General features: G+C 39.4%; 1 protein-coding gene and 1 non-coding gene across 2 annotated transcripts; both read right to left on the bottom strand.

Annotated features, from left to right (window-relative positions):
- Nucleotides 1-20,179: 20,179 nt before the first annotated feature.
- On the bottom strand, nt 20,180-59,279 carry LOC128093872 (vomeronasal type-2 receptor 116-like). The gene is made up of 6 exons (XM_052711730.1): nt 59,074-59,279; nt 44,177-44,456; nt 42,989-43,795; nt 42,049-42,276; nt 26,085-26,208; nt 20,180-21,099 (listed from the first exon to the last, which is right to left on the bottom strand). Exons 1-6 carry the CDS (start codon nt 59,277-59,279, stop codon nt 20,180-20,182), a joined length of 2,565 nt encoding a protein of 854 aa, XP_052567690.1.
- LOC128095744 (U6 spliceosomal RNA) lies at nt 30,255-30,358 on the bottom strand. The gene has a single exon (XR_008213356.1). It is a non-coding gene; the product is annotated as a U6 spliceosomal RNA (small nuclear RNA).
- Nucleotides 59,280-70,881: the final 11,602 nt, after the last annotated feature.

The raw sequence follows: 70,881 nt of genomic DNA, 5'->3' as shown, positions 1-70,881 counted from the left end.
TACCCCAGAACAATGAGTCTTATTCTACAAAGGTTTTAATACATGAATGATAAACTCAGAGTCACCAATAATGTGAATATGTAGCACTAAAGAGAGGAAATTAAAAACACTTTCCTTTGCTATATGTTACCCTCAAATCAACCTATATTAATCTTCTCTTCTTCTTTGCCTGGGTCTTCTGTCATTTCTGTCTGTCTGTTATGTGAATCTGAATCTGTGCTTGATTGAATGCTGTTTGTAAATCTGTCTGTCTGTCTATCTCTCAGTGCCTGTGTTTCTATAACTCTAACAATAGGCTTTGCTTTGTCTTTTTTTGAACAGCTCAGAAAGCGTCACATTGGGGAAGGAATGCAAGATTCTTTACAGAAATTGTACAGTTTTTACAAGAAATTAAATCATTGACTTTAACTGATCCCAGTTGATCTCAGCAACAAACAAACCAATGATATGATTCAATACCCATATGTGTCTTCAACCCTTGTAGATATTAATTTTATAAGGTTACTTTTGACCTATTTTCTGGTTCCTGAATTTCTAACCATAAAATGAATTACTTTTGGGTTAGGTGCCTAGAAGAGTACATAGCTTAAAATTAAGGTTATTTATAAACTTAGAATGCAAAAGCTGATTACATGGGAATTCCAAGGCATGTAAGTGTGCTGTTCCATTGTTTTTAAAAGGCAGGTTAAAGAAACAAGCTGAATTTACAGGATATCAGCCTTTTTTTCTCTCCTTTTTTCTTTTTTACGTACATATTTATTTATTTATTCTATATGTCTTTAACATCATAATACCTTGATTCCATTCATTTCCCATTCCTTTATATCTGTCTTTCCCCCTTGTACAACCCACAAATAAAACAAAGTTTAAGAGAAAAAAAGGAAAAACAATGAAATCTAAAATCTCATCATGAAAGCTGCAGTATGACACAGTGAGTCTGTGAATCCCTTTGTTCAAATATTTTTACTAGCAAGTATTCATTGCAAAGAGTCATTGGTTTGGTTCAAGGCCCCTTGTTTCTACTACCCTATCAATGCTGTGCCCTCATTAGGACTTCTTCCAGATATCCTGTTGTGATCGGTGATATCTTTCTGTATGGTATGAATATGTGTTGCTCTGATTGCTTGATACATAAAGCCATTTGGCCCATGGCAAAGCAGCTTTGACGTAGGCTGGAAATCCAAACAGAGACCCGAAGAAGACAGGGAGAGATGCCAGTAGCTACTGAAGGAACAACATACAAGCAGACCAGTAAGCCAAGGCCACATGGCAACTTACAGATTAATAGAAATGGGTTTATTTAAGATATAAGAGCTAGCTAGCAAGAAGTTTTAGTCATAGGCCATCCAGTTCATAATTGTTATAAGCTTCTGCATGATTATTTTATAAGGGGGCTGCAGGACTGTGTGTGAGAGTTTTGTCCCAACTGTGGAGGCCTGGTGGGACCAGAGAAACTTCTGGCTACACTATTGCTGCCCTGTGTTGTGGAGATCCTGCATCTTTGGGTCTGCAGGTCAGTTCCCTTCATGTGTTCCAGCAGATCATAGATGGGGTGGATAATAGGGCAGGCTAAGTCATAGCCTTGGGTTTGGGTCTGGGCCACTGTAGGGTTGTTCTAACAGATATGAAATGGGGACAGGCCTCCCATGTTTACAATTTCTGGGCTGTCTCTCCCACATTTGCACTAACAGGCTTGACTCTCACTTATGACCACAGAGCTGACTATCCCACCTTCTTCAGATACTAATGGGTGGAGGGGGAGGAGGAGGGTAACTATCCTCCACCCAAGCCACCACAAGACAGATGGGTAGTGGGGGAAGATCTCTCATGCTCACAATTTTGAGGATGGCTCACCCATATCTGCATCAGAAGGGTTGGCTCTATTGTGCTTCCCTGGCAAGGTGTAGGGCCTGCTTTCCTGAGTGTTGCATCTTGTGTGTAAAAAGGGGTAGTTCTCTCTCTCTCTTTTGAGCACAGGGTCAGCTCTCCCATCTGTCTCAGGCATTGATGGGTAGTCATGAACATCATTTCTCTGCCAATGCCACTACAAGACAGATGAGAAGTGGGGAGATCTCTCCCATACTCATAATTTCAGGGATGGCTACCCACACCTACACTAACAGAGTTGGCTCTATATTGCTGCCCTGGCAAGGTACAGGTCTGCTCTCCTAAGTGTTTCAGCTGGTAGGGGGCAAGGAGAGCTCTCCTACTCTTATGACCACAGGGTCAGCTCTCTCACGTACCACAGGCATTGAGAGGGGGAAAATGTCTCATTCCCCCACCCCTGTCATGACAAGGTAATTGAGAAATGGGGAGAGATCTCCCATGCTCACAACTTTGGGGCTGGCTCACCCCCACACCTGCACTAACAAGGTTGGCTCTCCCACTCTTATGACTACAGGGCCAGCTTTCTTACCTACCCCATACATTAATGGGCATGGGGGGAGGAGAGGACAACTCTCCCCCACCCATGCCACCACAAGATAGATGGGTGTAGCATGAATTCTAATTTGTCTTAATAATAAAAACCTGGAGTTAGATACTGGGGTAAATGCTGAATGAACAGAGCAGTAAAAGAGCAGCCAAATTGACCTCTTAGCTCCGTCTCTCCTCAGACAGAAAAGGGGCTGAGCTCCTGTCTTTGCTACCCTTATATTCCTCTCTCTGACCAGCCAGATCTCTTCCAGTCTCCTATCTATACTGACCTCCAAACCTCTATGGTTAACCAATGGCTAACTGCACCCTCTGATCTTCATGTAAGCATTATTTGTTAGAGTCCAAATAAAATATCACCAAATTTCATCATTTTGTTTAAAATAAAAAAGGTTATAACTAATAAATGAAAAACTATATACAGTAAGTATAACTTTATACTATGTATATATAGGCAATAATTACATCAACAATGTCTAGTCTGCTAACAATTGACACACTCAGAAAAAATACTCCATTATCTATCCTAACTTGGTGAATCCAAAAGGTTGTACATAATTTACTTTCTATTCTAACTTGCATTACCAAAACTATCTTTTAATGTCTCTCAACTCTATACATTTTATGTCTCTTTAGTGATATTCTTTTCTGAATCTGGTAACAAGAAAAAGTATAAGTATAATGTCACCAACTCCTTCAGAGTTGAGAAGGAAATAATATTACCTGAATAAGCAGGAAGTGCAAGCAAGCAACTTCCAAAAGATGTGAGAAATGACAAAACAGTTGGCTTCCTGGACAGTCAAGTCACCCAAGGTCCCTCTGTAATGTTGGGGCATCCATCTTCAACCTACAAGCCTAGCATATCTCACACTTTTCTGTGAAGGAGGACAGTCTTAAGGGCTCTCCTACCTTGTCTTGGCAAAGTTTGGCATTTACTTTCATGTGTGTTCTGCTTGTTCAAATTGGATAGCATATTGTCAGCAGTTGACACAAGGGCACTTTCTCACCCAGTGGCTAACTTTTGCCACAAAGAAAGTACACTCCATGTGGAGTTTCTTCAATGCCCATCATCTTCCCTGAATTCGATTAGTGCTGCCAGGAGCAGACATGTCTCATAGTCATATAAAACACAAAACCTATATTATTAAAACGTCTTAAATTTCAGGATTGGGTGCTGTGGATATTGTTCTGTATAAATAAAACACTGATTGGCCAGTGGCCAGACAGGAAGTATAGGCGGGACAAGGAGAAGAGGAGAATTCTGGGAAGTGGAAGGCTGAGTCAGGGAGACACTGCCAGCCGCTGCCATGACAAGGAACATGTGAAGATGCCGGTAAGCCACGATCCACATGGCAAGGTATAGATTTATAGAAATGGATTAATTAAAGATGTAAGAACTAGATAGCTAGAAGCCTGAGCCATTAGGTCAAACAGTTTAAATAATATAAGCGTCTGTGTGTTCATTTTATAAGTGGGCTGTCAGACTGCCAGGGTTTGGTGGGACCTGGAGAGAAAACTATCCAGCTACAAATGGTGTCCAATGGCTTGAGTTTCCACCTTAAACCTGAGAATATTTAATAAGCAATTCTAAACAGAGTCAAAACCAGGTTCCTGCTTCATGTCTCATAGGGGCAGCTAGAGGCAAAAAATGGGGGTTTGAGCTACTGGTGGGTTCCTGGCGTTTGTGCTTGACCTGCAGTATGGTGCGAATGAGGCATCTACAAGTGGCACATTACGCTGCTGCTGTGTGGTGGATTTAGCCTTTGCTAGTATTAAAAAAAAAAAAGGTTTCTGGGCTACACGCTGTTTGGATAAAAGCATAGACCCACAAGGGCTCCCAGAACTGGTGGTAAACATACCACCGCCATGTTGGGAAGCTGAGGTGGGCGAAGCCAGCAGCCACAGCAGCCATTTCAGTCTTACAAATGCTACAGTTTAAAGTAATAGATTCACAATAAGACAGATTCAGATTAAATAGTTTACAATGTGTGTAAAATATATGTAGGCTTCAAAGAGACCAAAAAGGTGATATATACAGTTATATAAACAAATATATAGTTATAAAAATTAAAGTCTTTAAAGAGATAGTAAGACTAATATAAAAAATAAGCCACGTAAAAATGGATATCACACAGAAAATCTGGATTATGTTCTCTTTGATATTTTTTTAAATTTTTTTATTTTTATTATGCAATACAATTCAGTTCTACATATCAGCCACAGATTCCCTTGTTCTCCCCCCTCCCGCCCACCTCACCTTCCCCCCAGCCCACCTCCCATTCCCACCTCCTCCAGGGCAAAGCCTCCCCCACGGACTGAGATCAACCTGGTAGACTCAGTCCAGGTAGGTCCAGTCCCCTCCTCCCAGGCCGAGCCAAGTGACCCTGCATAGGCCCCAGGTTTCAAACAGCCAACTCATGCCATGAGCACAGGACCCAGTCCCACTTCCTGGATGCTTCCCAAACAGATCAAGCCAATCAACTGTCTCACCCATTCAGAGGGCCTGATCCAGTTGGGGACCCCTCAGCCATTGGTTCATAGTTCATGTGTTTCCATTCGTTTGGCTATTTGCCCCTGTGTTTTATCCAACCTTGGTCTCAACAATTCTCGCTCATATAAACCCTCCTCATTCTCGTTAATTGGACTCCCAGAGATCCACCCGGGGCCTAGCCATGGATCTCTGCATCCAGTTCCCTCAGTCATTGGATGGGGTTTCTAGCACGTCAATTAGGGTGTTTGGCCATCCCATCACCAGAGTAGGTCATTTTGGGCTGTTTCTTGACCATTGCCAGCAGTGTGTTGTGGGGGTATCTTTGTGGATTTCTGTGGGCCTCTCTAGTACTTTTGCTTCTTCCTATTCTCATGTGGTCTTCATTTACCATGGTCTCCTATTCCTTGTTCTCCCTCTCTGTTGTTGATCCAGCTGGGATCTCCCACTCCCCCAAGCTCTCTTTCCCTCGAACCTCGCCCTTCACTACCCCCACTCATCAACCACACCACAAGAGCACTTGCTCAGCTATGTTCATATCAGCATTGTTTGTAATAGCCAGAAATTGGAAACAACCTAGATACCCTTCAGCTGAAGAATGAATAAACAAAACGTGGTACATATACACAATGCAATACTACTCAGCAGAGAAAAACAATGACATCATGAGGTTTGCAGGCAAATGGATGGATCTAGAAAAAATCATCCTGAGTGAGGTAACCCAGACTCAGAAAGACAAACATGGTATATACTTACTCATAGGAGGATACTAGATGTGGAACAAGGATGACTGGACTGCTACTCACAACACCAGGGAGGCTACCTGGAAAACAGGACCCCAAGAAAGACACAGGGATCGCCCAATGATAGAGAAATGGAAGAGATCTACATGAACAGTCTCTTTGATATTTTTAACTACAGAAAAAACATTTGATGGTAAAAGCTGTTGAGTTAAACAAAAATGTATATTTTAAAGGTACCTTGACTTCAAAATTTGGATGTAAGGATGTGTTGCTTTGGAAAGGAGGCTCTGCCCTTGTTTCCACAGAAAGCCAGAGGCTATGGATTTGTTCCAGATTCAGATACATCAAGTTTGACCAGCCAAGACCCCCTGAAAGGTCTCCAAAGACACCATGGCCCAGATGATCCAACATCTGGAACAATTTCAGGCAACTGGCTCAGATGATATACCCTCATGGACCACTCCATAATCCTAAAATTTTCTTTGTGTCCCCATAAGATACAGTGCCTCCTTCCAGCAGGAAGTAGTAAGACAAGCTACGCCCAAATTCCCAAATATACCAAGCTGGCTTTGGAGATGGAATCGGCTCACTCCCTCTCTAAACCCAGACATATTGCTAAAAAAAAAGGTTAAGAGATTCTTATGTCCCAAATCAGAAGAGCCCTCTGGTGTGGGACAGAAAAAATCAATATTTTTTAAAACAGTTTGATTATAAATACAATCTCTTTCTAAAGAAGAAAAGGGGATATGATATAGGATACGATAGGATAAAAGGGTAAATTGCTGAACCTATTTTAAAGAACAACAACTTGTGTAAAATATTTTACATTGATATAGATTTAAATATTTTATATTTAAAATTTACATTGGTATAGATTTTAGTTTATTGATGCAAGTTTAAACTTAATTTTGTTATACTGTATATATATTTTTAGTCTCGATTGAGGTATTATGTTTATGTAACTCATTTAGATTAGAATAGATAGTTAAATAGATTAATAATTAGTCATCTATGATAATCATACTTATAGCCAGGTTAGTTAAGTCTTCTAGGTATATATAGATATATTTCAGATAGATAAGTAATCTTCAAATACTTCAAAGACCTACAGAATATGACATTTAAAATATTTTTAAAAATTTAGACTTTCTGGACAGTGAGACATGTCTTCTCCTGACAGCACCAGATTTACTTCAGAGAGGAGAATGGGAATCAAAGACACTGTATGGAGTTTATCTCACCTTGACAAAAATAGCCATTTGGGCAAGAAACTGTTCTTGCCTGGACTGTTTGATCAACTGGACATACAAGACCCATAAAAAGGTGACCACTGAACTTTGCTTGACAAATTGGTCCTTCAGGTTCCTGCATCACAGAGGAAACTGCCAGAAATTCTACAGGACACCAAAAAAAGTGACTGAGAGACTCCAGGCCTGTGGGCTAAAGACAGATGCCCCAACTTTACAAGAAAATTTTGGATGACTGTCCAGGCTGCCAGCTGTCTCTGTCTACCCTGCAAGACTCCTGAAAGTTGCTTACATCCTTATCCCATTTCTCAGGTAATAGTATATCCTTCTGAGGTCTTTGATGTAGTTAAAGTTAGATAGTTACAATTTTCCTTAGTTATGATAAAAGATAAGTTAGATAAAAAACCTTAGACTCACAAATATTAGATAGGATATCTTCTTTAATTTTGCCAAATAAACTAGTTATTATAAATAGACTAGATTTATAACTGTAATTTTTGCTTGGTAATTGTTTTGTTATCTGTAATTTTACTATGTGAAAGCTAGAACCTTCCTTTTCGAAAAAAAAAGAAAAGGGGAAGTGCTGTGGATATCATTCTGTATAAGTAAAACACTGATTGGCCAGTGGCCAGACAGGAAGTATAGGCGGGACAAGGAGAAGAGGAGAATTCTGGGAAGTGGAAGGCTGAGTCAGGGAGACACTGCCAGCCGTGCCATGACAAGCAACATGTGAAGATGCCGGTAAGCCACGAGCCACATGGCAAGGTATAGATTTATAGAAATGGATTAATTAAAGATGTAAGAACTAGATAGCTAGAAGCCTGAGCCATTAGGCCAAACAGTGTAAATAATATAAGCGTCTGTGTGTTCATTTTATAAGTGGGCTGTCGGACTGCCAGGGTTTGGTGGGACCTGGAGAGAAAACTCTCCAGCTACAGTTGGGGATTTAGCTCAGTGGTAGAGTGCTTGCTTAGCAAGTGCAAGGCCCTGTGTTTGATCCTCAGCTCTGAAAAAAAGTCTTAAATTCCATATTCTGTAGATCTCTGAAATGTTTGAAGACTAGTTGTCTACCTAAAATATATCTGTTTGACCTTGAAAACTTTATCTAACATGACTACAAGTGTAATTGTAATGGATACCTCACTACTTATCTGCATTTCCTTATTATTTTAAATAGTTTATAATAATAACTTTCAAGGACTAGCAATTTGTATTACATTGTTCAATGAGCTGCATAGGTGCAATACCTTGAGTAAAATTAGAAATTTATGTATAATGTGTTCTAACAAAAATAATCTCAACATTGTATCAATATACAAAGATCTACATCAATGCAAAATATTTAAACTTAGTAGTTGCTTTCTAAAAGTAGTTTCAATAATCTACCTTTTTATTCTAACATTTCTATATCCCCTTTTTTTCTTTTCAGAGTACATTTAATAATCTACCCTTTTTTCCTATGATTTCTATATCTCCTTCCTTCCTTCCTTCCTTTCTTTCTTCCTTCCTTCCTTCCTTCCTTTCTTTCTTTCTTTCTTTCTTTCTTTCTTTCTTTCTTTCTTTCTTTCTTTCTTTCTTTCTTTTCCTTCCTTCCTTCCTTGCTTCTTTCCTTCCTTCCTTCCTTTCTTTTTTTTCAAAATAAGAACCCTGAATCTAATCTCCTTTGTTATGCTTTTTTTAAACCATCACAAATAAGAACTTGTAACCAACCACCCTAAACAATGAAAAATATCCATAACACATTGAAACACCAAAAACCACCACACCTACTGGGAAAGTGAGCATCATGTTCTTAAAATTACTACCTGCTGTCTGTGGGCAAGGGCATCTTTACGGGATCCTGAAAAGAAAAATTGGGTTAATTGTCAAGTCCTGAGAGAGGTAGCTGTATCATTTGTTTTCCAGTTTCTGCATAATGGGAAAATTCAGGGCTTACCTCAAGTCCTGGCTAGAGTAGTCTGTGAGGCTGAACCAGCTCAGCTACCCACCTTGAAATTTTCCTGAGCAGTTTGTAGTCCAAAGCCAATCATTGGGTGATGTATGTCAGGTTAGTGGTATTATCATAGTCCTGGTGGAATCATTGTTGTGAGGCCCCATTCTCCTTTTGGAGGCTACAAATGTTGCTGTTAGGCATGGTCATGGTTCAATGCAGAAAACTTAAACATTTTAACTGTCATATGCAGCAGATCTCAAAGAGGTTAAATATCTTTTATACATATCCATAGCACACAACTTAATTTCTAGTTACCTGATTGAGTCTCAAACCCCAAATCATGTATGGGAAGCTAGATGAAGCCTTTTCAAAGAATTAGTTAGTACTCTATATAATCATTAGTTATAACACCTTTAATCCCAGGCAAAGGCAGGCAGATCTCTGTGGGTTTGAGGCCAGCTTGGTCTATAAAGTGAGTTCCAGGACAACTAGGACTGTTACACAGAGAAACTCTGTCTCAAAATCCAAAAGAAATCATGTCAATAAGTTTTATATATATATATATATATATATATATATATATATATAAATCTTATAAATACTAAGATAATATTCATATCTTCAGAAAAGTTTTAAAGAGTCAAAATAAAACCAAAATATTATGAGATTAGTACCAATAGAATAGCCCCTAATCTTGGTTTTTCTTCTGTTCCATATCAGGTGGCTCTTCTGACATGAGATAGAGATTTTGGATCTTATTTTAGCAAGCATGCTTGGGTTTAGAAAAGGAGAGAGCCATGCTCCAATTCTGTAGGTGGCTTTAATTTTTTGTTGAATCAGGACAACAAAAAGACCATTTGCATTATTTGTCTGAAGAAAAAAGCAAAAACAAACATATGGGAAGATTTATGAAATTATATCTTGTTAGAGATGTGATATGTTAATAGGCCAATTTATCTTTTTCTTTTTTTACTGTATTTGTAATAATTCTTTATTTTTATTTTTTAAAATTTTATAATTAATTTAATTTTACATATCAGTCACGGATTCCCCTGTCCTCCCTCCTCTTCCCCTCCCCCCAATCCACTCCCTATTCCCATCTCCTCCAGGGTAAGGACTTCCCTGAGGATTCAGCTCAGCCTGGTAGATTCAGTCTAGGCAGTTCCAGTCCAGTCCTCCCTTCATCCAGGCTGAGCAAAGTGTCCCAGCATAGGCCCCAGGCTCCAAAAAGCCAGCTCATGCACTAAGGACAGGTCCATGCTCCACTGCCTGGGGGCCTCCCAAACAGTTCAAGCTAATCGACTGTCTCACTTATCCAGAGGGCCTGATCCAGTTCCATGGGGGCTCCTGGGCTATTGGTTCATAGTTCATGTGTTTCCACTAGTGTGGCTATTTTTCCTTGTGCTTTTTTTCAGTCATGGTCTCAACATCTCTCTCTCTCTCTAATACAGTCCCTCCTCTCTCTTGCCAATTGGACTCCTGGAGCTCCACCTAGGCCTGGCCATGCATCTCTGCATCTGCTCCCATCAGTCATTGGATGAGTGTTCTATTATGACAGTTAGGGTGTTCGGCCATTTTATCACCAGAGCAGGTCAGTTCAGGCTTTCTCTCGACCATTGCCAGTAGTCTATTGTGGAGGTATTTTTGTGAATTTGTAGAGACCTCTCTAGCACTTTGCTTCTTCCTATTCTTATGGGGTCTTCATTTATCATGGTCTCTCTCCTTGTTCTCCCTCTCTGGGGTTGGGGATTTAGCTCATTGGTAAAGCACTTGCCTAGCAAGGCCCTGGGTTTGTTCCTCAGCTCTGAAAAAAAAAAAAAGAAGAGCAGTCAATGTTCATATCTGTTGAGCAATTTATTCTTTTTCATGGGACATTTTTCCAATGGTCTTTAAATTCCTTAACTGGATGCCTTCATTCTCTTGAAAGACAAAAACAAAACCCTACCCAAACCCTAACTTGGGGAGTTTCTTTTTTGGGCAAGTTGTATCTAATCAAATGACACGCGTTTTTTAAGTCTGATTAGTTAGTTTAGATTGAATGGTCATGCTGTTGATGAACTATCATCTCTTCTGATTAGAGGTCTCTCTTGTTCAAATCAAACCTTTATCAATTTTGATGTATCTATTGCTTTTCTTTTCCTGAAAAACAAAAGCAAAACCTCTTTCCTAATGTAACACATATCCTGGTTTAATTTCTGAGATTAGCACATCTTTAAAGTATACATGCTAATTTAATTCCATAACTTTTTCTATTACCCAATGTCTCTCCACTGCTGTCATTTCTTTCTCATTAGCACTTAGGAAATTCAAAGTTAATAAAGCATTATTCAATCTATTTCTGGTTGTCTTTATTAACCCTTTCTGTTTATTTAGCATATACTTTAGAGTTTCATTTGATCTTTCTATAACTGCTTGCTCTGTAGGATTATGTGGTATACCTTTAATATGTTTTATATTGTAATAAGCAAAAAAAACCTGTTTTATTTTATGAGACACATATGCTGTAGCATTGTAAGTCTTAATTTGTACAGGTATACACATAATTGCCATAATTTCTAACATATATGTAATTATAGAATCAGCCTTTTCAGAACTCAAAAAATTTGCCCATTTAAATTCTAAATATTTATTTATGCTATGTTATACATATTTTAATTTTCCAAACTCTGAAAAACAAAACACATCCATCTGCCAGATTTTATTTCCTTGAGTATTCCACAGGTAGTGGAATCTAGATGTATAAAGAACAAGTAGGACATTTCCTTATAATTTCCTTAGCTTGTTGCGAAGAGATAGAATAAGCTTTTTTCAAACCTTGGCTACTGATGTAGTATTTTTGTGAAATTCTGAGGTCTCAAGCATATTCCCTATCAATAGTTGATTGGTTTCATCATTGCATTGTGCTAGAGGGCCTGGCTGACCCGTATGGAGTCTGATGTGTGTTATATATAAGGGACGGTCTATTTCTGATTATTTCTTGTAATTGCATAAATAATGAAGTTAATTCTGACTCATCAGAAAAAAATTCAGAAGTTTCAATGTGTAAAACAACTCTTTCTGCATACTGAGAGTCAGTAACTATCTTAAGAGGTTCTGTAAAATCTATTAATATCATGAGAATAACATATAATTCTGACTTTTGGACAGAATCATAAGGGCTTTGAGCTACTTAAATTTCCTGATTTATAACCTGCCTTTCCTGATTTGTTAAGCATCAGTATAAAATGTAGGGACTTCAGAAGTTGGTGTTCCCCATATAATATGAGGAAGAATTCAGCCTCAACGACCAAGGCCCAGGGACATAGCCAGTTCCTAGGATACCCCACCCATTTCTGTCCCAGTTGCCAGCCAGCAAGGAAAACTCCTGTGGGCAAGATCCCTCACCAACCCCCGCATCATACCTGGAAATCTATAAGACCCATGCCCTACCTCAATAGCCATCAGCCTTTACCCCCAGTAACTTACTGAGACACAGAATCCACCACCTCTGACTGGACCAAGAGCCTCCTGATAAGATCAAGAGCAGCTCTCTGAGCCATAGAAACAACCAGCTTGGATTGGACCAAGGGCAGCTCCCTAATGTATAGAATCTGCCAGTTCCAACTAGACCAAGAGCTAAGTTTGACCCTAGAGTGGGCCCCTGAGACACAGACACAGCAAGCACAGACTGGACCAATAGCAGCTAACTCAGACAGAGGCACCTCTTACACCTATTTGAGGAAGAGATGGGTAGATGCCAGTGAAGATCTCATATACAATAACATAAAGAGCAATATGGCATCATCAGAACCTAGCCCATCTATAACAGCAAGACCTGAACATCACAATGTAGAAGTAGCAGAAAAAAGTGACCTTAGAGCCACTTCCTGAGACTTAGAGACTGGCCCCCAGCTCCCATTCTGCCCCAGATTTTCCTTCTGGACCAGAGTTTCCCTTCTAGCCCCACCGGGAAGGATCCTCTTCTCCAAGACCCCTGGCAGACCCTGCAATCACAACGCCCTGCCCCCACGCCCATTCGCCCGAGACCCCAGCCACTTCCTGAGACTTAGAGATTGGCCACCAGCTCCCATCCTGCACCCGACTTCCCTTCTGGACCAGAGGTGAGTGCCCTTCCTTGCCCCGGACCCCATCCCTGGGCACCAGCCACTCCAGGGAAGACCTGCCCAACTTGGCCCCAGGTTCTGGCCACTGGGCAGGTTCCCTTCTATCCCCACCAGGAAGGAGCCCCTTCTCCAAGACCCCCGACAGACCCTGCAATCTCCATGCCCTGCCCCCACTCCCATCTGCCCGAGACCCTAGCCACATCCGGAGACTTAGAGACCAGCCCCCAGCTCCCATCTTGCCCCGGACTTCCCTTCTGGATCAGAGGTCAGTGTCCTGGCTCAGCGCAGACCCCATCCCTGGGCACCAGCCACTCCAGGGAAGACCTGCCCAACTTGCCTCCAGGTTCAGGCCACTGGAGGATCTCCTTCTCCAAGACCCCCAGCAGACCCTGCAAACTCCACGCCCTGCAACCACGCCCCTCCGCCCTAGATTCCAGCCACTTTTTGAGACTTAGAGACTGGCCACCAGCTCCCATCTTGCCCCAGACTTCCCTTCTGGACCAGAGGTGAGTGTCCTGGCTCAGCCCAGACCCGATCCCTGGGCACCAAACACTCCAGGGAAGACCTGCCCTACTTGGACACAGGTTCTGGCCACCAGGCAGGTTCCCTTCTAGCCCCACCAGGAAGGATCCCCTTCTCCAACACCCCCAACAAAACCTGCAATCTCCACGCCTTGCCCCCACGCCCATCCGACCCAGACCCCAGCCACATCAGGAGACTTAGAGACAGGCCCCCAGCTCCCATTCTGCCCTGGACTTCCCTTCTGGACCAGAGGTTCTGGCCACTGGGCAGGTTCCCTTCTAGCCCCACTGGGAAGGATCTTCTTCTCCAAGACCCCTGACAGACCCTGCAATCTCAACGCCCGGCCCCACGCACATCCGCCCAAGACCCCAGCCACTTCCTGAGACTTAGATGCTGGCCCCCAGCTCCCATCCTGCCCCGGACTTCCCTTCTGGACCAGAGGTGAGTGCCCTGGCTTGGCCCGGAACCCTTCCCTGGGCACCAGCCACTCCAGGAAGGACCTGCCCAACTTGGCCCCAGGTTCTGGCCACTGGGCAGGTTCCCTTCTAGCCCCACTGGGAAGGATCCCCTTCTCCAAGACCCCCAGCAGACCCTGCAATCTCCACGCCCTGCCTCCACGCCCATCTGCCCAAGTCCCCAGCCACTTCCTGAGACTTAGAAACTGGCCCCCACTCCCATCCTGCCCCAGACTTCCCTTCTGCAGGAGAGAGAGAGAGAGAGAGAGGGAGAGAGAGAGAGAGAGAGAGAGAGAGAGAGAGAGAGAGAGAGAGAGAGAGAGAGAAAGAAGAGCTCCCATCCTGCCTCAGACTTCCTGTCTGGACAAGAGCTCCCATCCTGCCCCAGATTTCCCATTTGGACAAGAGAGCTCCCATCTGGACAAGAAAGAGAGACTTCCTGAATCTGTCAGCTTTGACTGAACCAAGTGCGCTGATAAGACCAAGAACGAACCACAAGGAGATGGGCAGACATCAAGGCAGAAATACATACAACAAAATGAAGAGCAATACAGCATCACCAGAACCTAGCCCTCCTCCAACATCTAGACCTGAACATCAAAAATTGGAAGAAACAGAAGAAAACAGCCTTATGAATGACATCATGAAGAAGGTAGAGGCTTGTGTAGAGGAAAAGACAAAGAAATGGGAAGAACGCTATAAACAACTAGAGGAAAGGGCAGACAAATTAGAAGAATACAATAAAATCCTGGAAGAAAACAATTAAGTACTGAAAGAAAATCAAGAAAAAGCAATGAAACAGATGAAGGAAACAGTCCAAGACCTGAAAAGGGAAATAGAAAAAATGAAGAAGACACAAACAAAGGGAATGCTGGAAATAGAAAATCTGAATAAACGATTGGGGACTTCAGATGCAAGTATAACCAACAGAATGCAAGAGATGGAAGAGAGGATCTCTGGTGTTGAAGATACAAGCGAAGAAATAGATTCATCAGTCGAAGAAAACACTAAAGCCAACAAAGTCATGACCCAACATGTCCAAGAAATTTGGGACACCATGAAAAGACCAAACCTATGAATAATAAGGGTAGAAGAAGGAGAAGAATACCAACTCAAGGGCACAGAAAATATATTCAACAAGATCATAGAAGAAAACTTTCCCAACTTAAAGAAGGAAATGCCTACGAAGATACAAGAAGCCTATAGAACACCAAACAGACTAGACCCCTCAAAAAGTACCCTCGCCACATAGTAATTAAACAACTAAACGTACAGAATAAAGAAAGAATATTAAGACCAGCAAAGGAAAAAGGCCAAGTGACTTATAAAGGCAAACCCATCAGAATAACACCCAATTTCTCAATGGAGACTTTGAAAGCCAGAAGGACCCGGACAGATATAATGCAGACACTAAGAGACCAAGGATGCCATCCTAGACTAATATACCCAGCAAAATTTTCAGTCATCATAGACGGAGTGAACAAGACATTCCAAGACAAAGCCAGATTTAAACAATACTTATCCACAAACCCAGCCCTACAGAAAGCACTAGAAGCAAAATTCCAACCTAAGGTGGTCAGATACACCCTCGAAAACAAAGGAAATAGAAAATACCACAGCAGTAAACCCCAAAGAAGAGAAGTACACCCACATTACTACCAAAATAATAACAGGAATGAATAATCACTGGTCATTAATATCCCTCAATATCAATGGACTTAATTGACCTATAAAAATACATAGGCTTGGCCGGGCGGTGGTGGCGCACGCCTTTAATCCCAGCACTCGGGAGGCAGAGGCAGGCGGATCTCTGTGAGTTCGAGGCCAGCCTGGTCTACAGAGCGAGATCCAGGAAAGGCGCAAAGCTACACAGAGAAATCCTGTCTCGAAAAACCAAAAAAAAAAAAAAAAAAAAAAAGACATAGGCTTACAGAATGGATACGAAAGCAGGACCCATCTTTCTCCTGCATACAAGAAACATATCTCAAATTCAAAGATAGACACTACCTAAAAATAAAAGGCTGGGAAAAGACTTTCCAATCAAATGGTCTTAAGAAACAAGGTGGTGTAGCCATCCTGATATCCAGCAAAATAGACTTCAAACTAAAATCAATCAAAAGAGATCAAGAAGGGCATTACATATTCATCACAGGAAAGATCCACCAAGATGAAGTTTCAATTGTGAACATTTATGCTCCAAACACAAGGGCACCCACATATGTAAAAGAAAGATTACTAAAGCTTAAACCACATATAAAACCCCACACCTTAATAATGGTAGACCTCAACACCCCACTTTCACCACTGGACAGATATCCCAAATCGAAACTTAACAGAGAAATAAAGGACTTAACTGGTGTCATGACTCAAATGGACTTAATCGATATCTACAGAACATTCCATTCTAACAAAAAAGAATATACCTTCTTTTCAGCAAGCCATGGAACCTTCTCTAAAATCGACCACATACTTGGCCACAAAACAAATCTCAACAGATACAAAACAATTGGAATAACCTCCTGTGTTCAATCAGACCACCATGGTCTAAAGTTAGATTTCAAGAACAACAAAAACTACAGAAAACCTACAATCTCATGGAAACTGAATAATACTCAACTGAATCACCAATGGGTTAAGGAAGAAATAAAGAAAGAAATTAAAGACTTCCTAGAGATCAACAAAAATGAAGACACCACATACTCAAACTTATGGGACGCTATGAAAGCAGTGCTAAGAGGGAAATTCATAGCACTAAATGCCCACATAAAGAAGTTGGAGAAATCTCACACTAGTGACTTAACAGCACACCTGAAAGCTCTAGAACAACAAGAAGCAAAATCTCCCAGGAAGAATAGATGCCAGGAAATTATCAAATTGAGAGCTGAAATCAATAAAATAGAAACAAAGAGAACAATACAAAAAATTAATGACACAAAGAGTTGGTTCTTTGAGAAAATCAACAAGATAGATAAGCCCTTATCCAAACTAACCAAAAGACAGATAGAGAGCATCCAAATCAACAAAATCAGAAATGAAAAGGGGGACATAACAACAGACATTGAGGAAATCCAGAGAATCATAAGGTCATACTTCAAAAACCTCTACTCCACAAAACTGGAAAACCTAAAAGAAATGAATAACTTTCTGGATAGATACCACATACCTAAGTTAAATCAAGACCAGATAAACTATTTAAATAGTCCAATAACCACTAAGGAAATAGAAACAGTCATTAAAAGTCTCCCAAACAAAAAAAGCCCAGGACCAGATGGTTTCAGCGCAGAATTCTACCAGATCTTCAAAGAAGAGTTAATACCAATACTCTCTAAATTGTTCCACACAATAGAAACAGAAGGAACATTACCAAACTCCTTCTATGAGGCTACAATTACCCTGATTCCTAAACCAAATAAGGATACAACAAAGAAAGAGAACTACAGACTGATCTCCTTCATGAACATTGATGCAAAAATACTCAATAAAATCCTGGCAAACAGACTCCAAGAACACATCAAAACAATTATCCATCATGATTAAGTAGGCTCAATCCCAGGGATGCAAGGGTGGTTCAACATACGAAAATCCGTCAAAGTAATATACCATATAAACAAACTCAAAGAAAAAAAACACATGATCATATCACTAGATGCAGAAAAGGCATTTGACAAAATCCAACACCCCTTCATGATAAAGGTCTTGGAGCGATCAGGAATACAGGGATCATACCTAAACATAATAAAGGTAATTTACAGCAAGCCAACAGCCAACATCAAATTAAATAGAGAGAAACTCAAAGCAATTCCACTAAAATCAGGAACGAGGCAAGGCTGTCTGTTCTCCCCATACTTATTCAATATAGTACTTGAAGTTCTAGCCAGAGCAATAAGACAACATAAGGAGATTAAGGGGATACAAATTGGAAAGGAAGAAGTCAAGCTTTCCCTATTTGCAGATGACATGATAGTATACTTGAGTGACCCCAAAGATTCCACCAAGGAACTGATACAGCTTATAAACACCTTCAGCAACATAGCAGGATATAAGATCAACTAAAAAAAAATCAGTAACCCTCCTATATACAATGGATAAAGAAGCTGAGAAGGAAATCAGAGATACATCATCCTTTACAATAGCCACAAATGACATAAAATACCTTGGGATAACACTAACCAAGCAAATGAAGGACCTATATGACAAGAACTTTAAGTCCCTGAAAAAAGAAATTGAAGAAGATGTCAGAAAATGGAAAGATCTCCCATGCTCATGGATAGGAAGGACTAACATAGTAAAAATGGCAATCTTACCAAAAGCAATCTACAGATTCAATGCAATCCCCATCAAAATACCAACACAATTCTTCATAGACCTGGAAAGAATAATACTCAACTTCATATGGAAAAACCAAAAAAATCCAGGATAGCCAAAAGTATCCTGTACAATAGCATAACCTCTGGAGGCATCACGATCCCTGACTTCAAGCTCTACTATAGAGCTACAGTATAAAAACAGCCTGGTACTGGCATAAAAATTGACATGTGGACCAATGGAATCGAATTGAAGACCCTGACATTAATCCACACACCTATGAACATATAATTTTTGACAAAGAAGCCAAAACTGTACAATGGAAAAAAGAAAGCATCTTCAAAATATGGTGCTGGCATAACTGGATATCAACGTGTAGAAGGCTGCAAATATATCCATATCTGTCACCATGCACAAAACTTAGGTGCAAGTGGATCAAAGACCTCAACATAAATCCAGCTACTCTGAACCTGATAGAATAGAAAGTAGGAAGTAGTCTTGAACGCATTGGCTTAGGAGATCACTTCCTAAATATAACACCAGTCGCACAGACACTGAGAGAAACAATCAATCAATGGGACCTCTTGAAACTGAGAAGCTTTTGTAGAGCAAAGGATACAGTCAACAAGGCAAAGCAACAGCCTCCAGAATGGGAAAAGTTCTTCACCAACCCCACATCTGACAGAGGGCTGATATCCAAAATACATAAAAAACCTCAAAAAACTAGACAACAAAATACCAAATAATCCTATTAAAAAACGGGTACATATTTAAACAGAGAATTCTCCACAGAAGAATCTTAAATGGCTGAGATATAGTTAAAGAAGTATTCAACATCCTTAGCTATCAGGGAAATGTAAATCAAAATGACTCTGAGATACCATCTTTCACCTGTCAGAATGACCAAGATCAAAAACACTAGTGACAGGCTGTGTTGGAGAGGATGTATAGTAGGCAAAAATGTTCAGAATTGAAACAGTGTCTGATGGAAGCAGATGCAGAGATCCACAGCTGAACCCCAGGTGGAGCTCCGGGAGCCTAATTGGCGAGAGAGAGGAGGGAATGTATGAGTAAAAGATATTGAGACCATGATTGGAAAAAGCACAGGGACAAATAGCCAAACTGGTGGGAAGGCCTGAACTGTGAACAATGGCTGTGGAGCCTCCAATGAACTGGACCAGGCCCTCTGGATAAGTGAGACAGTCGATTAGCTTGAACTGTTTGGGAGGCCCACAGGCAGTGGAGCTGGGACCTGTCCTTAGTGCATGAGCTGGCTTTTTGGAGCCTGGGGCCTAAGCTGGGACACTTTGCTCAGCCTTGGTGTAGGGAGGAGGGGACTGGACCTGCCATGGCTGAGTCTACCAAGCTGGGCTGATTCCTCAGGGGAGACCTTGCCTTGGAGTAGGTAGGAATGGGGGGTTGGATTGGGGGGAGGACTGAGGGATGGGAGGAGGAAGGACAGGGGAATCTGTGGCTGATATGTGAAATTAAGTTAATTATAAAATAAAAATTATGTATATATATGAAAATTTAAAAAAAAGGAAATGAATAGAAACACTTAATTTTGTAATTTAATCAGTACTACTTTTGCTTCTTCTCTTTCTCTAATCTTAGCTCCTATTAATATTGAAGTAGAATGATCTCCCTATTTAGATCACTTAATAGATCATCTAGCCTATCTAACCTTAAGATTTCATATAATGTCCCAACATTTTAGCACAGAATTTGATGAAAGGCCCACAGTCCTTCAAATATGAAACCAGAATGTGCTTAATCACAAGGTTTAATCCATAGAACTGAGGTCCTGGTCATTTGATAAAACTTTATTATTTATCTTATTTTCTACATTTTACATGGAGAAACTTTGTATTTTGACACAATATTTAATGAGTAGAAAGCAGCTTTGTAATCTTTTAGATTTGCTTACAGCTGCAAATAAGCTAGATAAACTTAATGAATATATTCAGATTTAGCAGTTGTGACTCTGAACTTGTGAAAAGAATTTATCTTTGGTCTTAACAAAATAATGTAGCATTTTGGGGCAAAGATGCAAAGAAATAGCCCTCCACTGGAGGCTAAGATAGAGAAGACCTCCACAGCCACCAGAGCCTTGCCTTTGGTGCTTTGGTAGACAGCTAGAAAGGTGACCCAAACACTGCAGAACACCAGCATGCTGAATGTCAGGAACTTAGTTTCATTGAATGTGTCAGGCAGATTCCTGGCCAGGAAAGCTATAGTGAAACTTGCCAGGGCAAGGGAGCCCAAGTATCCCAGGACACAGTAGAAGGAAATCACTGAACCTTTGTTGCAAACAATGATGATGTGGCCATGTTCCATGTGTACATCAGCATCAACAAATGGAGGAGAAGTTCCTATCCAGATTCCACAGAGAAGCATTTGAATCATGGTGCACACAGGGATGATGAAGTTAGGTGCCCCTGAAACCAGCAGTGACCTCATTCTTTTATCTGGAACAGTGACCTTGAATGCCAGTACTACAGTAATAGTCTTTGCCAAGACAGTAGAGGTGGCCACAGTGAATACAATTGCAAATGTAGTCTGCTGCATTATACAGGTGATTGTATGTGGATGGCCAATGTAGAGCAAGGGACAGAGAAAGCAAAAGATGAGGGAGATGAGTAGGACATAGCTGAGAACTCTGTTATTGGCCTTGACAATGGGAGTGTCTTGGTGCTTCAAGAAGACACAGAATACAACAGCTGTGAGAGCAGAGAAGCACAGAGCCAAGCAGACCAGAGATATTCCCAAAGGATCTTCATAAGCCAGAAAGGTTACAACTTTTTTGAGGCAGTGAGTTTGATATGCGTTGGCATACTGATCAGGTGGACACTTCACACATTCATCCATATCTAGTATAGGAAAGGCATTATTATCAGTTTTAATTTTTTTCTATTTTTATGTATAAAATATACAAAATATTAATGCTTTGGAAATTCATAGATAAATTAGCCTTACATCTTGTGGTTTATGGAAATCTAAATATGGTTGATTTGTAGGTTTTTATCCCAATTTCCGAAACTTATCATTTTTATGAAAGCCCTTGCTCATATTTATCATACATACTCATGAATTTCCTAGTAGTTTTCAAAAACAATAATGTACTGTCACATAATATTTATATTTATGCAACAACATAACTTGGATTGGATTATTCATGGAAGCATACTTTTGTTATTCATGATTTTGTTTAGTATGCAAAATAAGAACTTAGAATGAGCTGCTTCCATGCATCTTATGGTCCATCAGCCACAAATTTGATCCCACATTAATGGCCTCCTCTGACTCCTTGGACATAATATCTCAACTTCCCTCATGTTTTTGAAAAGAACCTACAACAAGAACTTTACTTAAGCAGTATATTCCCTAAGTCATCTTAAATATTTGTCCTTTTACACATAAGTATAGTCCTTACTCCTCATCATGGAAACTTACCTTGGAACAGACAGAGACCATTAGAGAAAAACACAACAAATGAAAATCTAGAGTTATGGTCTAGTCCATTGGATTCATCTACAACACTATTCTATCACTAAGGCTCATGGAAAATATCATGAAAGATGGTTGGAAAACTTATAAGAGCCACTTCACAGAGTTTGATGTGAGTCTGTGTTTCCTAGGAACATCACAAGCAACATCCACAATGTCTCACTAATGTGCCTGCTTAAACATGAGCTGAACAAGGACAAAAACAATAGACATAACAGAGATAGTTGGAGAAAGACCATCAGACAGCAACTATATGTAGAGAACTGCAGACAGTTATATAACTGCAGAAATATTGAAAGAGAAGTGCACACCAACTGATTATCTTTGAATAACAAAATTGTCAGTCCTGAAAATGTAAGAGTTATATTATACATATTGGACAGGTTGTATAAAGAAATACATGTATACTTAAAATATTTTATGTGGCATCAATTAATAAGAAGATAGACCTTTAAAGAAAGGGAAGAGGCATGTGTGGCAGTTTTTGGAGGAAGGATAGGGAAAGGAATATTATGTAATTACATTATAATTTTAAAAATAAAAGAAGCAAACAAAAGCATTGTTAATATCAAAGAAGGCAGAGACATCATGAACAAATTACCACGTAAATTATCTGCATGTCAAAATCATCACCTTTGGCTTATGTTTCAATGTATGAATTTTGGTAGGGTATATTATTTGCCAGTTTTACTAATTTCTGTAAGATTTGACTGCCCAAGTCTCATGACAGTTTCGTATTCATTGAGAAATATCACGGTCAAGATGGTATTCTATATATAAAGGAAATAATTTTGAAAGACAGTACTGAATGGGGCTGAGGACATCCTTCCACTCATATGTTTATAATTTACAATGCAGAACATTTAGTTTTCTTTCAGTTGCACTGAGCCAACAGGTCATATTGAGAAGTGATGGTGTCTTCCCAGTACTGAGTCTCTTCATTGAAAGATGTACATTCTTATTCAGTTTTTATATTCTCTCTGATTGCTCTGCACAATGCTATCTAAACTAGTAAATCTAAATATTCAAATACTTCAACTTTTTATATCCATTTCAAATTATTATGTGTTATAAAATGTTGTATTTTAAAGCTTTAAAAATTACACACAGGAACAAGGGGAATTTAATCTAACTCTGTTTATTATCCTTGTATTTGACCAACACAAGCATCAATAAACAAACTTTTAATTGAATTAGATATATATTTTATAGAATCATTTGAATAGATATAATTTTATTAATTTCTTTTCATTGCCTTATTCTATTCAATTGGTTTATCTTTTTGTACTTTTCATTGGGTTCTAAAATCAAATATGTTAACATTCAGTATAATTTTTAAAATATGTACTTCCTCTTCACCATCCTTCTGTTCACATCATATGAAACCATATACATTTTGGTCTTATTCTTAAATAAAATTTTAAGTTTATTATTTAGCTTTTCTCATCACTCCAACCACAATTAATTCCATCCTTCAGTTACTCCAGACACTAACAATAACATCATTTCCAGTATTACTATGAAACTCACATTGAGTTTTCACCACATATTGAATTGAAAAACTCTCCATTCATATTTGTTATGATCATTAGAATAAAATATTTAATTCTGAGTTTAATATGTTGGCCTCCAAACTCATCTGTGACCTAGAATACTACTGAAAAATGAAACCTGCCAATGATTGTATTGATTTACCACAGCACACAATATAAAACATGTGTTTCTAAAATATGATGCATTACTGAGTATCCACTTCTTGATAGAGACATTGGGTGACACTTGGAAAATATGGATGCTGTGGTAGTCTGAATGTGATTAGTCTCTGTAATCTCATAGAGAGTGGCACTTTGGGGAAGTGTGACTTTGTTTTCTGGAGCAGGCATGGCCTTGTTGGAGGAAGTGTATCACTAGGGGGTGGGCTTTGAAGTCTCCTTTGATCAGGCTCAGTGTGACATCCAGTTCACTTCCTGTTGCCTTTAGATCAAGGTGTATAATTCTCAGCTCCTTCTCTAGCACCATGTCCTTATCCAGCACCATATCTACCTGCATGCCACCATGTCCAACCATGATGATAATGGACTAAACCTCTGACCTGTAAGCCGCTCCAATTAAATGATTTCCTTTATAGGATTTTCCTTGGTCATAGTGTCTCTTCCTAGGAATAGAAACCCTAAGTAAGATAGAAGTTCATCTCAGGGACTGAGGTAATGATGTGATAGGCCTGACCATACTTATCTTTGAAGGAATATAGATCTTGGGACCGTAGATTAGAAAAGCAGTAGAATGCTTTAAGTGCTGCTTAATGGACAGCATGGAAGACAGTGGTGATGAATGTCATTTGATGAACGGTGGCAGCCTGGCTCAAAGGGTTTCAGAGAAGAAGAATATTAATACAGGGCCTGGACATCATTCTTGTAATATTTTGGTGAAGAATGCAGCTGCTTTTCGCCCTTGTCTGAAGAGTCTGCCTGAGACTAAAGTGAAGAGTTTTGGATTTATTCTATTGGCAGAGGAAATTTCAAAACATTCCAATAATGAGAAAAGAGCACAAAAAGCACCACAAAACTGCCATGTGTGGTTATCAGTGTTAATTCTACAGAAGATTTGTAATGAAAAGGAGCAGGTGAGCAAGATAAAATCCAGAATGTACAATTTGAGGAGAAAAGGAACACCAGGAAGTGGAATGGAGCTAAGTCCTGTGTTAAGGAGTTCAACTGATTAAGAACTGGAATAAAGGGAGTGGTGACCTCATGATAAGATCCCACCCAGACAAGTTTCCATTTTGTGAAAAGGAATTAAAGAAAAGCCTAGAGCCTGGTGTGGTGGTGTATACCTTTAATCCCAGCACTCAATAGGAAAATGTTGGCACATCTCTGAGTTTGAGGCCAGCCTGGTCTGCAGATTCAGTTTCAGGATAGCTAAGCTCAAGCAGTGAAGGATATCATTGAAAACAGAAAGTTGATAAAGATGTAATTGAACAAGAAGACCATGCTCCAGCCCAAGCAAGTTGCAGAACTGGGAAACTTTGGTCACGTGATTCTGGTTTTAAGGATAGAAGAAAGGAATTATGGAAACTTCCTCAATGATTAAGGACTGTTTCTGAGGCCAGGCATGTGTCAGGGGTGTCCCTGAATGGAGGCCCAGAGAGCCCATTGTATGAACCTGTGAAGGTGAAGCCTGGATTGCTTTGGAAACCCCAAGATGTCAGAGATGCCAGAACCTTTTGAGGAAACCTACTAACAGGTTCTGGAACCAGCACAAAAGAGAGAAGTGTGTTGCTCTCAACAAAGCTGAAAGGTGTTTGGGTTCTGAAGAGTGTTTTGACATCAGACATGGAAATACATGGTTTGGAACTTCCCCAGCTGGTTTTTGGTTTTGTGTTGGTGAAGTATCTCACTATGCTTCCTTTCCTATGTTTTAGAATAGTAATGTATATCCTGTGCTATTGTATGTTGGAAGTATGTGATTTACTTTTCTTTTGATTTTATAGGGAATTATAGTTAAGAGATAGCATGAATCTCAGAAGAGATTTTGTATTTTGTGCTTTTAAACATAGTTGAGACTGTGATAGATTGTGGAGACTTTTAAAGTTGGACTAAATGCATTTTGTATTACAATATTGTTACAAGCTTACAGGGGTCAAGTGGAATGTGGTAGTTTGAATGTAATTGGCCCCCATAATCTCATAGGGAGTAGCATTATTAGGAAGTGTGGCTTTGTTGGACTAGATGTGTCCTTGTTGGAGGAAGTGTGTCAATGTGGGAGTAACCTTTGAGGTCTCTTTTATCAGGCCCAGTATGATACCTTGTTCATTTTCTGTTGCCTTTGGATCAAGTTGTAATTTTCCAACTCTTTCTCTAGTATCATGTCTGCCTACGTGCCACTATGTCCCACCATGGTGATACTGGATTAAATTTCTGAACTATAAGCCACTCAAATTAAATGTTTTTCCTTTGTAAGAGTTGCTATGGTCATAGTGTCTCTTTACTGCTTTAGAAACTGTAACTTAGACAGGTGCATAGCATTTATAACTTTAATAAAATTAAAAGTAGATACAATTTATTACAATATTCTGAATTCTGAAATATAGATTAGATGTCGAGGAAATATTTAATACCCTAAAGAAATGTCTATGAGAAAATACTAATTTACTTGTTCTGAAATGATTAGACCATAATGTATATAACATGAGCAAGGAGTATATTATTTCAAATAGCAGTGTTCTTAACTCCTTTAAGTTTATAATGACATTTATCTTTTCCTTTTCCCCAAAGAGATCTCTGAGAACTATATATACATGGTAGAAAGTAAACAATCAGTTGATTATTTTGGTAAATTATATTCTTACTTGTCATGTTTGAAATTTCATTTTCTGGACAGGGGTTACAATCAAAACAACAGACAGCATTTCCCTGCTGAGGAGATTTTCTGAATCCTGGACTGCAAGGTCTACTGCATATCGAGGGCGGAGTCTGTGGAAAATCAGATACATTTTTAAAATAAAAAGCTTAACATATATGACAAAAACAGCAGTGATTCACAGTATGGATCCACTGGAAAAATCTCCCTTTACACACATGTATCATATTATAAAACATAATTTCAGTACCTTCTTATGCTTCTCTTTTCCTCCAGACCCAGTTCCAGTTTTCTTCCTGGTGCTGCACCAGAACACCAGTTGCAGTTTTCCCTCCTCCTACCCACATCTCCCATAGATGTCATAGACCATTGCTTCTTAACCTCCCTTTCCTCGCTCATCCCCATATCACAGCACCCAACTCTAGAAGGCATGCCCTGCTTAAACATGGAAGGCACACCTTGCAGAAAGCTAGGTAGGCTATGGCAGGCCTTCTTCTGTCTCTCTGTTCCCCTAGATACAATCCTGCATTCTCCTCACTAGTGCTGCAACAGAATGCCCTCTGCAGCCTTCCCTCACCTCTGTCCACACCTCCTGTGTGTCCAACAAGGTATCCCTTCCTAAACTGCCCCCCCATTCATTACTGAATCCCAGCCTTCAACTCTAGTAGGAATCTTCTGCTAATTCAAGTGCCACCCCCTCCTAAGTCAACAAGTAGGTTGAAAACAGACTCACTACCTCTTCCTAATACTCTTGAGATACAATTCTTTTAGTTTCAGTCCCAGATCTGTTGCTGGAAACCTGCTGTGTTCTAACTTTCCTGTCTGATACTGTCCTCAGTGGATCACAAAGTCCTTCTCCTCCAAACTTCCTTTCCTCAACTCATCCCAATTACCTAGCCTCAAACACCAAGTGGCTGAACAGGCCAGGCAACACACAGATAACACACAGACATCCCACTCTGAACATCCAGAGATGAAACAGAAACCAAGGAAAAAAAAACACCAGCCAACAAAGACAAATCCAAACATCAGCACCAAGAATTTTAAGCACCTAAAACCCAGATGCTAAGATGCCAGCATGAAAATCAATCAACAACAGCCAGGACAATATGTCTTCATTGGAGCCCAGCTATCTTACCTCAGCAGGCCCTGAATATCTAAACATATCTGAAAGTACAAGAAAAATACCTTAAAATAGCCTTTTTGGATTTGAAGGAGGTCCCTAAAGAGGAAATTAATGAATTCCTTAAAGAAACATGGAAAAGCATAAGCTGTCAGTGTAAGGAAATATATAAAATTGTTTAAGACCTGAAAATGGAAATAGAATCAATAAAAATAACCCAAACTGAGAAAATTGTGGAAATGAAAAATTTAGAAACTAGACATGAAGTATAGAGGAAAGCTTCACTAGCAGAATACAAGAGGTGGGTGATAAAATATAAGGCATTGAAGATATGATAATAGAAATGGATACATATGTGAAAGAAATTGTTAAATCTGAAAAAAATCCTGACATTAAACACCCAGGATATTGGGAACATTATGATGATCAAGTCTAAAAATAATAGAGAAATAGGAAGGAAAAGAAACCCAGCTCAGGAGCCTAGACAATACTTTCTACACAATCATAGAAAAAATTTTCTTAATGTAAAGAAAGAGATGACTATAAAGGTATGAGAAGTGTAGAGAACACCAAATAAATTAAACTAGAGAAGATAGTGCCTTTCCATATAACAACAGAAACATGAAGCATACAGAACAAAGAAAGAATATCAAAATTGGCAAGGAAAAGACCAATTAACATATAATGACAGGCCTATTAAAATTATACCCAAATTCTCAATGGAGTTTCTGAGAGACAAAACATCCCAGACAGATACCACATATGCCAGTCCAGACTACTATACCATCCAAAAAACTTTCACCCATCATCAATGGAGAAAATAATATATTGCATGAAGGAGTCAAATTTCACCAATATCTATCTACTAATCCAGTTGTACAGAAGATGCTAGAAGGAAAAATCATAACTAAAGAGGTTAAGAACACAAATCAAATCATAGAAAATAGTTTCACAGCAGAAAAATTAAAAGAATGGATTCTTTCTCTCTTCTCTGTCTCTCTGTCTCTCTCTCTTTGTTGCTCTCTCACCGATCTCCTTTCCCCCAGCAAATCACACGAATCAACAATCATTGGTAATTGAAATTTCAAAGTCAGTGCTCTCAATTCCCCAATAAAAATACACAGACAAACACAATGGCTGTCTAAACAGGATCCATGCTTCTGTTGCATCCAAGAAATACTCCCTAACATTGAAGAAAGACATAACCTCAGGGTGAAGAGTTGGGAAAAGATAATCCAAGAAGATGTACCTCTAACACTCAAGCAGATATAGTCATTTTAATATCTAATGAAATAAGCTTCAAACAAAAAATAATAAAAGGAGATAGAGAGATACTACAGACTCAAAAAAAAGGAAAAAACCCCAATAAGTTGACATTTCAATTCTTAACATTTATGCCAAAAATACCAGGGCACCCAGGTTTGTAAAAGAAACACCACTACAGCTTAAAATATACATTGGTCCTCTCAGATGAATAGTGGGAGACTTCAACACTCCACTCTCACCAATGAATGGTTTCCAGACAAAAATTAAACAGTGAAATACTGGAGCTAAGAGACATTATAAACAAAATGGACCTAATTGTTAATTCAAGACCAGTTCACACAAACACAAAAGAATTCTTCGATACTCTACACCTCATGGAACTTTCTCCAAAAATTTCCACATATTCAGATGTAGTGGGTAGCCATTCCATCTTTGATCTGGAAGTTCCAACCCTCATTGAGGCTTGGGTAACTGTCATGCCTACAAGGCGGGGCCGAGAGAGGACCCTGAAGACTGGAGATACGGATGTCTTCCCTCTTGGTTCCTGGACTCTGGATGCTGGAGGTAGACGGAGCAGAGTTCCCCAGAGAACACTGCCGGACTGTGCTACACCTTTCCCAGACCCTGTCCTATCCCTTCATTTGTGAGTTACCCCACAAAATAAACCTCCCTTTTAACTCCGTGGAGTTGCCTTAATAATTTCACCAATATTCAGACACAAAGCAAGTCTGAACAGAGAGAAGAAAACTGAAATAAGTTCATGTAGTCTATTAGACAACCAGGTATTAAATCTGAAAATCAACAACAGAAAAAAACCAAACAAACCAGAAAGCCTACAAACTCATGAAAACTGAACAACTCTCTACTGAATGAGAAATGAGTCAAGATAGGAATCAGAAAAGAAATTAGAATTTTCCTAGAATTCAGTGAAACTGAATACACAGCAAACCCTATGCGGCACTATGAAAGTGCAGCAAAAAGGAAAGTTCCTAGCAGTAAATGCCTTCATAAAGAAATCGGAGCGATTTCATACTATCCACTTAACAGCACACCTGAAAGCTCTATAACACAGTGATATAATCATACCTGAGTTGTAGATGGCAAGAGATAATCAAACTGAAGGCTGAAATCTATAAAATAGGAACAAAGAGAACAATGCAAAGATTCAATGAAACAAAGAGCTGGTCTTTGAGAAAGTCAACAAGATAGACAGAGAGAGAATAAGTAAATTAACAAATAAAAAAAGAAATAAGGCCATATCCACAGAGAGTGAGGAAAATCAGAAAATCATAAGTAAATAACTGGAAAACCTGTACTCCAGAAGACATTCTTTAATAACCTGTACTCCACCAAAATGCAAAACCTAAAAGAAATGGCTGGTTCTCTCAACAGATACAGCTTACTAAAGTTAAATCAAGATCAGTTTATCAATTTAAACAAACCTCTAACATCTAGTAAAATCAAAGCTGTCATTAAAGTTCTTCTAGCCAAGAAAGAGAAAAAACTCAAGCCAAATCAACCAATCAATCAACAAACAAACCAAAACTAAAAGAACAAAAAACCCAACCAACCAAATGAAAAAAACTTCGGCAATCAAACAAAACAAAACAAACAAAAAACTCATGGCTGCATGGTTTCAGCATAGAATTTTACAAGACTGTCAAAGACTTAACTCTAATCTTTTCCAAATTATTTTACAAAATTGGAACAGAAGGAACATTGCCCAATTCATGAATCCAGTTACCCTGATATCAAAACCAAATAAAGAGTCAATAAAGAAAGAATTACACGAATTTGCATCTCATCCTTGCACAGGGGCCATGCTAACCTTCTCTGTATCGTTCCAATTTTAGTATATGTGCTGCCATGAGAATAGGAAGAAGCAAAGTGCTTGAGAGGCCCACAGAAATGCACAAAGATACCCCCACAATAGACTACTGGCAATGGTGGAGAGACAGCCCGAACTGACCTACTCTGGTGATAGGATGGCCAAACACCCTAATTGTCATGCTAGAAACCCCATCCAATGATTGAGGGAACTGGATGCAGAGATCCATGGCTAGGCCCCAGGTGGAGCTCCAGGAGTCCAATTGGCGAGAAAGAGGAGGGTTTGTATGAGCAAGAATTGTTGAGACCAAGGTTGGAAAAAGCACAGGGACAAATAGCCAAACAAATGGAAACATATGAACTATGAACCAATAGTTGAGGAGCCCCCAACTGGATCAGGCCCTCTGGATAAGTGATACAGTTGATTAGCTTGATCTGCTTGGGAGGCATCCAGGTAGTCGGGCTGGGTCCTGGGCTCATTGCAAGAGTTGGCTGTTTGAAACCTGGGGCTTATACAGGGACACTTGGCTCACCCTGGGAGGAGGGGACTGGACCTGCCTGGACTGAGTATACCAGGTTGATCTCAGTCCTCGGGGGAGGCTTTGCCCTGGATGAGGTGGGAAAAAGGGGCAGGCTGGGGGGAAGAGGAGGAGGGTGGGAGGGGGAACAAAGGAATCCATGGCTGATATGTAGAACTGAATTGTATTATAAGTTAAAATAAAATAAAATAAAAACAAAAAAGAGAAAGAATTACAGGCCAATTTTCCTTATAAAAATAGATTTAAAAATACTCAATAAAATACATGCAAGCCAAATCCAAGAACATATAAAAAAGATTATTAACCATTACCAAGTAGCTTTCATCCAGGAGATGCAGAGATGTTTCAACATAGGGAAATCAGTAACTGTAACCCACTATATGAATAAACTGAAAGAAATAAAACCATAGGTTTATCTCATTAGATGCACAAAAGGCCTCTGACAATATCCAATATTCCTTCATAATAAAAGACCTGAAGGTATTAGGCATATAAGGGCCACACCTAAACATAATAAGGTAATTTACAGTAAGCCTATAGCCAATATTTAAATTAATGGAAAGAAATTGAAAAATTTTCCACTAAAATCAGTAACAAGACAAGGTTGCCCACTCTCCTTATATCTATTAAAAACACTGGCCCTGGACCTCCCATCTGGACAAGAGCCCCCAGATCCCATCCTGCCCCAGACCTCCCATCTGGACAAGAGATGAGTGCCTGGGCTCAGACCCAGAGAGGCCTGCCCTTATCCCATCCCTGGGTACCAGCCATTCCTGGGAAGACCTGCCCAACTTGGTCCTAGGTTCTGGCCATTGGGCAGGATCTCCTCCACCCCTACTGGGAAGGTTTCCCTTCTCCAAGACCACCAGCAGACCCTGCAATCTCCATGCCCTGCCCCTATGCCCATCCGCCCCATCCTGAGACTTAGAGACCAGCCCCCAGCTCCCACCCTGCCCCAGACCTCTCATCTGGACAAGAGCCACCAATTCCCATCATGCCCCCGACCTCCCATCTGGACAAGAGGTGAGTGCCTGGGCTCAGACCCAGAAAGGTCTGCCCCTAGATCCCATACCTGGGAACCAGCCATTCTGGGGAAGACCTGCCCAACTTGGCCCCAGGTTCTGGCCATTGGGCAGGATCCCCTCCACCCCCACAGGGAAGGTTCCCCTTCTCCAAGGCCCCAGGCAGACCCTGCAATCTCCATGCCCTGCCCACATACCCATCCTCCCGAGACCCCAGCCACTTCCTGAGACTTAGAGACCAGCGCCCAGCTCCCATCCTTCCCTGGAGCTCCCATCTGTACAAGAGAGAGAGGCTTCCTGAATCTTTCAGCTCTGTCTGGACCAAGAGCACTGATAAGACCAAGTACGAATCCACAAGGAGATGGGCAGACATCAAGACAGAAGTACATACAACAAAATGAAGAGCAATACAGCATCATCAGAAACTAGCCCTCGTCCAACAGCTAGACCTGAACATCAAAAAATGGAAGAAGCAGAAGAAAGCAACCTTATGAATAACACCATGAAGAGGCTAGAGCCTTATATAGAAGAAATCAAAAATGAAGTAGAGGAAAAGACAAACAAAAATGGGAAGAATGCTATAAAAAACTAGAGGAAAGAACAAATAAAGCAGAAGAAAACAATAAATCCCTGAGAGAAAACCATGAAAAAGCAATGAAACAGATGAAGGAAACAGTCCAAGACCTGAAAAGGGAAATAGAAAAAATGAAGAAGACACAAACAGAGGGAATGCTGGAAATAGAAAATCTGAGTAAACGATTGGGGACTTCAGATGCAAGTATAACCAACAGAATGCAAGAGATGGAAGAGAGGATCTCTGGTGTTGAAGATAAAGTAGAAGAAATAGATTCATCAGTCAAAGAAAACACTAAAGCCAACAAAGTCATGACCCAAAATGTCCAAGAAATTTGGGACACCATGAAAAGACCAAACCTATGAATAATAGGGATAGAAGATGGAGAAGAATACCAATTCAAAGGCACAGAAAATATATTCAACAAGATCATAGAGGAAAACTTTTCCAACTTAAAGAAGGAAATACCTATGAAGATACAAGACGCCTATAGAACAACAAACAGACTAGAATCCCCAAAAAAGTCATCTTGCCACATAATAATTAAACAACTAAACATACAGAATAAAGAAAGAATATTAAGACCAGCAAAGGAAAAAGGCCAAGTGACTTATAAAGGCAAACCCATCAGAATAACACCTGATTTCTCAATGGAGACTTTGAAAGCCAGAAGGACCCGGACAGATATAATGCAAACACTAAGAGACCATGGATGCCATCCTAGACTAATATACCCAGCAAAATTTTCAGTCATCATAGACGGAGTGAACAAGACATTCCAAGACAAAGCCAGATTTAAACAATACTTATCCACAAACCCAGCCCTACAGAAAGCACTAGAAGGAAAATTCCAACCTAAGGAAGTCAGATACACCCACAGAAACACAGGCAATAGATAAAGCCACAGCAGTAAACCCCAAAGAAGAGACGTACACACACACTACCACCAAAAAATAACAGGAATGAACAATCACTGGTCATTAATATCCCTTAATATCAATGGACTTAATTCACCTATAAAAAGACACAGGCTTACAGAATGGATAAGAAAGCTGGATCCATCTTTCTGCTGCATACAAGAAACACACCTCAAATTCAAAGATAGACACTACCTAAGAATAAAAGCCTGGGAAAAGACTTTCCAATCAAATGGTCTTAAAAAGCAAGCTGGTGTAGCCATCCTAATATCCAGCAAAATAGACTTCAAACTAAAATCAATCAAAAGAGATCAAGAAGGGCATTACATACTCATCACAGGAAAGATCCACCAAAATGAAGTTTCAATTGTGAACATTTATGCTCCACACAAGGGCACCCACATATGTAAAAGACACATTACTAAAGTTTAAACCACATATAAAACCCCACACATTAATAGTGGGAGATTTCAACACCCCACTTTCACCACTGGACAGATCTCCCAAAATGAAACTTAACAGAGAAATAAAGGACTTAACTGATGTCATGACTCAAATGGACTTAATCGATATCTATGGAATGTTCCATCCTAACAAAAAGAATATACCTTCTTCTCAGCACCCCATGGAACCTTCTCTAAAGTCGACCACATACTTGGCCACAAAACAAATCTCAACAGATACAAAACAATTGGAATAACCTCCTGTATTCTCTCATCCCACCATGGTTTAAAGTTAGATTTCAACAACAACAAAAACTACAAAAAACTACAATCTCATGGAAACTGAATAATGCTCAACTGAATCATCAATGGGTTAAGGAAGAAATAAAGAAAGAAATTAAAGACTTCCTAGAGATCAACGAAAATGAAGACACCACATACTCAAACTTATGGGACACTATGAAAGCAGTACTAAGAGGAAAATTCATAGCACTAAATCCCCACATAAAGAAGTTGGAGAAATCTCACACTAGTGACTTAACAGCACACCTGAAAGCTCTAGAACAACAAGAAGCAAAGTCTCCCGGGAAGAATAGATGCCAGGAAATTATCAAATTGAGAGCTGAAATCAATAAAATAGAAACAAAGAGAACAATACAAAAAACTAATGACACAAAAAGTTGGTTCTTTGAGAAAACCAACAAGATAGACAAGCCCTTATCCAAACTAACGAAAGACAGGAGAAAGAGTGCATCCAAATTAACAAAATCAGAAATGAAAAGGGGGACATAACAACAATGAGGAAATCCAGAGAATCACCAGGTCATACTTCAGAAACCTCTCCTCCACAAAACTGGAAAATCTAAAAGAAATGGATAATTTTCTGGATAGGTACCACATACCTAAGTTAAATCAAGACCAGATAAACTATTTAAATATGCCAATAACCCCCAAAGAAATAGAATCAGTCATTAAGTCTCCCAAACAAAAAAAGCCCAGGACCAGAAGGTGTCAGCACAGAATTCTACCATATCTTCAAAGAAGAGTTAATACCAATACTCTTTAAATTGTTCCACACAATAGAAACAGAAGGAACATTACCAAACTCCTTCTATGAGGCTACAATTACCCTGATTTTTAAACCAAACAAGGATACAACAAAGAAAGAGAACTACAGACCGATCACCCTCATGAACATTGATGCAAACATACTCAATAAAATCCTGGCAAACAGACTCCAAGAACACATCAAAACAATTATCCACTATGATTAAGTAGACTTCATCCCAGCGATGCAAGTGTGGTTCAACATATGAAAGTCCATCAGTGCGATACACCATATAAAAAAACTCAAAGAAAAAAAGCCACATGATCATATCACTAGATGCAGAAAAGGCATTTGACAAAATCCAACACCCCTTCATGATAAAGGTATTGGAGCGATCAGGAATACAGGGAACATACCTAAACATAATAAAGGCAATTTACAGCAAGCCAACAGCCAACATCAAATTAAATAGAGAGAAACTCAAAGCAATTCCACTAAAAACAGGAATGAGACAAGGCTGTCTGTTCTCCCCATACTTATTCAATATAGTACTTGAAGTTCTAGCCAGAGCAATAAGACAACATAAGGAGATTAAGGGGATACAAATTGGAAAGAAAGAAGTCAATTTTTCCCTGTTTGTAGATGACATGGTAGTATATTTGAGTGACTCCAAAGATTCCACCAAGGAACTGATACAGCTTATAAACACCTTCAGCAACATAGCAGGATACAAGATCAACTCAAAAAAATCAGTAGCCCCCCTATATACAATTGACAAACAGGCTGAGAAGGAAATCAGAGATATATCACCCTTTACAATAGCCACAAATGATATAAAATACCTTGGGGTAACACTAACCAAGCAAGAGAAGGACCTATATGACAAGAACTTTAAGTCCCTGAAAAAAGAAATTGAAGAAGACGTCAGAAAATGGAAAGATCTCCCATGCTCATGGATAGGCAGGACTAACATAGTAAAAATGGCAATCTTACCAAAAGCAATCTACAGATTCAATGCAATCCCCATCAAAATACCAACACAATTCTTCACAGACCTGGAAAGAATAATACTCAACTTCATATGGAAAAACAAAAAACCCAGGATAGCCAAAAGTATCCTGTACAATAAAACAACCTCTGGAGGCATCACAATCCCTGACCTCAAGCTCTAGTATAAAGCTATAGTCATAAAAACAGCTTGGTACTGGCATAAAAACTGAATTGTGGACCAATGGAATCGAATTGAAGACCCTGACATTAATCCGCACACCTATGAACATATAATTTTTGACAAAGAAGCCAAAACTGTACAATGGAAAAAAGAAAGCATCCTCAAAAAATGATGCTAGCATAACTGGATATCAACGTGTAGAAGGCTGCAAATACATCCATATCTGTCACCATGCACAAAACTTAGGTGCAAGTGGATCAAAGACCTCAACATAAATCCAGTTACTCTGAACCTGATAGAATAGAAAGTAGGAAGTAGTCTTGAAAGCATTGGCATAGGAGATGCCTAAATATAATACCAGTAGCACAAACACTGAGAGAAACAATCAATCAATGGGACCTCTTGAAACTGAGAAGCTTTTGTAGAGCAAAGGATAAGGTCAACAAGGCAAAGCGACAGCCTACAGAATGGGAAAAGTTCTTCACCAACCCCACATCTGACAGAGGACTGATATCCAGAATATATAAAGAACTCGAGAAATGAGACATCAAAATGCCCAACATTCCAATTAAGAAATGGCCTATAGAACTAAACCGAGAATTCTCAACAGAGGAAACTCAAATGGCTGAAAGACATTTAAGGAACTGCTCAACACCCCTAATTATCAGGGAAATGCAAATCGAAACGACTCTGAGATACCACCTTACACCTGTCAGAATGGCTAAAATCAAAAACACTGAAGACACCTTATGGTGGAGAGGATGTGGAGCAAGGGGAACTCTCCTCCACTGCTCGTTGGAATGCAAGCTTGTATAACCACTTTGGAAATCAATATGGTGCTTTCTTAGAAAATTGGGAATCAATCTCCCCAAAGATCCAGCTATACAACTCTTGGGTATATACCCAAGGAATGCTCAATCATACCACAAGGGCACTTCCTCATCTATGTTCATGTCAGCATTGTTTGTAATAGCCAGAACCTGGAAACAACCTAGATGCCCTTCAACTGAAGATTGGATAAATAAAATGTGGTAGATATACACAATGGAGTACTATGTAGCAGAGAAAAACCATGACATCATGAGGTTTGCAGGCAAATGGATGGATCTAGATAAAATCATCCTGAGTGAGGTAACCCAGACTCAGAAAGACAAACATGGTATGTACTCACTCATAGGAGGATACTAGTTGTGGAACAAGGATGACTAGACTGATACTCACATCATCATGGAGGCTACCTGGAAAACAGGAGCCCAAGAAAGACACAGGGATTGCACAATGACAAAGAAATGGATGAGATCTACATGAACAACCTGGATGTGAGTGGGGGTAATGAAGGGCAAGGGTCGAGGGGAAGACAGCTTAGGGGAGTGGGAGATCCCACCTGGATCAAGAACAGAGAGGGAGAACAAGGAATAAGAGACCATGATAAATGAAGACCACATGAGAATAGGAAGAAGCAAAGTGCTAGAGAGGTCCACAGAAATCCACAAAGATGCCCCCACAATAGACTACTGGCAATGGTGGAGAGACAGCCCGAACTGACCTACTCTGGTGATAGGATGGCCAAACACCCTAATTGTCGTGCTAGAAACCCCATCCAATGACTGAGGGAACTGGATGCAGAGATCCATGGCTAGGCCCCAGGTGGAGCTCCAGGAGTCCAATTGGCGAGAAAGAGGAGGGTTTATATGAGCAAGAATTGTTGAGACCAAGGTTGGAAAAAGCACAGGGACAAATAGCCAAACAAATGGAAACATATGAACTATGAACCAATAGTTGAGGAGCCCCCAACTGGATCAGGCCCTCTGGATAAGTGATACAGTTGATTAGCTTGATCTGCTTGGCAGACCTCCAGGTAGTTGGCCCGGGTCCTGTACTCAGTGTATGAGTTGGCTGTTTGAAATCTGGGGCTTATACAGGGACACTTGGCTCACCCTGGGAGGAGGGGACTGGACCTGCCTGGACTGAATCTACCAGGTTGAACTCAATCCTCAGGGGAGTCTTTGCCTTGGACGAGATGGGAATGGGGGGTGTATGGTGATATTTTATTTGTACTGAAATGTGATTTTATTTGTATGTTAATAAATAAAGTTGCCTGGGTGTCAGAGGTAATAGCAAGCCATCGCAGAAGCTGGGTGGTGGTGGTACACACCTTTCATCCCAGCACTTGGTAGGCAAATCTAGGTAGATCTCTGTGTGGTCAAGGATATAGCCAGCATTGGAGACACACGCCTTTAATCTCAATACCAACCATAGAAGACCTGGAGGTCTGTACAGACAGGCAGTGACCAGGTGGTCATGTGGTGGGTTTACAACCAATGAGAAGGCAGAACAGAAAGTCTATATAAAGACAAACACACAGGAAGTAGGTCTCTTGGCTGAAGAGGATAGCTACAGCAGTGAAGGGTAAAGCTCTTAGCTCTGACCTCTTGGGCTTTCATCTTTGCATTGGCTCTGTGTTTCTTATTTAGTAAGATGGCTACTTCTACAGAGGTGGGCTGGGGGAAAGGAGGGAGGAGGGCAGGAGGGGGGAGAACAATGGAATCCATGGCTGATATGTAAAATTAAATTAAATTATAAAATTAAAAAAAGTTTCAGTCTTTGGGGAAATAAATTGAAAAAGAAATAAGAAAATGGAAAGATCTCCCATGTTCATGGACTGGTGGGTTTAACATAGTAAAAATGGTCATCCTCCACAAGTGATCTACAGATTCAATGCAGTCCCCATAAAAATTCCAACACAATTATTTACAGACCTTGAAAGGACAATTCACAACTTCATATGGGCAAATAATAACCTCAAGAGAGCAAAAACAATCCTGAACAGTAAAAGAGTTCAGCATCACTGGTTTCAAGTTGTACTACAGAGCTATAATCATTAAAACCACATGGTATTTGCATAAGAACAGATACTGATCATTGGAATTTAATTGAAGACCAGATATAAGTTCAGATACATATGGACATCTGATTTTTTTTTGGTTTTTCGAGACAGGGTTTCTCTGTGTAGCTTTGCGTCTTTCCTGGAACTTGCTTTGGAGACTAGGCTGGCCTCGAACTTATAGAGAACCACCTGCCCCTGCTTCCTGAGTGCTGGGATTAAAGGCGTGTGCCACCACTGCCTGGCTGGACATCTGATTTTTGACACAGAAGCCAGAAACACACACTGGAAAAAAGACAGCATTTTCAACAAATGGTGCTGGTCAAACTAGATGTCTGTATGTAGCAGAATACAAATACACCCACATTTATCACTCTGTAAAAATGTCAATTCCAAGTGGATTGAAGACATCATCCTCATCAACAATATGAACAACAACAACCACAGCAACAACAAAAACAGATAAAATGAACCTGATAGAAGGGAAAGTGGGGAATTGCCTTGAATGCATTGGCACAGGAGCTGACTTTCTGAACAGAACACTGATAATGCAGGCACTGAGACTGCCAATTAAATGGGACCTCATGAAACTGAAAAGCTTATGTAAGGCAAAGGACATCATCAACTGGTTAGAGAGGCAGTCTACAGAATGAAAAAAAAAAAGATCTTTACCAACTCAACAGTTGACAGAGGACTAATATCTAAAATATAGAAGGATTCAAGAGACTCAAGTGATCAATTAATAAAAACCAAATAATCCAATTAAAAATGGGAACAGACCTACACAGGGAATTCTCAGTGAAGAATCTCAAATAGCTGAGAAACAGTTGAAGAAATGTTCAACATCCTTAGCTATCAGAGAAATACCAAATAAAACTACTTTGAGATTTCATCTTACACCTGTCAGATTGGCTAAGTTTAATAACACAAATGATATCTCTTGCTGGTGAGGATGTGAAAATAGGGTAATCACCATTTCATTGCTGGGGGGAGTGCTAATTGTATATCCAGCATGGAAATCAAGATGTCAGTTTCTCAGAAATATGACAATAAATATCTCTAGACCCAGCTATAGCTGTGCATGGATACAAAGGACACTCCGTACTACCACAAGGACACTTGATCAACTTCATTCATTGAAGACTTGTTCATGAAAATCAGAAACTAGAAACAATCTCTATGTCCCTCAGCAGAATAATGCATAAAGAAATGTTGTATACTTACACAATGGAATATTACTTAGGTTTTAAAAGAAATGATGTTATGAAATTTGCAGGCAAATGGATGGAACTACAAAAAAACCATTCTGAGTGAGGTAACAAGGATCCAGAAAGATAATTATGGCATGTACTCACTTATCAACAAATATTAACCTTAAATATATGATAACCAGGCTCTATAGACCCAGAGAAGTTAAAGAGGTGGCATGGGAGGGCAAAGGGATCTACATGGGAGAGAGAAGTAGAATAGATTTTATTTGTAGACTGTGCCTGGTGGACAAGAGTGGGGGAATCATGTAGGAGGAGATAGGGTAGAGGGAGAGAGTTAATGAATAGATATTTGGAATTAGGAGGGCTTTTGAGTAGTGGTGTGGAGACCTAGAGCAATGGAAACTTCCTAGAACCTATGAAGGTAATCATAGTGAGGACTACTAGTAATGAAGAACAAAGAGTCCCAAATGACTACCTTGTGTAGTGAAGCTAGACTTCCAATTGTAGAACTAGGACACATTCAATGAATTGTTGGCTAAGGGGATCCCATGGAAATCTCCAAACAATAAAGGCTGTTGCTAAGACAAAACATTGCTCTCTGCAAACTGACAGTGGGGCTTCCTTGTGGAGGAGATCATGCATTGCAATGCACTACAATACATTGAAAATGGAGAACTCAAGTTGTTCATCCCTGCATTCTACTCTGTTTGGTGCAGAAGGCAGTTTTCAGGCTACCAAAAAATAAATGTGGACACCAACCCAGCCACAGAACTTCACCTAAAATACATCCTGCCAACAAAATATGCTAGGTTTATGGTGACACAGAACTCATGGGAGTGTACAACTAATGTCTGAGTTGACCTATCATCCACTCCAAGAGAAGAAAGTTATACCTTTCACAACTTGAGTAAACATGAAGCAGAGACTCGATAGCTCTGAGACCAATACCAGTTGGTCTAAAAACAAAAGTCAATAACATGGTTCTTTTTTATATATTTTTATTTTATAATTAGCTTAATTTCACATAACAGCCACGAATGTTCTGCTATATTCAGAGATCAGTGCCTTAACCAGTCATCATCAGAGAAGCTTCCTCCAGCAGGAGATGGGAACAGATTCAGAAACCCACAGACACATATTATGTGGAGAGTCTAAGTTTGAGGTCTCCATCAAATACCTCCCATTTGAGTGCAAGGAATCCTGTAGAAGAGGAGGTGGAAAAATTGTGAGAGCCAGAGGAGACAGAGGACATCAGGAGAACAAGGTCTTTTGAATCAATTAAGCAAGGCACATACGAGCTCACAGGGACTGAAGCAGCAAGCACAGAGCCTACATGGGTCTGCAACCGGTCTATATTAAAGTATTAGGTTAGAATTTTGTGAGACTCCTGACTTTGAGAATAAGTGGGTCTCTGACTCTTGTGCCAACTCATGGGATTCTTTTCTGTTTGTTGACTTGCCATGTCCAAATTCAATATGATAGTTTTTCCTTCATTTTATTATACTTTATTTTGTTATGATTGGTTGTTATCTCTATGAAGCCTGTTATTTTCTACTGAAAAACAGAAAGAGAGTGCATCTGGAGGGGAGGAAGAGGAGGGAGAAACTGGAAGGAGTAGAGGAAGGGTAAAGTATAGTCAGGATATATTGTATGAGAAAAGAATCTATCTTCAATAGAAGAAAAAATAGAACAAAATTTCATTGTTTTTAAAGAAAATATTATGAATGTATGGATATTATATATTGTCAATTGAGAGAGAAAAAGAAAGAGAAAGAGAGAGAGAGAGAGAGAGAGAGAGAGAGAGAGAGAGAGAGAGAGAGAGATGGTAGTAAGTGTCAAAGTGCTTTATCCCATGTAGAAGCATAAGCAGATCATTTAATTATAGGTATTATGTCACATATAAAGCATTAGTATTAAGACAAAATTACCTGTCTAAGACCTGTAGCCCATTCTATCATTTCATCAGACATATACAATTGTTGGTAATTTGGAAAACGTCCAGAAAACTTTCCTATTTTCACCTTAAGTCCAAAATTTGGTGGAAAATCCATGATATAGAAAACGTCATACTCTGCATCCAGTTTTACTTCCTGGTTCATGTTTACAAGGTCTCCAGCAGGATTTACAAATTGTATGTTCTTCAGCAAAGAGAATACCTAAAACACATTTGTCATTTTAGTTTCAACTGGGCCTACACATTTGGCCAGATAATATAATGTTTGTAATGATCCTAATTTTCATTAGCCTTTCCTAAAATGTAACTTTTATAAGTACTCAGTAATAGAAAAGAAGAAATTCAATGTAGATATAAAGATCAATATGCTTTAAAAATACAATTTTCTTACTGGACTTCATGCCTTAACGCATGTACACCTGAAATATATGCTTGAAGAGTAGTGACACATCCCCTACTTCTTTCTACTAACAGTGTTATTTGATCATAACCTAGGGAATTGAGATCCTAATGGGTCAAAAAGTGGCAAAACTACTTGATATTATTTTGTGTCTATTCATTTCATTGATAAGCAACTTTTTGATCACAAAAAGACAAGTCATTTTCTTATTACAACATAATAACTTCATGAGAAAATATTTTTATTCAAATGTTAAAAATATGAGATGTGTGTATGGTGGAAACATCTGAGCAATATTTCTTGACTTAGATTGTAAAATGCTGACTTGGGTGCCAGTGTTGGCTGCATCATCATTTGTGACACTAACATGATCTACCTTATATGCAGTGCTTGGGTACAGGCACATATGCATTTAGGAAAAGAGATTCCTTATTTACATGGATTTAGATCTTATTGTTCCCTTTAAGAACATCATCTCTATGACATACATGCTATTCAGTGTAAGACAATCTACCTTCCAGGGGTCAAATTCCAGTTCCTTCCCAGCATTATTGGACCATGTGTCCACTTGTTGCAGAAGCACCTCATGGAGTGAGTGGGCCACAGCAAACACGGCATTATATAAGTTGTAAGTTGTATCACTCATGGACATTCCAGAGGGTGTCCTAAATAACCATTTCAGTAGGGTTTCTATTGAACAATACTTCAGTTTGTTACAATTAGATGATGGTAAGGAACACTTAAAATAAGTCCACCACAGTTTTGCAAGAGAAATTTCATTACTGTAGTTTGAAGGGTGCACTGTCTGCAGAAATTGTTTAAAACCAGATACCTCAGAATGCTGATGTGAAAAAATGAGAGTCCCATGTGGTGATTTAAGCAAGAAATCTCCTCTTACTGTGATCATATCAAATTGTGACACACTGACCCAGATTCTTTGAATGTTTAGAGATTGCCATAGGATAAAGTTCCACTTTAGATGAGATTCTTTGTCTCCATTAACGATCACAACTTTTGCTGATGACATCATGATCTGGTTATAATACTTATTTAACATTTTGAAGTATAACATTGAATCTGTTGAGATCATAGTCACAAATGCTAAGCAGACAATGCTTCTTTGCATCTCTCCTCTCCATTCAGAAAGAAATTGAATTCCGTGGTCATCATCTGAAATGATCATTCCTACCCAGTTCCATTTGAAGTGAGCCACTAGAGATACCATAGCCAGTGCTAGAGATGTGTCCTTAGGAGATATCTGGTAGAGATGAGGAAATTGTTCATGGGCATTCAGGAAAGATTGAAAATGACCATAGTAAAGCTGAAAGACATAGAACATAAGCAACAATATGAAGATGATGGAATGCATAACACTCAGTCTAAGATCTAAATGAGCTAATCAAATGCAAGGAGAATTAGAAAGTATGAATTCTTCATCTAATTATTACAATAATATCTAATTTCTTGTGATTATCTAAACATGTACAGATAAACTAAGTTTTCAGGTAAAACATTTCACAGTTCTCTCATGCCCATTTGTGATAAAGTTATGCTTCCTCACAGAAAATGTTTGAGTGTTTATGGTTTATGGATCAGAATAGACACACACCCAGTACTTGCCCAGTACCAGTTGCTCTTGGTACCCAGAAAGTTAACTTGAAGGGAAAAAGCAATTCATTTAAAGTAATCCACACAGTCTTACCTCTGGAGTTCTGGAGGTGTACAGGAGTGGCACAAGAATGACAGATTTTCTCCACAATGGTCCAGTAAGTTCAATTAAGTATCTTCTCTGTTTTGTGCAGTAGTAGTTAGGAAAATATTCACTTGTTCTTGATGACAAACTAGTTTTTGTATGACTAGCAATTGGATCACAGTTAATGTTAACTAGCAGAGAAATGTTTGGTAAAATATGAGGGTTCCTATTGATTTCTTCCATGGCAAAATAAAGAGAGAAAATCAAGTGGATGTTCTTTGGTGTCAACCTAAAAATAGAGGACACTATTCATGAGAGATTAGGTTCCAAACATGATAATCTTAGTCACACTTAGTGTGAATTCAGCACTGGATTCTTTTTCCTAACCCATGGTTATGATGATGCACACAGGTCCTATTATTGTGGCATATTAGGATATGAGACATGGCGAAGAATATGAGGATTTTAAAGGTTTTATTTCATTTCTTTGAGGTGGTTGGAGTATATTGTCTACTAATAGTATTCTGTTGTTTTGAAGTTTTCTACAATTCTACCCTGTTTTCTGTGAACACTGTGAGAGTCTGTATGCATTCTACAGAACAGAAAAGAAATCCTGGCAAATATTGGATCTCATACATTTATACTGTAATTCTAATACTTAATATAGGTAGAAAATAATTTGGTATTATCTGCTATCTAGATAGCTATCCTTTTTTTTACATAGAGGCATTACTGGCCAATGTCATGACATTGTTATGGGTATGAAGAATATATGTCAACAGTTCTGAAAATTCTAATGAGTCATAAGTAATGCAAATAGCATAATAATTATTACTTTCCTCCTTGCTTCCACACAGTTTTCTACTTTTCATTTTCTATTTGAGGCTATGAAATATTGAATGATATAAGGTTGGTTATAATCACAACTTTTTCCTGAGAGGAATGAGTTCCTTTCCCTTCACATGGACCCTTAGGTTGTACTGATTCATATCATCCTATACACTTAGGTGGGTATCACAGAACTGGCCCTGAGTCCTTGTAGGTTCAGATTTGTTCTGATATGTCACAATTCTCTAATATATTCACTTCAGGTTTTGTTTTTCACTTAACATATTTTAACTGGTTATAACTGCTTTTATATAATTTTAAACAGTTTGATAATCCTTTTTAAGTATAACATATCATTTCAGTATTTTGTGTATGAGTGTTTTAACTTTTATTTGTGTTCTATATTTTCTGCCATGCTTTGTGACTATAGTACATATTCAAATAACTAGATATGACTTGTGTCTGTGAATCTGGTATTGAATTGCTGAACCATCTATATTCCGTCTATTTTTCTGCTTTTCATACTTGAATAACTTTTTTTCTGCCTTGTCTTCTTCCTTTATTTCCTACAATTACCCTTTTTTTTCCAGAAAGCCCTGTAGTTATTGCATGTTTTCTAGGTCCTTGCCATTCTGCACTGGAGATGTGTATGTGTTGTTAAAAGTGAGTTCTTCAATTGACCCACTGCTATTACTGTTCTGTGAATGTTTAATATGTCAAATGATATGGGGCGTTGTTTATAAATTAATTGTTTTACTTCTTGAACGAATTTTTAGTTTCATATGGAAAGAAAGAAAAGCCCAGGATAGATTAAACAACCACAAATAATGTGATAATGCTTAGGGATATCACCATTCCTGATCTTACATTGTACTACATTGCTGTTGTAAAAAAAACAGCATGATATTGGCACAAAACAGACATTTTGGTCAATAGAATGGAATTGAAGACCAATACATAAGCCCATAGACCTATGGGAAACTGATTTTTGATAAAGAAGCCAGAAATATACACTGGGAAAAATAGAAAGCATCTTCATAAAATGGTGCTGGCCAAACTGTATAACTGAATGATGAAGAACACACATTTATCTATACCCTTCACAAAACTTAATGCTAAGTAGATCAAAGACTTCAACTTAAGACAAGATAAACTAAATATGATGAAATAAAAAATAGGGGAATAGTCTTGAACTCATTGGTATAGCAAAAGAGTTTTTGAACACAACACTGGCAGCCCAGAAACTCAATAAATTAATTGAATCTCATGAAACTGAAAAGCTTTTGTATGGCAAAGAATGCCATCATTCAGACAGAGTGAAAGCAACAACATGGTAAAAGTATTTTTTTTGGGGGGGGCAACTAAGCATCCTAGAGCACTAACATCTAAACTATATAAAGAAAACAAACAAACAAACAAACAAAACACAACTGGACATCAGAAGACAAATAACCTAATTAAAAATTTGGTACAGAATGGAGACACCCTGCTGGACTAGAGGCCATTCTTCCTGCCTTAACTCTAGGTAGGCTACCCATGCATGGACTGCCCCCAACCTCTCAGTGCCTGCCCACTCTACTGTCAATTGCTCCTCCCCTTCACGTCACCATATCTTGGCTTGCAACTCCAACAGAGGCACCTTCTTGACTAGAAGCCATACTGGCCTCTAGAAGTCCAAGTAGGCCATCTTTCCGTGGATCACCCATACTCTCTCAGTGCCCAAATATTATAACTCCTATTCCTCCTCGTTCCTCCTCACCATGTCCCAGCTCCTAATTCAGGCACAGGTCCCCTGTTTGATCAGAGGTCCTGCCAGGCACCAATACTCCAAGTACGGTGCTTGCCTGAGGATACCCCTGACTGCCTTGGTTACATGCACCATATCCCAACTCACACCTTTCCTTATTGCCTTGTTTCAACCTCCAACTCAGGTTCTCTAGTGCAACAGTCATTGGAAATGATGTGTAAAATGTTTCCTAAATCTATAATTTATCATTATATTGATGTTATTTTTTGATAGAGCATGAGACTCTTAAGCTCAGGGTTGTGGTTTTGAGCCCCATGTTGGGCATCAAATATAGATGAATTTCTAAACAGTCCTATTAAATAAGAAACACAGAGCCAAATACAGGGGTGATAGCCGAAAAGATCAGAGAAATAACGAATAGCCACAAACTAACCTTAGCTCACCACGCTGCCTTAGCTTCCCAAGTGAGTGAGTGACTCAGCTTCCTGTCTAAACTGTGCCTTTATTGCCTTGCTGTTCTGTCTTCTAATTCTCTCTTAACCCAGCCACCTCACTTTCTTGTCACTGTCTGTCTATACAGACCTCCAGGTCTCTATGGTTGGTACTGGGTTTAAAGGCATGGGTCACAATGCTTGGCTGTGTCCTTGAACACACAGCCTGTCATGTGACTGGATTAAGGGTGTGTTCTACCACAGCCTGACTTCTTTTTTTGGCTGGCTATGACCTCTGATCTCCAGGCAAACTTTTTTTTTTTTGGTTTTTCGAGACAGGGTTCCTCTGTATAGCTTTGCGCCTTTCCTGGGACTCACTTGGTAGCCCAGGCTGGCCTCGAACTCACAGAGATCCACCTGGCTCTGCCTCCCGAGTGCTGGGATTAAAGGCGTGCGCCACCACTGCCCGGCAAACTTTATTTATTAACATACAAATAAAATATTACATTTCAGCACAAATAAAATATCACCACACTGGACAATAAATGTTATGGCTAGCTCTCCCAGGACTTGATTATCCTAATTTTCTCAGAGTCCACCAAAGATCCTGCTATCCCCAGACAACAAGAAATAAACTAGAGAACATGATGCTCACATTCCCAAGAGGTAGGGTGGGTGGTTTTTGATCATTCAGTGGGATATGGATGTTTGTCATCATTTAGGGGGGGTTGGTTACAAGTTGTTATTGGTAATGGTCAGGAAAAAAGCTGAACAAAGGAGGTTATATTCAAGGATATCTTTCTGAAAAGGAAAAGGGGGGATATGGAGAGGATAGAATACAAGGTTGGATTATTGAATCTCCTTTAAACTAAAAAGCAACTATTAATCTGAAATATTTTACATTGGTATGGATTTATTGTATTTTGACACAAATTTAAGGTTTTTGTTTTGTTAGAACATACTCTATATATGTTTCTACTATTTATGATGTTTTTGTATATTGAAATAAATGTAAGGTTATATTTATTATACTGTATGTATGTTTCTACTATTATTTAAGGTATTGTACCTATACAGCTGATTTACCAATTTAATGTAAATATTTAATCATTAAAAGTTATTATTACAAACTTTTTAGGATAACTAAGAAATGTAGGTTAGCAGTTAGTCATATATAACAATCAAGCTTGTAGTCATGTAAGGTATGCTCTCAAGGTCATATGTATTTTAGATAGACAGGTGGTCTTCAAACACTTCAAAGACTTACAGAATATGGCATTTAAGATTTTTAATAACCTAAGGCTTTTCCTGACAGTGAGACATGTCTTCTCCTGGAAGGATGAATCTACTTCAAAAAAGGATGGTGGGCATTGAAGAATCTCCACATGGAATTTGCTTTCATTGTGGCAAAGCTAACCATTTGGGCAAGAAACAGCCCTTGCTTTGACTGATAAAATATAAAAGTATACTTCACAAACTGGACAAGCAGGACTCAAAGGGATAAAACTGCCATACTTTGCCAAGACAAGGTGGGACAGTTCTTCAAATTTCCTGCTTCACAGAAAAGTCTGTCAGATATTCTAGGTCTTTTGGTTGAAGATGGATGCCCCAATGTTGCAGAGGTAGCTTGTGTGACTGTCCAGGCAACCCATCATTTCTGTCATTTCTTACAGTTTTTGAAGTTGCCTGCTCTGCACTTCCTGTTTACTCAGTTAATATTACATTGGAATCAGGTCTGTGATGGGGTTGAAGATGAGATAGTTACAGTTTTATAGTATGCCTTATCAAATACAGAAAAGAAACTCACAAAGGAGGTATAAAATTTATAAGATTGAGAGACATAAACACTTAAATTTTTGTCAAAAAAATTTTAAGACCTAAAAAATAGTTTTGAGTTGATATTACCAGTTAGGATAAAACTTAGACTTATCAAATAGGGTAGATAACAGAGTATTTTCTCTAAAATTGCCACATACAAGTGAAGTGGACATTGTGAATATAAGTCTTACATGTGGCCCATGTTGCCACCAAGGGCCACATGGAGCCTGGGGTCTGGGCCACTTCTTGGTGACTAGGGACTATGCTGCTGCCAGAATCATTCTGATCTGAGTGGCTGGGGCTTCTACCTGGAGCCAGGATATCTACTGGGCCAAGCAGCTGCCTGGGGCCATGTCTGGGTCAATGGTTGAACTGCAGCTGCGGTCTGGGTCAAAGTCTACTGCCCAGATTGCCACTAGCATCCACATGGGGGCCTGGATCACAGCCTGTGGCCTTGTTGGTGTCTGAGATCCACACTGCCAATGGGGCCAGTGATGATCTGAGTGACCTGTAGTGCCACCTGAGGCAATGGTGACATCCAGACCAGGCTGCTGCTGTCTGGGTCTGTGGTCCTACCATGGCTGGGGTCTATGCTGAAGTCTGAGTCCAGTTTTGCCACCAATTGTAACATAGAAGCCCAGGGTTAGTGCTACAACCTGAGGCTTTGGTGATGTCCTGGACCAGACCTATCCTGACCTGAGTGGCCAGTCCTTCAACCCAGAGCCAGAATGTCATTTGCATCCAAGCTACTGCTGAGGGCCAAGTCTGGGTCCATATTCTAGCTACAGTTGGGGTCTATGGTGATTTCTGTGGCTCATGTCAGCTTGGGCCCATAGGAAACATGTGAGTTGAAGTCAGAGGGCCATGCTGAGCCAGCTCTGCCCTTCACTGGCACAGGGAAATCTGGCTTTACCTCACACTGAACACTGCAGGTAGAGAGCTGGCTCTGGAGAGCTGGCCCCTGCACTTGGGAGGGCTGGCTCCACGCTTCACCACAGGAAAGGTGACCCGACCCTGAGGGCATGGGCAGAGGGGAGCTGGCTCTGCCCCCTCACTTGAGGTGGCTGGACCCAGTGGCTAGACTGACCAGCTTAGCTACCACCGAGGCCCACAACTGGGTCTTGGGTTGTCCCATCCTAACATCGACTCTATTAAGGACCTGCTAGAACTCATGAAGTGACTGGTCCTGTTGAACAATACCTACAGGATCTCCATGTCTTGGGGGTGGCCAGGGTTATCACAGAGGCATTTCCATGAGGATCTAGTGTAGATAGTGTACCAGAGACCGGAGGCCTTGGACCAACCAGTGACTCATTGCAATGAACATTTGTTAGTAAAGTTGATCAGACAAAAGGGTATACTATGTGACATACTGGGGCTCCCAATGCCACCAGGATGAGAGAAGAGGTGTTGGATAGGCAGGACAGTAGACGAAGTAGAAGGGAATAGGGTTTTTCTTTTTGGTTTGGTTTGTTCTTGTTTTTGTTTGTTTGTTTTCATGCTTGTTTTGTTTGGATTTTTAGAAGCTTTCCTTTTGTGGGGGGACATTGCAGGGATGAGGGGAGGATATGAGGGACCAAGAGGTGAGCAGAATTGTGGTGTATAAGGTGAGACTCTCAAAGAAGCAGTAAAGAACTTAGTTGAAAAAAGACCTAAACTAAGAACAATAAGAATAGAACAGGAAGAATCCAAGCTCAAAGATCCAGAAAATATATTTAACAAAACCTTAGAAGAAAATTTTCCTAACCCAAAGAAGGGCACACCTATAAAGTTGTAAGAAATTTGTAGAACACTAAATACATTGGGTAGGAAAAGAAAGTCCCCCACCACATAATAATCAAAGCACCACACACACAGAGAACAAAGAAAGAATCAAAAGCTGCAAGGAAAAAAAAAAGTAAGTAACATATAAATGCAAATCTATTAGAATTACACCCCACTTCTCAAGGGAGACTTTAAAAGCTAGAAGGGCTTTGAAAGATGTCCTGCAGATTCTAAGATACTACAGATGCCAACCCAGACTCCTACTATACCCAGCAAAACTTTCAATCACCATAGCTGGTCATCTGCAAGTACATTATTGTTGTTAGCTTGTTTCTTTTTGTTTTTGTGGGACTCCTTACAGTGGACTGGGAATATCTGACTCTTTTGCCTGCCCTTAGGACCCCTTTCCTTCTATTGGATTGTCTTTCTCAGCCCTGATATAAGGGTTTGTTCCTACTTTTATTGTAACTTGTTATGTTGTGTTTGGTAGATATCCATGGGAGGCCTTTTCTTTCTGAATGGAAATTGAAGAGGAATGAATTGTGGGAGAGAGGACATGAGGAGGAGGAAATGGGAGGAGTTGATGGAGGGAAAACTGTGCTCAGGATACATTGGATGAAATAATACTAAATATAGAGAAGAAAGAAAAAAAGAAATTATGCCAAAAAATGTACAGGTCTAAAAAGGATTCTTGATAGCGATAACACAAAAGTCTGAGAAATACATAAGGAAATATTAAAAATCCTTAGTCATTAGAGAAATGCAAATCAAAATCATTTGAAATTTGATCTATTAGTCAGAATGGCCAACACCAACCAAACAAATGCCAACTCATGGTACGAGAATGCAGAGTAATAGTAACTCTCATCCATTGCTGATGGGAGTTCAAACTTTTACACAACTATAAAAATAAGTATGTAAGTTCCTCAGAAAGCTTGGTATAGATGTACATCAAGCTGTACTACCTGTCTGTCCTACCTGTCTGGATCTGGATTTTTATGACTGTGGTGAAAAACTATGACAAAAGCAAGTTGGGAGCCGGGTGGTGGTGGCACATACCTTTAATCCCAGCACTCGGGAGGCAGAGCCAGGCGGATCTCTGTGAGTTCAAGGCTAGCCTGAACTACACAGTGAATTCCAGGAAAGGCGCAAAGCTACACAGAGAAACCCTGTCTCAAAAAATGAAAAAAAAAAGCAAGTTGGGGAGGAAAGGGGTTGTTTGTCTTAAAATTCCACATCCCTATTCATGATAGAAGAAATTCAGAGCAGGAACTAAAACAGGCAGAAACTGATAGACAGGCATGGAGTGGTGCTGCTTACTGGCTTGCTTCTTATGGCATACTTAGCCTGTTTTCTTATATTACCTGCGACTACCAGCCCCAGGATGGTTCTATCCACAATGCCTTTGGCTTTTCCCATCAATCACTAATTAAGTAAATGACCCACAGGTGTGCCTTTAGACCAGTACAATGGCAACATCATCTTAATTGTGGTTCTTTGCTCTCAGATGGTTTTAGATTGTGTCAAGTCAACATAAAACTATCCAGCACACCACTCTTGGACATATACCCTGATGACTTTACATTGTACTATGGGAGACACTTTCTCAATCATGTTTATTGTGTGGAAATCTAAAATAGTGTAAGCATCCTAAAATATATACATGTGTGAAGGCAATCTAAATGAAATTGCCAAATAATGAGGAGACCAACACTGCCTGATATCTTTTATCACCCAGTGAGGCTTCATTTGGTGCCAGGAATGGGTTGAATCCTAGGAAATAGTTAACCAAAGGGACACCATGGGAACTCCCAAACTACCCATGCTGTTGCCAAGCCTTCTCTCTATAAACTGATAGTAAGGTCCTATGGCTGAAGATGACATCTACCCAGCTTATTGAAGATGAAGTCAAGCTATTGCTTACCTAAAGACTTCATATTGATTGACTGCTTGAAAATATTTTATATGCTACCAAAAGAGAAAGAGAAACACTCACCCACCCAATTACAAACCCTTAGATCTATAATGGTGACCTACCTGAAAGATGTGCTAGTGTAATAGTGGCACAAAGCTCATGGGAGTAACCAGATAATATATGATTTTTGTTTAAGACACATTGCAAAAGATTTGATGTTGCCACATAGCAATAAAAATACTAAAAATACAGAACAAGAAAGAATATTAAAAGCTGCAAAGGAAAAAGGCCAAGTAACATATAAATACAGACAAACTAAAATTAAACATGACTTTAGGGTTAATGGAGACCCTAAAATCTAGAAGGGGTTGTACATATATGCTGCAGACTCTAAGAGACCACTGATTGATGGAGTCTGCAAAGATATGCAGCAGGCAAGAGCAATATTCATAAAGCCAACCCACCAGAAAACAACCTTCAGGTGGAGGAAACTCATGAGCAAGGATTATAAGAAATATTACCTATGAATAGCTGACTGCTTCTGTCTGTAATTCTCTTGTGTGATACCATGGTACCCCTCTAAAACAGCCATGGTACTTGTCCCATAACTTTGACAGTGTGTTCTTCATTGTCTTGGCACAATTATTCCTGTGTATTGATAGAAGAATGAATTCTCCCTACACTGCATATTTCTGTTGAATAAAATAAGCCCTCATAGTTCAGCTTTTGTTCCACATTATGATGAGAAACTTAGAAGCCTGTTCTGTATCATTAGCTTACAGACAGGACAAAGTGGTCAGATGAAGTATCTCTGTGGAGAGATCACCAGTTTGACTTTCACAGATTATACTTAAGGATGGAATTACAGAATGTTCAATTTTGCTGAATCAAAGTCTTTTGGGGTACATAAGTGACTTAAATTGCCCTGAGCTTCACCCCACCTGGACCAGTTGATAATGCACAGACTGGCATCTGGCAGAATTCCTTAAGCAATTAACATTTTAAATATACTTTTAACCTCAGTTTATGTTACAAGATTTTAGGCTCAGTTTAGTAATTGTTTATGTTTAAGTCCTGGATATTATGTGGATAGCAGACAATTAATGAGTTAACTTAAACTAGTCTGGAGGGAATCACCTTTAAGCCTAGTTACTGTGGGAGAAGCTCCACAGACTGCCAGAATTTCAGGGAGGTGGCCTGGCCTCTCAGTCTTAAACAAAGAAGCTACAATGTTTTTTCTTTGTGTTCTGGGGCTACATATAAGACAGAAAATGTATTTTTGGATCTGAGATGGTTTTCTATGCCAGCCAGCCTTTGGAGAAAGCGCTGATGTGAATTGGCTCCCCTCTTTTTTTATACAGGTCACCATGGTTACACACAGGTGGTTTGTGTTTGCACATTGGCTAATTAGAAACTGCTTCCAGTGTTGGCTATGTCCTGAGTCAGAAGAAACTTGTGCTTTTTTCTTTTTGCTGATCATAGAATATTATCCTATAGTATTAGTTACACTCAAGAAGTGTAGAATAGTACGGGATTTCTTTACTTCTTCATTAGAATTCTCGAGTTTATCCTTTTCCTCTGTAACCCCTGTAAACTCTCCCTTTAATAGATAATGTTACAAGCAAAACTTTTACTACTGCGGCTGCAGCTGGTCACTAACCATAGCTGACAAGTTTACGCTGCTTGTGTCTCTTATCCTATTTACAAAGAAATGCTTTGTGACCCTGAGAAATAGCCTTGTAACCTTTTTGATTGTCAAAGTTTGCTGTAGTATATGTATATAAGCTATGAAAATTTGAAGCTGGGGAAAAGTAGAATAGGAAAATCAGTAAATATAAACTGAAAGGAAAAAAATAACACATGACAATATTATTAGATGCCAAAATAGCCTTTATCAAAATACAACACCCCTTCATGATAAAAATCCTGGAGAGATTAGGGATACAGAGGACATACTGACATAATAAGTATAAACATAATAAAGGCAACTTAGAGTAAGGCTGTAGTCAACATCAAATTAAATAGAGAGAATGTTAAAGCAATTCCACTAAAACATGACAAGTTTGTCCACTCTCTCCATATCCATTCAATATAATTCTTCATTTTTTAGCTACAGCAATGAGACAACTGACATAGATCAATGGGATACAAATTGGAAAGTAAGAAGCTAAAATATCCTTATTTGCAAATAATATGATAAAATACATAAAAGACACTCAAAATTCCACCACGGAACTCCTACAACTAATGAACACTTTCAGAAAAGCAGGTTGATACAAGATTAATTAAAAAAACTCAATAGCCTTCCTATATGAAAATAACTAATGGGGTAAGAAAGAAAACAAGGAAACAACATCTTTCACAGAGGCGTCAAATAATGTAAAATATCTTAGAGTAGTTCTAATGAAGCAAGTAAAAACCTGTATGATAAAACTTCAAGTATTTCAAGAAAGATATTTCGGAAGATATCAGAAGATGGGAAGATCTCCCATGCTCATGGATTGATAGGATTAGCATAGCAAAAATGCCCATCATCCCAAAAGCAATGTACAGAGTCAATGCAGTATCCATCAAAATTTCAACACAATTATTTTCAGACTTTGAAAGAAAATTCTGAACTTCATATGAAGAAACAAAAATACCTGGAAAGCTAAAACAATCCTGAACAATAAAAGAACTGGTAGAATTATGACCATCCCAGATTTCTAGTTGTGCTACAGAGCTATAGTAATTAAAACCACATGGTATTGGCATAAAAACGGGCATGATGATCGACAGAATCTAACTGAAGACCAGACATATGTTCAGACACAAATGAATGCCTGATCTTTGATAGAAAAGCCAGAAACACATACTGAAAAAAGACAGCATCTTCAGCAAATGGTGCTGGTCTAATTGGATGTCAGCAGGTAGCTGCATGTAAATACATCCATATTTATCACCCTGAACATAACTCAAGTCCAAGTGGGTCAAAGACTTCAACAGAAAACCAGACACATTGAACCTAATAGAAGAGAATCTGGGGAACAGCCTTGAGTGCATAGGCATGGGAGATAACATTAGAACAGAACTCCAATAGCACAGGTCCTAAGTTCAAAAAATAACAAATGGAACCTCATGAAACTGAAAAGCTTAAAAAGGCAAAGTAAATCATTAATTGAACAAAGAGGCAATCTACATATTGGTGAAAGATTTTTACCAATTCCACATCTGATAGAGGTCTAATATCCAAAATACATAAAGAACTGAAGGAACTTGATAATAAAAAAACAAATATTACAGTTAAAAATGTGAATCAGATCTAAACTGAGAATTCTTAATAGAGGAATTTCAAATGGCTGAGGAACACTTTATGAAATAGTCAACATCCTTAACCATCAAGACAAGGCAAATTAAAACTTCTTTGAAATTCCACCTTACATCTGTCAGTATGGCCAAGCACAAATACACAGGTAACATCTCATGCCTGCAAGAATGTGGCGCAAGGGAACACTTCTCCATTGGTGGTTGTAGTGCAAACTTGTAGAGCACTGTGAAAATAAATATGGTGTTTTTTTTTTCAGAAAACTGGGAACCAGTCTACCTCAAGACCCATTTTCACCACTGTTGGGCATATTTTGAAAGGACACTCCAACCTATCACAAGGACACTTGCTTAATTATGTTCACTGTGACTTTATTCACAATATGCAGAAACTGGAAATAATCTAGATATGCCTTGACCTAAGAATGGATAAGAAAACTATATTATGATAAAGAAATGTTTACACAGTGGAGTATTACTCAGCCGTTAAATGTGACAAAATAAAGTCTGCAGGCATTCAATGGAACTAGAAAAAATTATCCCGAGTGAGGTAACCCAGATCCAGAAAGACAAATATGGCATGTATTCACTTATAAGTGGATATTAGTTGATTAAATGATAATCAATCTACAATGCCCAGATCCAGAGAGGTTAGGTAAAGAGGACAGGTATATAGGGAACCCATGATCTTCCTTGGGAAGAGGAAATAGGATAAATTTTGTGGGTCTGGTTGTTAATAGGCATGGGAAGAATAAGGTCAGGGTGAAGGGATTGAGGGAGAGAGTTCCAGGAGTGACATGTGGAATCGACAAGCTTTTTCATTTGTTTTGGAAATAGTGCAGTGGAAACATCTTTGAATCTTTAAGACTGATCCTAGTGAGGACTCCTTATAAGGGAGAATATAGAGTCTGAAATGGCCATGTTTTAAAACCAGACAAGGCTTCCAGTTGTGGAATTGGGTTGTGTTTGCTTGTATTGTTGGTTGAGGGGGTCCTGTGGAGATCTTCAAACAACCCAGCATAATGCCTATATAGAGTAATGCTCTCTGGTAACTGAGATTGGAACCCTATTGCACAGGAAAATGCACTCACAGCTCATTGAACATGGAGAGGTTTAGCTGGAGCACACATGGAGTCTTTACTTCTATGTTCTACTCTCTTTGGTGCAGGAAGGTACCCTTGAGGCTACAGAACGAATGCAGCCATAAAATTTGTCCACTTCTCATCTTTCTTGCCTGCAAGATGTGCTTGTGCAATGGTGGCACAGAATTTGTGGGAGGGCCAACCAATGTTTGGTATAACTTGAGGCCCAGGCCAGGACATGGAGTCCATGTTCTACACTGACTGGATGGCAGGAACTAGAGACTGGATAACCCAGTGACCTAGGGTAGGACCAAAAACTCCTGGGAAAAAAATCTCCTGATGATATTATACTATACTCAAGACTGGTGCCTTGTCCACTTGCCATCAGAGAGGCTTCCTCCATCAGCAGATGAGAGTGCATATATATATCCACAGCCAGATATTATGCTAGGGGAGAGAGAGAGAGAGAGAGAGAGAGAGAGAGAGAGAGAGAGAGAGAGAGAGAGAGAGAGAGAGAGAGAGAGAGAGAATTGAACTGGGAAGTCCCAACAAATTCCTCCTCTCTGAGCTCAAGAAATTCTACAGAAGAGAAAACAGAAAAAATCTAGGAACCAGAGGAGATAGAGGATCCCAAAAGAACAAGTCCTTCTGAATCAATCAGGTTTCACATTGGCTCAGAGAAACAAGCAACAACATGGTGCCTTCATGGTTCTGCACTAGGTCCTCTGTGTATATGTTATGTCTGATAGCATGGTGAATTTATGAGAATCCTAACAGTGGGAGCAGGTGTATCTCTAACTCTTTTCCCTGCTCTTTTCATTCTAATGGGTTTTCTTGTGCAGCCTCAGTATGAGGGTTTTTGCCTTGTCTCAATGTATCTTGTTTTGTCTTGTTTGGCTCATCTCTCTTGGAGGTCTTTTCTTTTCTGAAGAGGAAACAAAGTGGAGTGGATCTATGGAAGAGGGTTGGAGGAAAGGTTCTGGAAGGAGTTGAGAGAGAGAAAACTGTGGTTGGGATGTATTATATGAGACAATAATCTGTTTTCAATAAAATAAAAGAGATGAAAGTGTAGAATCAATAAAACATAAAATATATGCAGCAGAAAGAGACATGACCATTTATAGTCAGGGAATGACCTTCCATCGGGGGAATCATGACTGAATTTGTAACTTTAGCAGTCCTCTTTTAAATGTTAGCAGGTACCACAGGAGCATCTTTTTATTCTACCACTTGAAATGGGAATTAGGAAATGATTGCTTGCAGGGGCATCTCCTAACAAATGCACAAATTATGTACTATGATAAGCAGGTGCTTTATAAGTTTCCAACTTAGAACTTTGAAAAAGTCCTGACATTGTTAATACAACAAAAATGTATTTATTCATATGAACCAGAATGTAAAGGAAAGGAAAGCATAAAATTCTTATAGTGAACAGAAATAGCATTCTCATCCCTGATTTCAACTGCAGGAGTCATAGAACACAACAATTATGAAATTATGACCAAGTTTTTAAACAAAATCTGTGTATCTTTTCACAGGTGTAACTAAAATTCAGGGCAGATACACCACATTCCAACTGCAGGAACTGGGTATCCATGTTGATGGATGAAGCACTAGCAGGACAATAAACACCATCTTACTGTAGTCTCTGTGAAGTAAACTCAAAGATAAGTTTGGTACTATGTTTCTGAGAGACATCACATGATTTGATGAGATGGGCATTGTCATATTAAGGGATTCTTCCTAGGAGCAAGGTAGACAGTGTGGGTCATTTATTCAGCTTCTGCCTGGAAATGTTGACTCAAGAGTGATAAAAAACAAGCTACAAACTATCCCTTTAATCATTAGCTATAGGGAGATAACCAGCAGTAAAACATGAAATAAATCTGGATTATATCCTAGAGGAGGGAGGACAAAACAGATTGAGAACACACAGAATCATGTTCTATTTCTCAGTACCCCTAGAATACATCATTTTCCATGATCTACTAAAATTAATGAATGAAAGATGTACTTACTTCTTGTCTAGATTCCCAGTGAAATGATCATTCTTCACATATCCATGCTTTGTGTAAATAGAAAATAAACAATCAAGCTCTTCATCTCCTTCCTGGTTTCTCTTGTCTTTTACTCTCCAAAAGCACTTGGGATCAGTCAAACTGCAAAAAATGAGGGAAAGCTTCAGGACCAAAAAGACAAAGATCAAAGAGAGCATCTTTGTCATGTCTCCAAGAGAGGAGTCTGAGTAAAGTGCAGCATGAAGAGTCAGACAGAAACCCATGTATCAATTATTCATGAACATATCTAGGTGTCTCCTTTTATTACTGTAGTTACTAGTAAAGAATGCATGTACTTCTCTCAGTCATGTTTTTCAGCTCACTGTTCAGCTCTGGAGGATTCTTAAGCACTCTGTGTCCTGAGGCCCTGCATCTGAGTTCCTAATTCCAGGTGACAAATAAGGGGTAATAATTTTGTTTATGATTATCTTTCCCTCCATATCCCTTATGGTTCCATCTGTTTCAGTGGACATAAAGGCCCCAAACATGATTCTGCTCATGTAAATTTGCTAAAAATCCTAGTTCATCAAACCAATTCTCTAATTACCATTTGAGTTGTTGACTTGGATTGTATCAGATTATTTCAAATGAGTTTTGAGATGGAAGTGTAAGAAATAGTTAATCCTAGATAGAGCTTATTACAGACATATAGGCACTATGAACAATAATGTTCATGACTGGAAATAGTATGATTACATATTTGATGTCGTGTATCAATAGAACATGCACTGTATAAATCACACACATTTGAGTACCTGCTAGTGCACACAATCCCATGGAGCAGCCTGTGTTAGAAGTTCAATCATCACTCTGAATCCAGAACTTTTCATCACTACCTGAATATCAAGACTAGAAAGAAAACTGCATATTAGAGTTCTATCACATGACCAAGACCTCATTTCCTATGGATATGTATTTTGTGATCAACTATTTCTACATCTACAGCTTTGATTTCTTCCATTTTAATGCTTACATTTGAATAGTACGCCAGCTGAGAATTAACTCTATAATTTATGGATAACCACTTCTGATTCCAATTTCCCAGTGAGAAATTGTGTGCCATTGCTTCATTACAGAATATATGTAGCCAAGAAGGTAGTACATTGATAGGTCTTAAATGAACTTATTTCTTACATTAATAAGGGACATTTGAGAAAGTTTCACTAATGCAAAGCAATTGTGTTTGCTTCCAGATGATGTACCTCAAAATACTGAATCTTGTGCTGCATAGGTTGTAATACATTAATGATAAACTCAGAGTCACTAATAATGTGAATATGTAGCATTAAATAAAGGAAATTAAAAACACTTCCTCTTGATATGCTACCCCACAATGAACCCAGATTAGACTTCTCTAGTTTTTTGCCTTAGTCTTCTTTCATTTCTGTTTGTCTGTTGTGTGAGTCTTTTTTTTTTTTTTTGGTTTTTCGAGACAGGGTTTCTCCGTGTAGCTTTGCGCCTCTCCTGGAACTCACTTGGTAGCCCAGGCTGGCCTCGAACTCATAGAGATCCGCCTGGCTCTGCCTCCCGAGTGCTGGGATTAAAGGCATGCGCCACCACCGCCTGGCCGTGAGTCTTAATCAGTTCCTGATTGAATGCTGTTTTGTAAATCAGTCTGTCTGTCTATCTGTCTTTCAGTGCCTGTGTTTCTATAACTCTAACAATAGGGCTTTGCTCTGTCTTTTTTTGAACAGCCCAGAAAGCATCACATCGGGAAAGGAATGCAAGATTCTTTACAGAAATTGTACAGTTTTTACAAGAAATTAAATCATTGACTTTAACTGATCCCAGTTGATCTAGGCAACAAAAAAAGATAGGATTCAATACACATATATGTCTTCTATATCTGTAGACATTAATTTTATAAGGTAACTTTTGACCTATTTTCTGCTTCTTGAATTTCTAACCAGAAAATGAATTATTTTTGGTTCAGTGGCCTGGAAGTGTACATAGCTTAAAATTAAAGTTATTCATAAGCTTAGATTGCAAAAGCTGATTACATGGGAATTCCAAGGCATGTAAGGTGTGATGTACTATAGTCTTTATTTATTTATTTATTACATTTTATAATTAATTTAATTTTACATTCAGCCATGGTTTCCCCTGTCCTCCCTCCTCCCACATCCCTGAACATCCCCCCAATCCATTCTCTATTCCCCCCTCCTCCAAACCAAGGACTCCCCTGGGGATTCAGCTCAGCCTGGTAGATTCAGTTGAGGCAGGCCCATTCCCCTCTTCCCTTCACCTAGGCTGAGCAATGTGTCCCAGCATAGGCCATAGGTTCTAAAAAGCCAGCTCATGCAATAAGGACAGGTCCCAGTCCCACTGCCTGGGGGCCTCCTAAATAGTTCAAGCTAATCAATTGTCTCACTTATCCAGAGGGCCTGATCCAGTTCCATGGGGGCTCCTCAGCTGTTGGTTCACAGTTCATGTGTTTACACTAGTTTGGCTATTTGTCCCTGTGCTTTTACCAATCATGGTCTCAATATCTCTTGCTCATATAATCTCTCCCCTCTCTCACTGATTGGACTCCTGGAACTCCACCTGGGGATTGGCCATGGATCTCTGCATCTGCTTCCATCAGTCACTGGATGAGAGATCTATCATGACATTTAGGGTATTTGGCCATCCAATCACCAGAGTAGATCAGTTCGGGCTTTCTCTCGACCATTGCCAGTAGTCTATTGTGGAGGTATCTTTGTAGATTTTTGGGGACCTCTCTAGCACTTTGCTTCTTCCTATTCCCATGGTGTCCTTATTTATTATGGTATCTTTTTCCTTGTTCTCCCTCTCTGTTCTTGATCCAGCTGGGATCTCTAGCTCCCCTAAGCTCTCCTGACCCAGACCCTTGCCCTTCATTACCCCCCACATCCAATTTGCTCATGTAGATCTCATCCATTTCTCTGTCATTGGGCGATTCCTGTGTCTTTCTTAGGGTCCTCTTTTCTAGGCAGCCTCCCTGGAGTTGTGAGTAGCAGTCTGGTCATCCTTTGCTTTACATCCAGGATCCACCTATGAGTGAGTACATACCATGTTTGTCTTTCTGAGTCTGGGTTACCTCACTCAGGATGATTTTTTCTAGATCCATCCATTTGCCTGCAAACCACATGATGTCACTGTTTTTCTCTGCTGTGTAGTATTCCATTATGTATATGTACCACATTTTATTTATCCATTCTTCAGATGAAGGACATCTAGGTTGATTCCAGGTTCTGGCTATTACAAACAATGCTGATATGAACATAGCTAAGCATGTGTACTTGTGGTATGATTGAGCATTCTTTGTGTATATGCCCAAGAGTGGTATAGCTGGATCTTGGGGGAGATGGATTCCCAATTTTCTAAGAAAGCACCATATTGATTTCCAAAGTGACTATACAAGTTTGCATTCCCACCAACAGTGTAGGACTGTTCCCCTTGCTCCAATCCTCTCCAGCATAAGCCGTCTTTAGTGTTTTTGATATTAGTCATTCTGATGGGTGTAAGGTGGTATCTCAGAGTCATTTTGATTTGCATTTCCCTGATGATTAGGGATGCTGAGAAATTCCTTAAATGTCTTTCAGCCATTTGAGCTTCCTCTGTTGAGAATTCTCTGTTTAGCTCTATAGCAATTTTTTTACTTGGATTGTTGGGAATTTTGATGTCTAATTTCTTGAGTTCTTTATATATTCTGGATATGAGCCCTCTGTCAGATGTGGGGTTGGTGAAGATCTTTTCCCATTCTGTAGTCTGTGACTTTGTCTTTTTGACTGTGTCTTTTGCTCTACAAAAGCTTCTCAGTTTCAGGAGGTCCCATTTATTAATTACTGCTGTCAGTGTCTGTGCTACTGGTGTTATATTTAGGAAGAGGTCTCCTGTGCCAATGTGTTCAAGACTACTTCTTACTTTCTCTTCTATCAAGTTCAGTGTAACTGGATTTATGTTGAGGTCTTTGATCTACTTGGACTAGAGTTCTGTGCATGGTGACAGATATGGAACTATTTGCAGTCTTCTGCATGTTGACATCCAGTTATGCCAGCACCATTTGTTGAAGATGCTTTCTTTTTTCCATGGTACTGTTTTGGCTTCTTTGTCCAAAATTGTATGTTCATAGGTATGTGGATTAATCTCAGGGTCTTCAATTTGATTCCATTGGTCCACATGTCGGTTTTTATGCCAGTACCAAGCTGTTTTTATTACTGTAGCTCTATAGTAGAGCTTGAGGTTTGGGATTGTGATGCCTCCAGAAGTTGCTTTATTATACAGGAATCTTTTAGCTATCCTTGGTTTTTTGTTTTTCCATATATAGTTAAGTATTGTTCCTTCCAGGTCTGTGAAGAATTGTGTTGGGATTTTGATGGGGATTGCATTGAATCTGTAGATTGCTTTGGTAAGATTGACATTTTTACTATGTTAATCCTGCCTATCCATGAGCATGGGAGATCTTTCCATTTTCTGATATCTTCTTCAGTTTCTTTCTTCAGAGCCTTAAAGTTTTTATCATACAGGTGTTTCCCTTGCTTAGTTAGAGTTACCCCCAAGGTATTTTATATTATTTGTGGCTATTGTAAATGGAGATGTTTCTCTGATTTCTTTCTCAGCCCATTTATCATTTGTATATAGGAGGGCTACTGATTTCTTTGAGTTAATCTTGTATCCTGCCACCTTACTGAAGGAGTTTATCAGCTGTAGGAGTTCCCTGGTAGAAATTTTGGGGTCACTTATATGTACTATCATATCATCTGCAAATAGTGAAAGTTTGACTTCTTCCTTTCCAATTTGTCCCCTTGATCTCCTTTTGTTGTCTTATTGCTCTAGCTACAACTTCAAGTACTATATTGAATAAGTATGGGGAGAGCGGACAGCCTTGTTTTGTTCCTGATTTTAATGGGATTGCTTTGAGTTTCTCTCTATTTAACTTGATGCTGGCTGTTGGCTTGCTGTAAATTGCCTTTTTATGTTTAGGTATGTTCTTTGTATTCCTGATCTCTCTAGAACCTTTACCATGAAGGGGTGTTGGATTTTGTCAAAGGCTTTTTCAGTACCTAATGAGATGATCATGTGGTTTTTTCTTTCAGTTTTTTTATATGGTGTATTACATTGACAGATTTTTGTATGTTGAACCATCTTTGCATCCCTGGGATGAAGACTTCTTGGTCATGGTGGTCATTTTTTTGATGTGTTCCTGGATTCAGTTAGCCAGTATTTTATTGAGTATTTTTGCATCAATGTTCATGAGGATTTCAAAATTTTTAATAAGTTCTATCTGACCAAAATAGTATACAGCTGGGTTTCTTTTCTTTTCTACCATTTTTATGTTGTTCCTGGCTTTATGTTTTTTCTTTTATTTAAAAAATCTTCTTTTCTCACAATGTAAATTTCAGTTATGGTTTCCCCTGTTTCTACTTCTTCTAGTTCCTGTTTCACCAGATCTACCCTCTTTCTGTCTCTCATTAGAAATCAAACAGGCTTCTAAGGGATAATAACATAATAATATAATATAAATCAGATAAAATAAAAACTAACACATCTGAATTGTACAAAATACAAACAGAAGGAAAAGAGCCCAAGAGAAGGCAGAGAAATCAGAACCTACTCATTTGCACACTCAGGAATCATACAAAAATACTAAATGGAAAGCTGTTCTATACATCCAAAGGAAATGTCAGATAAAAAGGAAGAATAAAAATGTATAGTTAAAATAAAATATAAATTAGTTAGTACATACCATGTTTGTCCTTCTGAGTCTGGGTTACGTCATTCAGGGTGATATTTTCTAGTTCTATTCATTTGTCTGCAAATTTCATGATGTCATTGTTTTTTCTGCTGAGTAGTACTCCATTGTGTATATGTACCACGTATTCTTAATCCATTCTTCCATTGAGGGGCATCTAGGTCTAGGTTGTTTCTAGCTTCTGGCTATTATGAATAATGCTGCTATGAACATAGTTGAGCGTGTGTCCTCGTAGTATGATTGAGCATTCCTTGGGTATATGCCCAAGAGTGGTATAGCTGGGTCTTGAGGAAGATTGATTTCCAATTTTCTGAGAAACTGCCATACTGATTCCCAAAGTGGCTGTACAAGTTTGTACTCCCACCAGCAGTGGAGGTGTGTTCTCCTTGCTCCACATCCTGAGTGAGGTAACTCAGACTCAGAAAGACAAACGTGATAGGTACTCACTCAAAAGTGAATACTAGAGGTAAAACAAAGGATAACTAGACTGCAACTCATAGCTCCAGAGAGGCTAGCTAACGAGGAGGACCCAAATAGAGATGCATGGACCACCCTGAGAAGGGGAAATAGATAAGATCTCCATGAGTAAACTGAGGATGGGTGGCAATGGAGGGTAGGGGATGGGGGATGAGAACATAATGGAATGGGATGGTCGAGCTGGAACAGGGATGGAGTGGGAAAACAATGAGAGAGAGAGATACCATGATGGAGGGAGACTCCATGGGGATGGGGAGAAACCATGTGCTAGGGAAGTTCCCAGGAATCCATAGGATGACTCCAGCTTAGACTACTAGTGCTGTGGATATTGCTCTGTATTCTGTGAATGTTTTGCTCTGATTGGTTAATAAATAAAGTGCTGATTGGCCAGTAACCAGGCAGAAAGTATAGGTGGGACAAAGAGAGAGAAGAATTCTGGGAACAGGAAGGCTGAGTCAGGAGTCGCCAGCTAGACACAGAGGAAGCAACTTGTGAAGGCACAACTGGGAAAAGGTACCAAGCCATGTGGCTAAACACAAATAAGAATTATGGGTTAGTTTATGTGTAAGAGCTAGTCAATTGTTAGCCCGAGCTAATGGCCAAGCAGTTATAATTAATATAAGACTCTGAGTGTTTACTTGAGTCTGAGCAGCTGTGGGACTGGTGGGTGAGAGAGATTTGTCCTGACTGCAGGCCAGGCAGGACACAGGAGAACTTCAGCTACATACTAGCGATAGTGGAGAGGGTACCTGAAGTGGCTTACCCCAGTAATCAGATTGGTGAGTACCCTAACTATCATCATAGAGTCTTTCTCTCGAACATTATTAAGGACCAGCCTTACTAATATTCTTCCCAGGGGCCCAGAAGAGAAACTATGAATGGTGAGAATTGTTTTCAGGAAAAGAATCTAAGTACACCGAGCTCTTTTGTTTATCTACTTTGTTCCTCTGGGATAAAATTCTGTCTACACAGCTTCAGTTTTGCTCTCATGCCTAGCTCCTTTCTTGCCTGATTTCTCCCTACATTTATCTGCTGTCCCCTCTAAGTTCTATCTTAATTCTCTTATCTTAGTTACGCTCCATCTAGGTTCTCATCCACCTAGTTCTTTTCCATCTTAACTCCTCTCCCATATCCTTCTTTCTCATCTTGTTCTTTCCCATCTGGCTCTTCCTCATCTCCCATCTCTTTTCTCTAGTACTGTCTTCTAGCCCTTTAATCTAGTTCTTCCCCATCTCAGTTCATACCTCTCCAGTTCTTACCCATCTGGTTCTTCTATTCTCTTTTCTCTTCTCCATCTCATCTCCCTCTGAAAATAAAACTGCCTTTTTATCCTTTTGACTCTTATTTCTCCAAGCTATCTCTGCTCCTGCCATTTCTGGCAAGTGTGCTCGGTCACTTGGCAACTTGGCTAGGTAACTTCTATCACAGCTAGATGTACCTGTATGTTGGAACCCTCAGTTCTGAGTTAATTGTTGAGGGGGTATCTAAAACTAGAGATAAAATTTTGGAAAGGATAAAGTTAAGCTTAATTAGCATATCCATCAGGCCTTCTCAAACAGGCAGTGTGAATGTTTAAGTCTGTTCTTAGAGAGTACAGAGGTATCTTTGATAAGGTACTTTCCTCAGTCTGGGGATGGACCTGGCCAGATGCTGCTAATGACAATAATTACAAGGAGGCTTGAACTGGGGTTCTGGCTATGTATAGATGTAAGTGCAGAAGGTTATCTAAATATTCCACTAGTAGAAAGAAAATGATGCCCAATAAATGATGGAAAGCTACAATAGCACATGAAAAACTCATAGCAGGAAACAGCTAATATTCAAAATCTGAATATCATCAAGACTCAAGCCTCGGCTCTGCTTCTGGAAGGCCCTTGGCTTCTTCCAGGTATAGCTTTGTCATAATCATCTGAAATCCTACTTCATATATTTTTGTGGCTTGCAGTACTTTTCTCCAGTAACTGATGGAAGCAGGTTCAGAAATCCACAACTAAACACCAGGCTGAGCTCCAGGAGTCCAGTTGAAGATAGAGAAGAGGTATTATATGAGCAAGGGGTAACAAGTTCATGACTGGGAAACATACAGAATCAACAAAACCAAACTAGTGGGAACTCATGAAATTTAGACCAACACCTGTGGAGCCTCCATGGGACTGGACTAGGCCCTCTGCATAAGACAGTTGTGTAGCTTGATCTACTTAATGGGCCCCCTGGCAGCAGGATCAGGATACATCCCTGGTATATGAGCGGGGTTTTTGGAGCCTACTACCTATGGTAGGACACCTCACATAACCTTGGGGCAGGGGAGGGGCTTGTATCTGTCTCTACTGAACGTACCATGCTCTGCTAACTCCCCATGGGAGGCCTTACCTTCTTGTAGGAGGGAGTGAGGGGTGGGTTGTGGGGGAAGACTGGAGGGGTGGTGAGGAGGGCAGAGGGGGATCTGTGATTGGTATGTAAAATGAATAAAACATTTCTTAATAAAAAATAAAATAGAAATAATACCTAATAAGATAATATTTAAACAAAGGTTGGAAATGCCTGACATGCCATTGTGAGCAAAGGAATCTCCAAAGATGCCCTTGAGTTGGTTTCTGTTGGCTATCTCCTGCTGGACAAACATTCCACCTTTAAGAATAGTTTGTTTCACTAATGAAACACCATTGAAGGAAACTAAATTTTCATTTCCAAATGGTTATCATTTAGAAACTGCTTTTGGATTAGGCATGGTGGTATGCGTCCACTTCTTCCTTGAGCTCTAGGACTCCATCTAGTGCAGACCTGTAAAGACACTGTACATGATGATTCGGTGTCTGTGAGTTCATGTGAACTTTGATTATACTGACTGAGAAGCCCTCATTTTTTTTGTCTTCTATCCTTTCTGGCTCTTAAACCCCTTCTTCTCCCTCTTCTGCAAATTCCTCTGAGCCTGAGGTGAGGAATATGATAGAGACATTCCATTTAGGGCTGAGTGTTCAAAAGACTCTCACTCTCTGCATAATGTCTGGCTATGAGTCTATATTTCTTCCCATTTGCTACAGGAAGCAGCTTCTCTGATCATTCTCAGCATGGACTTGATATATCAGTATAGCAGAATGTCATTACAAGTTATTTTATTAGTATTCTTTTAAAACATTCATATTTTATTTTACCTGAGGTTAATGGGCTATCTAGTCTTGGGTTCTTCGTCATCCAAACAGTGTCTGTCATGAGCCTTCAGTGAAATCAGATACTGATTGGTTACTCCCACAAGTTTTTTGCTATCATTTCTCTAGCATATCTTGGAGGTGGGACTAAGATGTAAGCTCTTAAATCCTTCTGCCACCTATCCCAAGATGTTCCCTAAGCTATGATCATGAGGGAATTTGGTTAGCTGTCCTGTTTGGGTTGGAGAACTTAGTCTGTTATTCTCAGGAATTTAAACCATTATGCATTTCTCCCTTGGTTTCTTTCTATTACACAAATAAGCTTCTGTGATTAATGTTGAGTGCAGCTTCAATCTCTGGATATAAACATAAATATTTAGAAAATCATTTAATACTATGACCACTTGGCAAACTAACAACAGAATACTATACTGTGGGCCTTTATACATCCTCAGCCATTTGATTTTCAACAGAATTACAATGAAAGGCATGAAATATCTTCCCACTGATTAGGCTTCAAGTTAAATCAGAAATCATTTAGGTACCACCGAGCTCCATTATTTGTATTATCCCATGTTATATGCTATAACCTCATATAAAAAATGATATAATATTTTCTTATAGCTTTCAGTCCTAGATCAATATGATGAGTTTTCATATTAAATCCTGTTTTTATATACTTTCAACAGCAATATTTTTTTCATGTAACAAAACATAGAATTTGTAATAGAAAACTGATAGCAAATAAAATAATGTATAAAGCTCAGTGCAAATTGACAGATACCATACAATTCAATAACAAATAATTTAAAAAATGTAATTATAGGTGTAGAAATGGCTTGTCATAATATTATCAAATAGATCTGACGTCCAGGTCACGTGTTTTAAATTTATTATACAGCTTAGTTTATCCATTTTTCCATAAGATCAAACTTAATAATTTGAAATAGTATTTAGTTAGTTGAAAGGAGCTTTGTGTTCTTTAGGGGATGTCTATTATAGAAATAAAGTTAGTTAAATTTATATGTTTGGTTTTTTTTTTTTTTTTTTTTTTTGGTTTTTCGAGACAGGGTTTCTCTGTGTAGCTTTGCGCCTTTCCTGGATCTCGCTCTGTAGACCAGGCTGGACTCGAACTCAGAGATCCGCCTGGCTCTGCCTCCCGAGTGCTGGGATTAAAGGCATGCGCCACCACCACCCGGCAGTTAGTTAAATTTAATGGATATTTTCAGCTTTAGAATATCTTTTCCTGACCTTATGAAAAGAATTTATCTTATTATTTATTCTTCAGTTGAGGGGTATCTAGGTTGTTTCCAGGTTCTGGTTATTATGAATAATGCTGCTATGAATATAGTTGAGCCTGTGTCCCTGCAGTATGATTGAGCATTTCTTGGGTATATGTCCAAGAGTGGTATAGCCATGGTACATATACAAAATGGAGTACTACTCAGCAGAGAAAAACAATGACATCATGAAATTTGCAGGCCAATGGATGGAACTAGAAAATATTATCCTGAGTGAGGTAACCCAGACTCAGAAGGACACACATGGTATGTACCCACTCATAAGTGGATACTAGATGTAAAGCAAAGGATAACCAGACAACAACCCACAACTGCAGAGAAGCTAGCTAATATGGAAGACCCAAAGAGGGATGCATGGATCGCCCTGGGAAGGGGAAATAGATGAGATCTCCATAAATAAATAAGATGAGGGTTGGGCAATGGAGGGTAGGTGACAGAGGATGAGAACATAAGGGAATGGGATGGTTGAGCTGGAACAGGGATGCAATGGGAAAGCAATGAAAGAGATACAATGATAGAGGAAGATATCATGGGGATAGAGAGAAACCGGGTGCCAGGGAAGTTGCCAGGAATCCCCAAGGATGACCCCAGCTTGGACTCCTACCAATATTGGAGAGGGTGTCTGACTGAACAGGTTTACCCCAGTAATCAGATCGGTGAATACGCTGTCATCACAGAGCTTTTCTCCAGTGCCTAATGGGAGCAGAAGCAGAGATCCACAGCCAAATACCAGGCAGAGCTCCAGGAGTCCAGTTGGAGAGAGAGAGAGGAGAGATTCTATGAGCAAGTGCATCAGGATCATGATTGGGAAACATGGAGAAACATGATGGGGAGACGATAAAGCCAAACTAGTGGGAACTCATGAAAGTTGGATCAATGGCTACCGAGACAGCATGGGACTGGACTAGGCTTTCTGCCTGTCGAGACAACTATGTACCTTGATCTGCTTGTGGGGTCCCCTGGCAGTAGAATCAGAATCCATCCTTGGTGCATGAGGGGGCTTTTTGGAGCCCACTGCCTATGCTAGAACACCTAGTGCAGCCTTGAGGCTGGGGGAAGTGCATGGACTTGCCTCTACTGGATGTGCCTCTCCATGCGAGTCTTTTTGTGGTGTGGGGTGTGGGGTTGGGAA

The sequence above is a fragment of the Peromyscus californicus genome, unplaced genomic scaffold, assembly GCF_007827085.1.
Source record: "Peromyscus californicus insignis strain IS unplaced genomic scaffold, ASM782708v3 Scaffold_4__1_contigs__length_199733344, whole genome shotgun sequence".
In the NCBI taxonomy this organism is placed as follows: domain Eukaryota; kingdom Metazoa; phylum Chordata; class Mammalia; order Rodentia; family Cricetidae; genus Peromyscus; species Peromyscus californicus.
The sequence above is the reverse complement of the archived record's forward strand: the minus strand, read 5'-3'. Positions and strand labels throughout refer to the sequence as shown.

What these genes read in the sequence shown, in the direction of transcription:
- LOC128093872 (XM_052711730.1), bottom strand. Translation starts at nt 59,279, where the DNA reads ATGACAAAGATGCTCTCTTTGATCTTTGTCTTTTTGGTCCTGAAGCTT. An exon ending in ACTGGGAATCTAGACAAGAA is followed by an intron (nt 44,457 to 59,073) that starts GTAAGTACATCT and finishes CTCTATTTTTAG; the next exon opens with GTTGACACCAAAGAACATCC. An exon ending in GGGCTACAGGTCTTAGACAG is followed by an intron (nt 26,209 to 42,048) that starts GTAATTTTGTCT and finishes GATTTTCCACAG; the next exon opens with ACTCCGCCCTCGATATGCAG.